Source organism: Xyrauchen texanus, chromosome 12 (assembly GCF_025860055.1).
Source record: "Xyrauchen texanus isolate HMW12.3.18 chromosome 12, RBS_HiC_50CHRs, whole genome shotgun sequence".
NCBI classification, from domain to species: domain Eukaryota; kingdom Metazoa; phylum Chordata; class Actinopteri; order Cypriniformes; family Catostomidae; genus Xyrauchen; species Xyrauchen texanus.
In genome coordinates this window covers 5,990,735-6,062,823 of record NC_068287.1, presented here as the reverse complement: position 1 = coordinate 6,062,823, position 72,089 = coordinate 5,990,735, and the positions used below count along the sequence as shown (strand labels likewise).

The 72,089-nt window shown below is 40.5% G+C and overlaps 1 protein-coding gene across 1 annotated transcript; it reads left to right on the top strand.

The window, feature by feature from the left end:
* Positions 1–38,623: 38,623 nt before the first annotated feature.
* LOC127653328 (uncharacterized) lies at positions 38,624–54,453 on the top strand. The gene is made up of 3 exons (XM_052139981.1): positions 38,624–38,788; positions 45,675–45,980; positions 52,855–54,453. The coding sequence occupies exons 1-3, from the start codon at positions 38,734–38,736 to the stop codon at positions 53,235–53,237; spliced, it is 744 nt and encodes a 247-aa protein (XP_051995941.1). The 5' UTR covers positions 38,624–38,733; the 3' UTR covers positions 53,238–54,453.
* Positions 54,454–72,089: the final 17,636 nt, after the last annotated feature.

The window sequence follows — 72,089 nt, the reverse complement described above, 5'->3', positions numbered from 1 at the left end:
CTCAAAACATAAAGCATAAACGTTAATGTGTTACTTAAGCCTGCAACTATTACTTAAATGTCCTTTTTTCCCTCTCCGGAAAAGTATGTTTTTTACTCTGCCAAGTGAATGACCAATTTACATGTCCGAAAGTACAAGCACATGCTTAACGCGAGCCCTGGATGCTCTCGTTTTTGATGGTACTTAGAAATGTACTCACCTGTATGAGTAAGTTCTTGGTGATTTTAACCAACCAAGGGATAATCTTTCAGGGTGGCGATCGGAAACTTGAAGAACCTTTGCTGCTCTCTACCCTTCCATGCAAGAACAATTAGCCAGCCAACATATTTGATTCCGGTTCAATCTACCATGTGCGTCAAATTTAAGAGGGTGTGGGAGAGGGAAATACGCTCCCTCAAAATTGTCGTCTGTGTTACTCTTGGTGATCATATTGTGACTGAAAGTGTCTTGTGGACCATTCTGGATGAGATCAAAAGCATTCTCAGCTCTGAGCCTCTCAGCTACACCTCCTTGGGCAGGCCGACCTTAAACCGCTCACTCATAACAATTTGCTCATGGGGCGTTCAGACTAATCTCTACCCCAAGAGGTGTATACTGAGTCGGAAATGTTGGATAGACAAAGATGAAGGCACAGGTAATTTCTGGAAACATTTCATTCCGCAGCTACATACCAGGACTAAATTCACGACAGAAATTGCTTATTTGAGCATGAAATTAAACTGAAATGCACAATTAATCCAATTAAAATCTTGATATGTTCTAGTGTGATTAATAAACCTTTAAAGTCTGCAATCTTATTCTACATGAGCTGCATGCTTTAAATGAATGTGTAAAGCAGACCTCTCATACACTGGAAACACCACAGAAATGAATCAGAGGCCTTGAATAAGTAATTGGATCATAACAAATTAAATAATTGCCAAATTTAATATTTTATGATGCATCATAATCGTAAGGTAAAGCATCATAATCAAATCGAATGGTTATCAGAGCACATATATACACCCCTAGTTGAAACATATCTGGAGTGTTTCAAAGGCCAAATGTCATTAGGCGATCTCTGCAGTATGAGGGGTTAGCAAAGTTAAGAAACAAAAACAGGCAAACCGATTATATCTACACAATCCTCCATGCAAGGAAGGGAAAATGAGTCAGGATTCATCACTGCATTTACTTTTCTGTAGTCAGTACAGAAATGAACATTACCATCACTCTTTGGAATGAGGAGACAAGGTGAGCTCCATGGGTTAGTACTAGAACAGTTGAACCATCTTTGAGAAGACAATTAACCTCAGATTGCATGTGATGTCTGGACACCTGTGTGAACTTAAGGAAAACTGACTTCACACATCCACGAAAAACTAACCTTGACACATAAGTTTTCAAGTAATTGAAAAAATAGCTCAGAAAAGTGTAATTAATTCTGAACAAATAAACATCTAGCACCTTTTGTTTGAGGATGCTATATGGTGCTAATGCTTCATACATTTCAGTTGTGGCTTTTGAAGGCCACATTCTTTCATCAGTGAAAGCATGATATGTGTAAAACGTCTATGAAATGTTTTAGAATTCAGTTCACATTGTTACCGATGCAGCTTTTAAACATGTCCCCTGTTATTCAGTTTTATTCATATGGTATTCATAGGTACTGTAGATACCAGTAGGTACTTCAGTAAATAGTGATTAAATAAAATTGACATGCATCACTTGAATTATGTGTATATCATTTAAAAGCTTACAAATGGGAAAACCTCAATATTTAAGTCAACCCTGGATGATATAGTACTTTTTGTGGGTCAGGAAAATGTGAGATACTGTATGTGCAAGACACAATAAATATATAAATAACTCATTAATGATTAACTATAAATGGTGAAAATGCTCATACAAACACAAATGATTAAAAACAAAGATAAAATCCTGCAGCACCAACTCTATCACAAACATATGCATGTATGGTTGTACAAAGTATATTAAACTACCTTTTCTCCAAGAATGTCTATTAGTAACCATTAGAAATATAAACCCCTTTCCCATATACACTCCTGGTATGTCCACCTTAAAAGGGTAAGTTCAGCCAAAAATGAAAATTCTCTCATCATTTACTCACCCTTATGCCATCCCAGGTATGCATGACTTTGTTTCTTCTCCTGAACACAAACGAAGGTATTTAGAAGAATATTTCAGTTCTGTAGGTTCATACAATGCAAGTGAATGGTGAAACTGCAAAAGCTCCAAAAAGGAAATCGAGTCAGCATTAAAGTAATCCATAAGACACCAGTGGTTTTATAAATGTCTTCTCAAGAGATCCAGTTGGTTTTGGGTGAGAACAGAACAAAATATAACCAATTACACTTCCTTTGGCGCCATCAAGCGCCTCGCGCATGCGTCAAGCACTAGGAAGTGTATTCGAGCTTGAAATCATGGTCGTGCCTAGAGAATGCAATGACAAGATGTACAGTGAAAAATGAGTTATATTTTGGCTGTTCTCACCCACCCTGCAATCCTTTTGGTTGGAAAATTCTTGAAACTGCTCATTCCACACAATCCTGAAGTTCCCAAGTCAAATTGTGCTACAAATGTAAATTAGTAAAAAAAAAAAAAAAAAAAAAGTAAAATTATTGTGCTATTTTTGAATTCTTGTGCTGATTATTGACATTATCATGCTGCATGCAAACACAGCTAATGAAGAATAGAATGAACAGTGATTGGCTGTCAACTGATCATATACCTTTCAAATTTGGGCATCATTGCAGGACATTAATGTCAAAACCACAATGTAAAAATGGTTCTATTTCTACTTGATCAAACCCATTGCTTGAGATTAAGAACTAATATGTATGAATTACAGACTGAATAAATTTTTTAACATATGGATATGAGTAAAATGGTCAATTTCAAGTTTTGATGGATGCCACTTAAATTAAGAAAACATTGTGTTTGTCTGTGTGTGTGTGTGTGTGTGTGTGTGTGTGTGTGTGTGTGTGTGTGTGTGTGTGTGTGTGTGTGTGTGTGTGTGTGTGTGTGTGTGTGTGTGTGTAATATGTTCACCTATGGCTGCTTTTGCCATTTTGATGTCTGTGTGTATTATATTGTATTTTTGTGTTGTGTTTGTTTTTCTCTGTAATATAATAACACAAATTATAATATAACACTATGATAATTGTAACATGCAACACTATGAAACATTTAAATAGTGGAATTATGGTCTCTTCATTTAGCTAGTGCACAGTAGACATGGAATACTGTAGCAACAGTGTCATCTACTGGTTCAAAAATCACCATTACAATTTCTGGTGTTCTTTTTTTTTTCAGAATAGGGCTATTTTAGAAAAATGAGTGCAAAGAGAATTAATTAGTAAGTGTATTATATAAACAAGTAATCATCAATGCTTATGCTAGGAATAGCATACTTCCGTACTACTCTACTATTTTTGAAGAAGCGTATAGTAATAATTTTACTTCTGATTGATGCTTCCTTGTTTAATTCTAATTGACACTGTGTTTATGTTTATGGTTATTACTTAATTATATATAGTTCATACTGATAACTTCTCTCTGCACTAATGTGTCTCAAAAAGCCCAGCTCTGAAAATAACACCAGATATTGAATTATTGTGAATTTTGACAGCTACAGTGTTCCTATGTCTACTAAATTAAGAGATAAACAGAAATAATATGTCTTTATTTATTATTTAGCTACATTTATTATAATGTAGCCTTTAGAATTGTTCATGATATTGTCTCCCTCCCTCGTTTCATACTGTAAATAAGGACTATGAAATAAGTAGTATGAATTTCTCAACACAAAATACTGGTTTGACCAGACATAACATTTTAAATCAAGTCAGTAGCCTTTTTTTTTTCTTCACACAAATGTGGAACTAGTACCTGAACTTAAGTCAGTTCCTTGTGTAGCTAGTACCCGTTCAGACAAAATTGATTTGCTCTGCGAAAATCCACTTAGAAAAGAAGAAGAGGTGGATTTTAGAAGAAATATTGGACTTTGACAATACTCTAATTAAACAATACACAAGACGTCACAAACCAAGGATAATGGTAGATATCCAGCCAGTCAATAAGCTAAATGTTATGTGTAGTATTACTTAATATATTAAATGCTATATAAAAACATATTGTTACTGTTTTAGTTACTATTCCTCAGTCGATGTCGAGCCTCACCAACTGTTTGGATTACAACAAAGCAATGGAGTGGTGGGAATCCATAGTTCCAACATTCGACAATAACCAGCGTAGGGAGACTTTTAGAATGTCTCGAGATACATTTCTCTTCCTCTGTCATCGGTTGAAGCCTACGATGGAAAGAAAGGACTCAAACTACCGTCTTAGCTTGCCCTTCAAAAAAAGAGTAGCCATAGGTTTGGAGACTAAAAAGCAACTGTGAGTACAGGACAGTGTCACATTTGTTTGAAGTTGACATCACAATGGTACTTAAAGCTGAAAGAAATGGTGATGTACTCTGAGCAGCAATGGGATTATCACAGTACGTTGGGGCCATCGATGGATCTCACATCCCCATTTTGGCACCACATGATTACCACACAGAGTATTAAAACTGCAAGGACTGGTATTCAATACTGTTGCAGGCTGTCGTGGATGGTAAATGACAATTCTGGAACATATTTACAGGGTTACCTGGCAGCTTGCATGATGCCAGAGTTTTGCATTTGTCAGCTTTGTGGGAGTTGGCAGCAAAAGATATGCTACTCCCAGCACATAATCAAACAATAGATGAACACAGCGTTGGATATTAAATACTTGGTGATGCAGCGTATCCTTTAACAAATTGGAGCCTTTCACAGGAGCAGCTGCTCAAACATCCTTTTAAACCAAATAAGTCCTTTTTTTTTTTGTATTCTTTGCATTCTTATGAACATAATGTTTTATGTGAGAAAATAACTTACACATGAAAGGGTTAATGACTGATTCAAGCACCTGAATATTTCACATAATATGATTATTTCATTTCTACATCAGCCACTATAAACCTTGGGAATTTGTTAGTAAGTTGATGAATACATATATCAGCATTTTGATTAAGAACATGACTGACTGATCTATTGGTAACTTTTTGCCTTTCATTTTTAGAGGTTTTGGATTCTAATTTGCCCAAATAGAACTGTTTATTTAAACAAGATTGCATCTCTACGTCAGTGGATGGGAGTTACACTTTAAAAATGCAATAACAGATGCGGAAAGACGAGAGTAGTGGAAACACAGCTCTTTATATGAAAAAGGGCGAACTCCGAAATTCAGACAGCGACAACCACAAACTCTCCACTCCAGCAGCAAAAAACAGGAAAAATGTAAATATGTGCCTGAACGCCCGGGAACAAGATGACACTGCTCATGAACAGCTGTCTCCAATATCACAACCTAGCCACAAAACACTCTCTTTATAAAGGAAGGAAATGCACATACACATCAACAATCAGCTTACCTGGTTACCACACACCTGAGAGTGATTAAGAGAGAGGGAGAAAAGAGAAAACAACAACACACACTCTACAGACACAAACAATACATCCGAGAAAGCCATCACAATGGGGGACACGGAAAACAGCGTGAGCTGCAGAAAAATGTCTCGGTTACTGTTGTAACCTCTGTTCCCTGATGGAGGGAATGAGAAGTTGTGTCAATGTAGTGACACTAGGGGTTGCTCTTGAGAGCCCAAAATACCTGCAACCTTTGAAGAAAGGCCAACGAGAATTGGCGAGTGGAATTTGCATGCCACTCTTCGGACATACGGGTATAAAAGGAGCTGGAATTCAGCCACTCATTCAGGTTTTGTGCTGAGGAGCCGAGACAAGGTCCCGGGCATTTCAGCAGATAGTATAGCATTGTGGCAAGATGGACACAATGTCTCATTCCCTCCATCAGGGAACAGAGGTTACAACAGTAACCGAGACATTCCCCTTCTGTCACTCACTCAACGTTGTGTCGATGTTGTGACATAAGGGTTCCCTATTGAAAAATGCCACAACAGCTGAACCATGTTAAGTGAACTGCCAATGCAGGTGCAAGAAAACTGATACGTGCATAATAGCAGGTGCATCAATCTGCACTTAACCTCCCCCAATGCCCCACAAGACGTCATGTATTTCCCCACACTCCTGAGAGGGAAAGTGACGTTACTAGCATGGGAGCAGGCCTGCTGACATGGCCTTTTCTCTCTATGTTTTTGATTCGGCTGGCCATCTAACACTATTATACGCATCGGGGAAGGTGTTCCTTTCCTTTCCTATTCTTTCAGGGGGAAAAGACCCCGCGGAGACCACATCCTACACGAAGGGAAGGTAACATGTGGCAATACAACACGTGGGCTCATCCTCCGGATATGGAAGAGGCGCAGTGGTAGGTCCTTCATCGAAGGGGAGAAGCTCTACAAACACAGCGACAGCGAAAGCTCTGCCCAAGAGAGACGTAGGTCTGCTGACAGGGAGACCGTACCGCAGAAAATACATCACAGGGGGTTACCGGAATAGTCAGCACCTGTAGAGCACCTATCCCAGTACAGGGCATACTAGTACCCGTAGTTGGTCTGAAACTCCTCTGCCGAAGGGCAGAGCCACAGGGCTTGGGAAGAAGGCATTCAGGGTTCACAGGTTTGTGAACTCACATGGGAAAGAAGTGCACGTCTTCGCCTCATGGAGGGGAAAGGTGTTGTACGCAAGCATTATACCCAGCCAGCTGTCCAGTAACCTTACCTGTTTGTACCTGAAAATGCATGGGACAAAACTATCTCAACCCAGAGACCAAAAAGTCTCTAAGTTATTGGGTGTTGCCCAGCCTGCTGCCCTGCTAGAGAGGTGCCCTGCTAGAGAGGTGCCACTGGCTAGTGCCCACGAGGATGCCAGACTCCTCGTAGAGTGTGCTCGTATTCCCAAAGGGGCGGGCATGGCCTGGCCTGGTATGCCAGCACGATGGCGTTCATGATCCAGTTGGCAAGCCTCTGTATGGATACAGCGTTCCATTTCCACTGTCTGCCAAAGCAGACAAAGAGCTGCTCAGAGCATTTAGAGCTCGGCGTGTAATCCAAATAGGTGAGCAAAGCATGCACCGGACACAGCAACGATAAGGCTGGGTCTGCCTCCTCTGGGGCAGCTTCACTTGCAGGCTCACCACCTGACCCCTAAAGTGGTTGTGGGAACCTTGGGCACAAAATACGTTTGCCAGGTTGGTGACATGAAATCTTTTAAGGATATTCAGAGTTTCAGTTGAGGCACATAGATCCTAAGGTTTGGGCAAAAGCTGAAACAAAGAAGCCACAAAGATAAATCATTTCAAAAAGACTTTTACTCCTAACATTGACACCATCTGCAATACATCCACTCCATGTTTGGTCACAAAACTTTTTATATAATTTGCAGTTGTTTAATTAGTTCAATATTTCACACAAATTGAACTATGGTGGTATAAATTAATGCATGCGCAATATGTAATCTTTCAATATCATGTTTTCTCTATATATCTTTCCAAATCTCTTCAAAAATACTCTTGGCAAGGAAACAATACATATATAAAACTTTAAAGACTCAGTTATAACTATGTATTTTAAAACGTGCAAATATTTTAAAGTACACTTTTGTTCCATCTCCGATCTTTACACCCAATCAGAACACTGAAACAGGAAGGTGCCAGACTGAAATCTCCTCCTCATCAGGAAGGTATAAAACTATCCTTCGGATGACCACACCTTTGTCCTGAGTCCCAGTCCAGAGGGTCGTTAAAAGGATGCACATCTATATCACTTCTCCGTTATGAGTTCCCGGCTGTTTGAGTTTGGGATCAATAACAGAATAATAGTCAACGTTCTCAGTTCCAGGATTTTCGAGTTCAGAAGTGTCATATATTCCCTGTCTTTTTTCAAGACTTTTATGTTGAAATTCTTGTTTAGTTCCCTGTTCCTGTTTCCTGTGTTCGTTTTGTAGTCCTTTGCAGTTTCCTTTTATGATTGGTTTTCCCTTGATTATTTTCCCAGGTGTTCCTCATTCCCTGATTGTTTCCCCAGGTGTTACTTGTTTTCCCTTGTCTATTTAAGCCCTTGTTTCCCTTGGTTTTTTGACAGTCTTTGCATGTATTGTTGGATGCTCTGTGCCTGGTTCCCTGTGTTTTGTTTTCATTATATTCTGAGTTAGATTGTTTATTCTTTTGTAAATAAAGCTGTGTTAAGATCCTCATTCTTCACCTGCCTTGTCATAAGAAGCAATAAAAGAATAATAATTAAAATTCTAAATCTCTGGCCTGAGTGGTAGGAGATGTAACAGAATACAAACCATCAAATGTGCTAAAATATCAACCAACGTTCTTAGTGTCCATCCGAGAGACAGAAGAAGATCAACCAAGTACCAAGACTCACTACAAGAGACTATTGCAACGCCAAGTTCGGAATCCCTATACCAGGGAGATAACTACAACAACAAGGTTTAGCTCTGGAGAACAAATCTTCTATTCAAGTTTTGTGCATCTGTGTGATCCAGATGATGAATCTTGCACCTTCGTGACCAAGGCTGTATAAACAGAATCAAGCTCCTTCCCCCACTACAACCTGGCCCTGAGCCCTAGTGGAAGATGTCGCCATTAGCGAACTCATTTATCGATCAAGGAGACTGTAAATATCACTACTTAAACTCTTTCCAGAGTCCTTTCCGTAATTTGGAGTCTAGGCAGAGTCGTTGGGGATTTGTCAATAGTGAAATGTTTTGTAATGTGTTCACCCCTGTCGCCGATTCCTCCTGTAATTTGAAAATCCTACGACTTCCATGACAAGACAGACAGTTTTGTAATATGAACGGTACCACAATACGACGTTTTTGAAAGTCGAGTAGTGTGTAGGAGGCATTAAGTGGATTGGGGGAAAAAATCATGCTGCCCATACACTCATCAACATTTACCACTTTGGCCACTTGGGGCAGTGATTCAAATTTTGGTAATAACAGACAAATTTTAGCTAAAGAATAAGTCAACCTATAGTTTCTGATTTCATTGTGGAATCAGTCTGGAATGGATATTGAGAGATTCAGTTTCTAGTCCAAGAACACATTTCATTTATTTAAGTCTGTTGAAGTGTCGGCTGGTTCGTTGTAGTGCCGTTTCTCTTTTTTTCTGTACTTTCCAGCTAACACAAAATGCTTTTTTGGGGTTGCAGTAGGCTGCAATGTTTTAAAAACGTCCATGAAATGTCACCTGGATAACATAACCAAAACATAGTTTTAAAAACTTTGTGAAAGTTTATACCAGCCTAGTATGTTTTCAAGTAGCCACAAAACGTAAATCTAACATGTTTTAATACAGGAAAAAAACAAAACCGACCAAACTGCAAGTTTTATTTAGATGTTAAAATAGCATAACTAGAAAGTTTGAATAAGACGTTTAAAATACGTCATGAAAATAACAAATTACAATATTGTGGGACAATATTTGTCTGTTTTACTTTACTTAAGTAATTGTTATAATCCACATTCTTTTACAGGAGAATTTTTTAATGGCCCCACGAGATATTGATTTGGCCAGAGGAGTGCCCACGAGACATATGGCCTATTAGGTAACCTATGTCACAATGTTTGCTACAGAGTTTGTTTGTTTTTTTTCTCAAAACTGCCTTTCACACAAGCAGTGCTTGTCAAGCACACAACGGAGCAGCATTTAGCGTGCATAATAACTTTTCCAGACACATTAAATACACCATATTTACATTAACCCCAGAAGTTGAAATCATTGCAAAAAGCGTTCTTAAAACAACTCTTCCACATGCTTTAAGAAGTGCAGAGAGAATCTTACCGTTAGATGGTCTTTTTCCTGGCTATAGAAGAGGAGACATCCTTGATGATATCATTAAAATTCATGGTTCTAATAATGTCACATCCCTGGGGCATCTGTGTCATGAAGTTCAGTCTCTCCTCTACCATTGTTGAGCGTAATCGATTTTTAATTAAAGATCATTTTGAGAAGGAATGCTCTACTGAAGCATTTGTGACTGGCAATGTGAGTTATATTCTCAAGGCTTTGGGAAAACATTCTGAAGGTTCCTTGCTCTCATTTCTTGCAGTAATTCCCTGGCTGGTGCTTTTTTGCAAAATTCATTAAAACGTACAATCTTGTCTGCAAAGTCTTCTTGTAGGTCTGTATTGTACTTCTGTGTAACTTTACAGCACAGGAACGAAGTTGAATGTTATTTTGAGAGCGTGAAAAGGTTATTGATGTCTTTATTGATTGTAGCTCTGCTGTGAGTCTGTCATTTATGGCATTCAAAACATCTACAATAAAGTGATTTCTACCAGACATTTGCAAGTCCTGATCAAGTACGGATGGTTAAACTGCGTGATCACTTTTTTAGGCCTGTGAAACAGTAGGTGACATACCATTGTCTGCTGTTTCAAATCGGTCAAACTGATCTCGATGTCCTGAAGTAAAGTCTCTCAATGATGCAACCAAATCCACAGCTTTGGAGAGATCAAGGTCTTGTAAGATGATACAAGTTGCATTAAATTGTTGAAGCACACAGTTTTAAAGTATTACAAAGAAAAGCCATTTCCAGTTTGTTCATTTGCTTTGAAGCATGCAGGACAGTGCATGAAGCTACGTGTGTTGTGCTGCTTCGACACTCTGGATTTTCTACGGACTCTGGATTCCACAGTAGTCGTTAGTTTTGGAATATTTGCTTTATGATCAGTCTCCCTCTTCTCCCTTTCCTTTTTCTTTTTTGTGTATCAATTTAAAAAAAGAACATTTTAACACTGCTATTTCTAAAAGTTCTAGCCACATTTCTGACATACCAAAGGTAAAATAAAGAGGCTTTCACTGACGTAATTACGCAAATTGAAAAATTTGCAAATTTCATTGTATAATGAATGAAAACAGACAGGAAAGTGTTCCAATCGTCACTATTTATTTTAATTGTTAAACGCAGACAAACCACTTATGACTTGTCAATCAAGAATGCAACCAACAATAATGATGGACTCCTGCCCTCCACAGCTAATCACAGGGCGCTGTGATCGGGCCCTGGGAATTAAGCCCCGCCTAGACCTCATGTTAATCCAGCCCTACCTGTACAGTGAAATTCTGGTCTGACATTATTGAATTAATTTTGTGTAACTGGTATGTACATTTAATTGTTGTCTTTACTTAAATAAATGTCAGTTTTGGTTTTCCAAAACTTTTGTATTTGTATTTTATGTTAGCTAAATACCATAAACCTATTCATAAATGTAACTAAGCAAATGTCTCTTTTTGATCTATAAACATTTACATTTACATTTATTCCTTTGGCATGTTTTTAGCTGTTTTTTGGAAGATAGAGAGTGAGTCAGCTTTACGGATTGAGTTGGGAAGGTCATTCCACCAACATGGTATGATGAAACTGAAAGTTCAGGAAAGTGTTTTGGTGCCTCTTTGTTTTGGTACGACAAGACGACGTTCCTTAGCCGACCGCAGGCTTCTGGAGGGAACGTAGCTCTGTATAAATGTTTTTAGGTATGCTGGAGCAGACCCAGTGACTGTTTTGTATGCCAGCATCAGGGCCTTGAATTTAGTATGTGCATGAACCGGCAGCCAGTGGAGAGAGACGAAGAGTGGTGTAACATTTGCTCTCATTGGTTCATTAAAGACCAGACATGCTGCTGCATTCTGGATCATTTGGAGAGGTCTAATAGCACATGCACGAAGGCCTGCAATGAGAGTGTTACAGTAGTACAGTCTAGTTATGACAAGTGACTGAACGAGCAGTTGTGTGGCATGTACAGAGAGGAAGGGTCTTATCTTCCTGATATTGTAGAGTGTAAATCTACATGATCTTGCAATCTTTGAGATGTGGTCTGTGAAATTTTGCTCATCATCAATGGTTACCCCTTGATTTCTGACCGTTTTGGAAGGCGAAACTGTAGTTGGACCCAGCTGCACGGTGATGTTGTGTTCAACAGCAGGATTGGCTGGAAAGACAAGGAGTTTGGTCTTGGCTGGGTTGAGTTGCAGGTGGTGTTCCTTCATCCTGGCTGAGATGTCTGCCAGACAGGCAGCGATTCAAGCGGTCACTTTTGAGTGGTAAGAGAAACCATGTGACTGGATGATGGGTCCCAGTGATGTTGTGTATATGGAGAAGAAAAGTGGCCCAAGCACTGATCCCTGAGGTAGCCCAGTAAGTAACTGATGTGGTTTGGATACCTCCCCTCTCCAGGCTACCTTTCTGAGAGATAGGATTTGAACCAGCCAAGCACAGTTCCAGTGATGTCCAGTTTAGAGAGGGTGAAGAGTAGGATCTGATGGTTGACTGTGTCAAAGGCAGCAGAAAGGTCCAGCAGAATCAGAATGGATGATCTGGATTCAGCTTTCGCCTGTCTCAGCGACTCCGTGACAGACAGCAGGGCAGTCTCAGTGGAGTGTCCACTTTTGAAGTCTGACTGATTGTCATCCAGCAGCTTGTTCTGTGAGAGATAGGCAGAGATCTGATTGAAAACTGCCCTTTCAAGTGTTTTTGCCATGAATGGGATGAGAGAAACTGGTCTGTAGTGTTCTATCTGTGTGGGGTTAAGTGCAGGTTTTTTCAGCAGTGGGATTACTCGAGCCTGCTTAAATGCAGTGGGAAAAGTGCCTGCAAGTAGAGATGTGTTAATTATGTGTGTAAATGCAGGTAGGACGGACAGAGAGATGCCTGGAGATGGTGTGATAGAATGGGGTCAAGGGAACAGGTTGTGAGGTGGTTGGAGAGGAGGAGTTTAGAGACCTCAGCGTCAGTTAAAGGAGAGAACATAGAGAAAGAAGAGTTGCATACAGGAGGTGGGTGTTTGACAGGGTGTGGTGAAGTGAATGTATTGCTGAAGGCTGTAACCTTATTAGTAAAAAATGTGGCGAAGATATCTGCTGTCAGTGATGTGTCAGGTGGTGGAGGGGGAGGGCAGAGAAGTGTGTTGAATGTTCTAAACAAGCTACAAGTGTCTGTGGTGCTGTTGATTTTGGTCTGGTAATATTAAGTTTTTGCAGCTTTAACGTTATCTGAAAAAGTTGCAAGCAGAAGCTGATATTTACCTAGATCGGCTGGATCTTTAGATTTCAGCCAGCAGCCCTGAGATCAGTCCGATGATCACGAAGGAGGCCAGACAGCCAGGGGCTGGGTGGTGTAGTACTTGCTGGTCTAGAGGAGAGAGGACAGATGTTGTCTAGACAGGTTGTTAAAGTAGAGCTAAGTGTGTCTGTGGCAGTGTTTACATCAAGCATGGAAAATACACTGACAGAGACATGGATATGTCCTGAGGATACAGCAACACCTGCTGCTCTCTCCAACAACTTCTCCTTCTCCCACACCCCTCGACATACTGGTAGGGGTGGGGGAACAGGTTTGCTCATTCATAATAACTGGACTTTTTCACCACAGGCTTCACTATGTAACAATACATCTTTTGAATTCCATGCCATTACTACAATGCAACCCACAAAATTACATGTTGTTGTCATCTATCACCCTCCAGGTCAGCTGACAAACTTTCTTGAGGAGTTGGATGTCCTGGTGTCCTCCTTGCCAGAGGATGGCAGGCCACTTGTGGTTCTTGGTGATTTCAACATACACAAAGACAAGCCCCAGGCCATTGAACTGAATACTCTTCTGGCCTCATTTGACTTGGAAAGACTACACACCACAGCAACTCACAGATCGGCCAACCAGCTGGACCTCATTTTTACACGTAACTGTACCACCTCAAATATTCTTGTTACACCTTTACATGTCTCTGATCACTACTTTGTTCAATTCAACATGATTCTCCCATCCATTGTAAAACTGACTCCACCTTTGTGAATGGCGCGGAGCCCCCGGAACCCAGTCATCCAACCGCGATGGCTGTGGGGAGGATGGAGGGTTTCACTCCACCCCCACGCTGGCGGCGGCCAGGTGTACATAATTATATTTTAATTTGGAAAAAATAAGACAAAGGACAGACACAGGGCCGGTCAACCCACTAGACGACATAGGCGAGTGCCTAGGGCATTGCTTCAGGGGTGCCGATCTATGTCCCCAGCTGACAGCTTCATTGAATTCTACCCGCTCAACACCAGTTTCATGTACAAAAGAAAAGAGAAGACTCGGGTGCATGCCTTATGGGAAGAATTGCAAAGAAAAAGCCAATGAAAAATAAAATGAAAAGTTTAGAGTCGGCAAAGAAACACAGACATTGGACAACAGATAATTGGAAAAGAGTGTTATGGATCTTAACCCCATTGAGCTTTTGTGGGGTCAGTTAGACTGTAAGGTGCGTGAGAAGAAGACACTGTCACATCTATGACAAGTGCTACAGGAAGTGTGGGGTGAAATGTCACCTGAGTATCTGGACAAACTGACAGCTAGAATGTCAAGAATCTACAAAGCTGTCATTGCTGCACGTGGAGGATTTTTTGATGAGAAGTAGTTTAAGAAGTTCTGAAAAAAAATGTCAAATTATAATAGTAATTTTTCATGTTATTAATTTCCTGACTATACATTGTGATCAGTTGAATGCCACTTTGGTGAATAAAAGTACCAATTTCTTTCCATAAGAGCAAAATCTGTACATTATTCCAAACTTTTGGCCACCAGTGTATATCTATTCAAAAGTGGTCTGGTCCATCAGCCAGTGCGCGGTCCAAACTGAGGACTCATCATGATATCAGACATACAAAAGAAAAAAGATCGGAGAAAGAGTGGGAGGTAGAGTTTTTAAGAGAAGAAATGTGAGCCATACCTGCCAACGTAGCTATTAGGTGAATATTTGTTTGCTATTCATGTAAACATGGTCCAAAATTAACACCTGGCGTGCCAAATGCGAGAGGAAAATAGCTTTTGGCAAGGAAATAAAAAGGACATTTTCACCAGGTGGTTGATAACATTATTACTTCATCATTACATGATTTTCTTTAAACAGTGAACAATCACATGATTGATTAATAAAATTACGTACATGATTCAAATCAAACTGTCAACATCTGCCGCTACTCACGCATCTACTGTATAAACATATTTTACTCCAGCGCAAAATTTACCATCAGATGTTTCTCTATGATGCCTAAATGAGATACATGTGAAATTTTCCTCACATTAAGCCACCAAATGATGCTGTTGTATATTTAAAGAGACTTTACAGATTTAGCTTTTTTCTGAGTATCAATGTAAATAATTGTAAATAGAACAATATATACATGTAAACTATAAACATGTAACAAATATAAATGGTAAATAATACATTTTTTCATTTTACAAATTTTCAAAAGCTAAAGTGCAACCAATATGATGAAAAACTGACAAAGTTTAAGTTGTTTCTAGAAGGTTAAAAGGTCCCTTCATAATTATCAGCATCAGCTATATTATTTTATATTTAAGTTAAATGGACATTATAACCAAAATATCAGTTAGCAAATTAAGACTTTCTAAAACTACCTGAGAGCAGAAATGTCTCAGGATAGACTGATCGAACTGTCACTCTTCTCATTTCAGAAATGGTGACTTTGCCAACAAGAAAACTCAATTCAATTTGTTAGTAGGCTTTTTTTTTATTATAATGTATTTCTTGATTCAAATAATATTTGCGTTTGAACATAAAAAGTTACAAATTAGCACTGTTAAATATCCATCTAAAATGTTTAGATTTTCCCCACCACAAACACATATTGGTCAGGGGACCCTAAAATCCTTTTGTGCCCAGGACCCAAAATTTGGAGCGACGCTCCTGGTTAAAACTATGAAGAAATGCTTACACTTACAATACTTAAAACACAAAATTTGTTCGTGGCAACGTAACTGGTTATGTCATGACAACTGGAAAAGTAAAAATTCCTGGATTCGTAGCCAAATGTAACTTTGTGACAGTGCTAGTCCATCATCAATGTTGTTGCAATGTCGTGGAACAATAGTTGCGTTTTGGTAATTTGTGCTTTTAATGATTAATTTATGGGTGGACATGCAGTAGTCTAACCTATTTTTTGTCCTCATTTGTCCAACACTAAAGTCTATTTAAACAGCATGTGAATTACGAATGCAGGCTAAAAAGTAATTCACTTTATTTTTTTACAATTAACAATAGAAGTAAACATCTACAGTATCAGTAAAGATACTGTACATAAAATGGTTCATGACTTATAATATTACAGAAATTAACAATATAATCTTCATAAGATATGCATAAACCTTTTACATTAATAATTTTAAATTATAACAGCAAAAACATGTAAAAATAAAAATATCTACACATTTATATAATATATAAATATATAGGCCTATATACATTTATATTCATAAATAGCTTCAAATGCGGGGCCGATTCTAGGCATGGGCAGGGGTGGGCAGTGTGATTGTTTGCCTGCTAGTACCTGATGAGGAACATCTATTTTGTTATTTAGATTAGATATTTATATTTTGCTCCCGCTCCTGCGCACACATCATCCTGCATCATCCAACTCTGTTGCACCCAGTCCCACCAATATCAGCTGATAGTACCGTCAGTGGCGGCTCCTGAAAAAATTCTAACATTTTTCTGATAATGATTAAGGTGACCCATTCAATGGGTACCGATTTCCCCTCTTGCTACATAAGTTACAGGTGGAAAGCTATGTAAGAAATTAACATCCAGGAACCTTCATAAGCAAACATGACATGGCTCCACAATTAATTATTCCACTTATTCATTACTTACATTAATCCAATGTTGTGTGATGTAAAATAGCTAAACAGGACACATTTTTAAAAAGATATGTCCAGCAACAACATAAAGACAGGGGCAGCATATAAGTCAATACCAGAAGCATTATTGACTGATCTCAATAGTATTGGCTTACAAAAGCAATCTAAGTTATCACAGTACAAATGATCATGGGTGTATGTATAAACAATCTGCATTTCCATAAACAAATGAAATATCAGCTGAAAATACAAGCTGACAAATTGTTGAGAGAAGTGGATCTTTAGAACTACATTTTCTGGAATGTAGGATATCACCAAAGTGCTACTTAATAAAAGCAAAGTAATGTTGTCCCAAATAAGTGAATGAACAACTGAGGCTTGACCTAGTGTGGTCTGTGCATCTTGGCTTTACACATTGAAGACCAAACCAGAATGATGAGGTGCTGCCAAGTTTAACTAAAGAATTCTGATATACACATTAATTACTTCAAACAGGCCTCATGGTTGAATTGGAAATATGTGGCTATTCTGGCCATTTTTATAGATTTGTAAAAATTAACATGAACAAATTTTTCTTAAACATTTTTTTGAATGATTAAAAAATAAATATTTAAAACAACATCAACTGTGAACTGATTTGGTGTGTGTGTGTGTGTTAAGGAGACAGACAGAGAGAGAGAGAGAGAGAGAGAGAGAGAGAGAGCGAGAGAGACGTGTACTGAAACTGTGCTCTTCTCTCTTTCAATGCAGCAAAAATGACTTTCTCATTGAAATCAGGCATGCTGAGGACTAGTTCCCTCTCCATGGAAAGCATGGCCAGTGCATTCAGACATTCCTGGCCCATTGAATTTCGCAGGAATGTCTTAACTCGTGTCAAAGTTAAGAAACATCTCTCAGCTTCAGCTGTTGTCATGGGAGTAGTTATGAATATGTTCAATAGAGTCACAGTCTCAGAGAATGTCTCCTTGCACCACAGCAGCCCTTGAATTCAGGATTCTAATAGATCAGAGAGAGTTCTGTCTTGAGCTTTGCCTTGTTCAGCATGGGGTATGCGTTCAGAGTGGCATTCAGAGCCTCATCAGGAAATGAATGGCAGTACCTTTCAAACATATCTGCTTGCTGTAAGGTAGCACTCACAAGGTGGCCAATGAAAGAGAACCTTGCTTTGGTGTGATCCAGGATGGTGTTGCAGACCTCTTCAGACAGCCTCTGCTTCTCCTCTTCTCTCAAAGCCATTCTGGGTCTTTTGGCTCCTGTTGCTACTTTCAGCTGCTGTTGAGAGGAGTCCCTGAAGGCAAACAGACCAATGTGTTTGTTTGGCTATGTACAGTACTGTAGTCTATGTGATGCACAGGTATATGCAATTTATCCATGCATAGTACAAAGATTTCAGTTCCATTTAAAATGGGCAGGGATGGATGAAGTCTTTAGTGTTTAAGTTAGCTTTTGTGTCTCACCTAGCCTGGATGTTCAGCACAGTATACAGTATATAAAGTAAGCTAGATTACACCACTGGCCATATATAATGAGAATAATGTAATTTCTAACACAAATGCAGTCTCCTTTCATGCATACATTTTCAAAGACAATGCTGGTCCGTTTGGGTGACCAGGAAAAAAAAGTTGCAATCCTGCTCAGATCGGAAAAGAAAATATTGATGCGAGAAGTAGCTTGCTGCATGATTAAATTCAGCTGATGCTCATAGCAATGCACATAATGGGCACACCAGCCTTCTTCACACTGGCTCCATCGTAAGCTTGCGAATTCCTCGTCATCGGCAAAAAGACTGTTCAGTCTCTCCAAAAGCACACTGGCAATTGAGATTGAGGTTGATTGCGAGATGGAAAGAAACTCAAAAAGCATTCCTGCACTTTATGGTTGCTATCTATGCACCTCAACACAAGCACCAGCTTTGTGCCTGTGTCTGTGTAGAAACGTCCGTGGTCTCATCAGCTTGGATGCTACGAAGTTCGCTGACTTCACCTCCTCCACAATATGTTCCCTCATGACTGCTAGCATACACTCCAGTAGCTCGTTTTGAATTGTCTTTGATGTGAAAACTTTAGCATTTTTAAGATGCTCATCAAACACCTCATCTAATTGTGCCACAAACTTGACCAGTCCAAGAAAAATACCAGGGTTGGTGGAGCCCTCAGTTTCATCTTTGCCTCGCAAAGCTAACTCAAACACTAACTTCACACACTGGATTAGCCGGTTGAGGATGTGGCGGTTCTTGCTAACCTCATCGTTGTGGCGATGGACAGCTAGCCTGTATCCCTCATCCAGTTGAGTGGCAATATTCACTCTCCCCAAAGCAGACAATCTCAAACAGCTATCCATGTGGGTCTTTGACAGCTCATGTTTCTTTATCTTTTCTGAAAGATGGTGCATGTCTGTTACACCATTCGCTGTCCAAGCAGTGCTGTCTGTTCAGCAGCCTTCAGGGTGAAAGAGTAGGCAGGGGTAGCAGAAGACTGCATTGGCTACATCGCAGCCTTTAGTAAAAACCTGTTGAATGATAAAATTTGGTCTGGGAGGTCCTAATTGTTTCGTTGACAATTTATCTTGATTCGTTCGCCGACTAAAAGGAACGTCTTTCAAAGAGACAATCGAGTTGCACTGAACGCTAGCAATCTTGACAGTAGTACGTGAATTGATTGACGCTGCTACCCGCTCTTTTCTAAGCTACATTCATGGTTACGTTACGTATGACGAAAGCGCATAATTGCAAGCCCTCCTGGAACCCATAGAGATTGCATTGAAAGCTCTGATATTTGAAAAAAAAAAATGTTTTACATGAGAGTCTATGAGAGGCTTCTGGGGCGATTTTCAACCTGGCTGAAATCGCCCCAAAAGGGGCGGGTCCATTTTAAGCATGACTTTAGCCTGATTGGACATTTAGTGGCAGATCAGACGTCTAGATTAGAACACTGATAACGACTGTTGCCGTGATAGAATTGGTTAGAAAAAAAACCCCTTCCTTTTCCCGTTTGGCAGTGCATCGCCCATATCGCCCTAATGAACACACCGCCCCTGAGTACCATACGTGATCATGATTCATAGCTGGATACAGTATTTTGTGGGACATGTGGGGCGGCTGTGGCTCAGGTGGTAGAGCGGGTCAGCTTCCAATCGCAGAGTTGGTGGTATGATTCCCGGCCCACACGACTCCGCATGCCGAAGTGTCCTTTGGCAAGACACTGAACCCCAAGTTGCTCCCAATGGCAGGCTAGCACCTTGCATGGCAGCTCTGCCGCCATTGGTGTGTGAGTGTGAATGGGTGAATGAGACTCAGTGTAAAGCGCTTTGGTAACCTCTAAGGTTAAAAAAAGCGCTATATAAGTGCAGACCATTTACTATGTGCTTCTGTTTCCCCTATTGTTAATTCGGTGTCGATGAGGGATGCTGTCTGTCTCCTCGTGTTTTACATCTCTTTTATATACACATTATTACAGTGATATTTTGTTGATTATTGTTTGTCATTGCACTTTAAACTACTCTTTTTGCCATGAAAATAACCTTTGCGGCTTACAAGGCATTATTATCCATCCATCCAAATTCCTGTATTCCTTAAATGACTTTACACATATGATTGTACACATTGCTGTGGATTTTGTAGTTACTGCATTTTCACACAATGGTTAAAGAATCGTCATCATTTAATTATATATAATTACTTCAAGCAGTTCCCATCTCTGTCAAATTTTAGGTTCTTAATCTTGATATCTCCATTTAATCCATTTCCTTTCACTTCATCCTTATTTTTCTCCTTGATATTATTTCTTTCCTCTCCATCCTTGCATTCGTGGGGACTCTGATTTGTCTTTGTAATTTGCTTTAAGGCTGTAATTCTAATTACTCTGAAAGTGTAAAGTTACCAGGGCCCACATCAATCTTATGATTATAAATAATGTTTATCAGTTTATTTAATTTTATATATATTTGTAATATGGGGAATATTGATATAACTGACCAGACACGGAGATGTAGATGTCAGTTGCTGTCTTCTCCAGATTGAGTTGGGTCTGGTTGCTTGCCATGACAACTCAATATATAATATTATAAAAACATGTTCTTAATTATATAGTGTCTTTCTGAAGCTCAAGTAATCTTTACACGTTATTTCAGAGTCGTTTATTTGTTGTGAAGTAATAAGTGTCTTACCTCAGAAAAATACAATTCTACCTGTAGACGCAGTTTGAGTAAAAAGTGCCTCAGAAATACCCATTGTACTGTCTAGATTCTGTCAGGTTATGTATAAATATGTAAATATTCTAATGTTATTTTCATAACTTCAGACATATTTTTGAAAAATAAAAAGTGTCTTAGTGGCATAGCCAAGGGCCTGTGCCACCCATATTATACCCAGTCCCACCTGGGATATTAGAGATTATTCTTTGACTTATTTGCCAGCTGGCCCGGGGCCAGTTTGAGAGTTTCGCCCTTTCGGGCCAGTACGGTTGCCACACGTCCCGTAAAATATGGGATTGTACCGTATTTAAAGATGAAATGATGCGTGCCGCATTGAGTCAATATGATTTGCTGTGAAGATGATTATTTCAGGGCCAAGTTTTCAGAGTAATGGATCATTAATAAATGTTTAATTAGGCATATACAGTTCTCACTTTAGATTAGGTAACCAAAATGCTTAGTAAGCAATTAGTCAATACTTTATTATGACCCATATATTAAGTAATAATTGCTATAATAGTAAGTGTTACTAAAACAGTAATTAATTATGTTTAAATGTATATCCAATTAGTTACACATATTATTTATATATTAATATGAAATCATGCCTTGTTCATGTTTTAAAAAAAAAACATTATCAAACTACATATAAATTAACTTGTTAGACAATAGTAAATAATTTGCTACAGTGAATATAAACAAATAAACTATTTTATGTAATATATTAATGAATGAACAATAGTTAATAAATGATTAATTGACTATAAACTAATGCTTTACATATACTTTATACAATGAAGTTACTATAAAGTGTTAGATACATACAAAATTATTTTAAAATCAATTAATAACTGGAAATAAGAATAAAAAGTATACGATAAATAAAAAAAGTATACGATAAATCAAAGTATACGATAAATCAAAAGTATACGAATAAATTACTAAAAATTAAGTAAAAATTAAGTTAAATAAAATATAAATGAAAAAGAATACAGAAATAATGATGCAGTGCAATCAGTGAGTGCAGCACAGTGCTGTGAATTAATGCACATCTAAACAGATGTGTTTTCATTCTGGATTTTTTTTATGTTCTGGATTTGTCTAACTGACTTGATCCTAATGATCTGAGAGGTCTGTTTGGTTTATATTCAACAAGCACATCTGCAATGTATTTAGGTCAGAGGCCATTGAGTGATTTATAAACGATTAATAGTACTTTAAAATAAATTCTAAATTAAGGATGTGCGAGACTAGTTAACTAAACTGTTCTGATGCTGCTAGTCGACACTAGAATTACTAGTTGGTTAATATTTTTCCCCATTAAACTGTTCAACATTTTACACATTTATGTTTGGCTTTACTGTTGTAACGTTGTAGTGGAAGCAGACACAGGATGAGGATCTAAATGCAGCAAGGTTTATTAAAGTAAACGGGCAACACAAAATAACATGAACAAAAGGAAACATCCACGATGGGAAAAGGTAAACAAAACACGTAAGGCAAACAAAGGGTTAACATAACACGGAAGGCATACACGGGGATAACTGTGGAAAAAACAACGATGGAAACATGGGAAACCGGCATCTACATACAACAAAGACCAACAGGGGAAAGGAGAAACAGACAGGGTTAAATACACCAACACAATGAAGACTAAACGAGACAAAGGTGAGAACAATGAAGAGTGCAGGCAGTGAGAGAGGCCAGGAATTGTGGGAATTGTAGTTTACACACGGACAGTGAGACTCAGGGCAGACAACAGGGAAAACAGGACATGGAACGGGATCGGTGACGGGTGAAACGGAAAACACGGAGCAGACAACACGGAAACATGACACCAACGTGATGGGTGAAACAGAGAACATAGGGCAGACAACACAGGAACGTGACATAGCCCCCCCTCAAAAGGACCGGATTCCAGACGGTCCTAAGAAAAGGAACAGAAAAAATAAACAAAGCTTCAAGGAGAGGGAGGCTGGACAAGGGGGAAAACAGACCAAAGGGGCCACAAGGGACACAAAGACAGGCTAAGGAGGCACAAGGGACACGGACACAGACCAAGGAGGCACAAGGAACAATTAGGCAGTCCATGGGGGAAAAAAGGGCAATTAGGCAGTCCACGGGGGCACAAGAGGCAATTAGGCAGTCCACGGGGGCACAGGGGGCAATTAGGCAGTCCACGGGAGTACAAGGGGCAGTTAGGCAGTCCACGGGGGTACAAGGGGCAATTAGGCAGACCAGGGAGGCCGAGAGGGCAAGCAAGCAGTCTCTGGGGATGTGTGAAGGGAACCGGGTCAGGTGGCCTGGGGGCGTCCACCGGGTAGGGACAGGTTTAGGAGGCCCGGGAGGTATCGACCGGGCAAGGACAGGTTTAGGTGGTCTGGGAGACGGCCACAATAGGGGGACAGGTTTGTATGGCCCGGGAGCTAGCCCCAAGGCAAGGGCCGGTTCTGGGGGCCTGGGAGGTGGCCACGGGACAGAGGCCGGTTTAGGTGGCCTGGGAGGCGACACCTGGGTGGCCCGGGAGCTGGCCACAAGGCAAGGGCCGGTTCAGGGGGCCTGGGAGGTGGCCACAGGACAGAGGTCAGTTTAGATGGCCCTGGAGCTGGCCACTTGACAAGGGCCGGCTCAGGGGACCTGGGAGGTGGCCACGGGCCAGAGGCTGGTTGAGGTGGCCTAGGAGGTGGCTGTAGGGCAAGGACCGGTTCGGGGTGCCTGGGAGGAGGCCATCGGACAGGGATAGGTCCCGGAGGCGGAGCTGAGAGGGGTTTTGGAGGCTCAGGAGGTGGAGCTGAGGGAGGCTCTGAAAGCTCAGGAGGCGGTTCTGGGGGCCTGGGAGGTGGCCACGGGACAGAGGCCAGTTTAGGTGGCCTGGGAGGCGACCACGCTATGGAGACAGGTTTGGGTGGCCCGGGAGCTGGCCACAAGGCAAGGGCCGGTTCAGGGGGCCTGGGAGGTGGCCACAGGACAGAGGACAGTTTAGATGGCCCTGGAGCTGGCCACTTGACAAGGGCCGGCTCAGGGGACCTGGGAGGTGGCCACGGGCCAGAGGCTGGTTGAGGTGGCCTAGGAGGTGGCTGTAGGGCAAGGACCGGTTCGGGGTGCCTGGGAGGAGGCCATCGGACAGGGATAGGTCCCAGAGGCGGAGCTGAGAGGGGTTTTGGAGGCTCAGGAGGCGGAGCTGAGGGAGGCTCTGAAAGTTCAGGAGGCGGAGCTGAGGGGGACCTCTGGAGGCTCCGGGGGCGGAGCTGAGGAAGGCCCAGGAGGCGGAGCTGAGGAAGACCCAGGCGGCGGCTCTAAAGGCGGAGACCTGGAAGGCAGTTGATGTGCCAACGCAGCGGGCCTCGGTTCCACCGGCCTGCGGCTGCGCGCCCGTTGTACACGGCGCCCCAACCCAATTTGGAGGCGTCGGTTGTAACCAGAACGCATCGGGACACCTGCTGCAAGGGTACTCCTGCCCGTAGAAAGCAGAGGTCTGTCCAGGGTTTGAAGGTTTGGTGGCAGGCAGTGGTAACTTTCACGTTGTGCGTGCCGCGGCGCCATGCTCGTCTCGGGACTCGAGTCTGGAGCCAGTGCTGAAGTGGTCTCATATGCATCAACCCCAGCGGCGCGGCCGCCGCGGAGGATGCCATATGCCCCAGGAGCCATTGGAAACGTTTTAAAGGGACCACGGCGCCTGGCTTGAAGGAAGCGAGGCATTTCAGCACTGACTGAGCACGCTCGTTGGAGAGACGTGCTGTCATTGAGACTGAGTCTAACTCCAAACCGAGAAAAGAGATAAACGTATTTGCGCCACTTAAATACCCGTATGTCCGGGGGCGGGACATGCAAATACTGGTTGCCAACTCTCATTAGCCTTTTTTTATAGTTCAGAGGTGAATATCGGCGCTCAAGAGAGACCCCTAGTGTCGCTTCTCTGACACAACGTGGAGAGAGCGACAGAAGGGGAACTCTTTACTTTCACAAATGACATAATAGATGTTTACTCCCCTATATTCCATTACATAATACACATTGAACATGTACTACAGAATTATTATTCCATTATTATTATTAATGGAAATTCTGTCATCATTTACCATCATGTTGTTCCAAACCCATATGACTTTCTTTCTTCCATGCAACACAATAAGGAGATATTAGACAGAATCACTATTTACTTTCAGTTAATTTTTTTGTTTTGTTAATATATATATTTTGAAAGTGAATGGTGAATGAGACTGTCAGTCCCAAACATTGTATCTAACATATTTTGTGTTCCACATAATACAAAGCCTCACACTGGTTTGGAACAACATCAGGGTAGAGAAAATATGACAGAATATTACATTCTGGCTGAGCTATCACTTTAAAGATATAGTTTACCCAAAAATGAAAATTCTCTCGTAATTTACTCACCCTCATGTCATCCCAAATGTTTATGACTATGAAATGTTTATGATATTTTAGCTCTGTAGGCCAAAAAGCACATAAAGGCAGTATAAAAGTAATCCTTAAGACTCCAGTGGTTTAATCCATGTGATATGATAGATGTGGGTGAGAAACAGATCAATATTTGTCATTTGTTGCTAGACAGCAGGGGTGATATGCAGAGAAAAATGTGAATCACCTATAACACAAGAAGAAAGTGAAAGTGATCTGTTTCTGTTTCTCATCCACACCTATCACATCACTTCTGAAGATATTGATTTAACCACTAGAGTCTTATAGGTTATTTTTATGATGACTTATGTTTGTTTGTTTGTTTGTTTGTTTAGCTTTAAAATGTTGCCACCCATTCACTTGCCTTGTATGGACCTACAGAGCTGAGCAATTCTTCTAAAAATCTTAATTTAAGTTCAGCAAAAGAAAGAAAGCTTAACACATCTGGGGTTACATGAGGGTGAGTAAATAATGAGAATTGTAATTTTTGGGTAAACTAACCCTTTAAGGTCTCTTGTCAGATCTGTATTAATTTGTCAATAAGAAGAGATGTTTGGAAACATTTATAGTAATTATTACAGTGAAAACGTGAAAATGTCCCACAAGGACATTATATATAATGCTGAAATATAATGCCTTCTTTTGCTATTTCATAGCTTTTAAAGTCCTGTGTGGATTCTTATTTCAGTGTAGTTACAGTTTTCAGTGTCGTAAGTATTTAGATCATTAGTTCAGCAGTACCACCGCTCTCTAAATGCAGAGTACACAACATATGTAGGGCACCAACCCTGATCGTGGAAAACTCACTGTGTCTGGACCCCCCCAATCCACTATATAGTGCACTATTTCGAGTTTTCGCTATTTTGTATGAGTTACTGAATTCTGAGTGAGCCACTCGTTCCCTACTTTTGTTCACTCATTCTTACCCACAATGCACTCTAATTTCAAGTGTACATTTCAAATACACTCAATGACGGTTAATTTCCCATATTCCACCACGGGGAAGACGTACAAGCTGGGAGTTTACTCTTTATATTAACACACAGTATATATTAAATATGACAAAAAGAATGAAAATGTATTGTATTAATATATTATTTAATGAGAATAACAAATAAGGCCCAAGTATTTTAAAATGTAATATGTGACGTTTCTGCACCAGCCCCAGAGCTCCGACACTCACGTCCGAATTCACTCATTTCATACACTCACTGCTGAGATATAGTGCACTAACTGCCATTGCGGACACAGCCACTCTCGTCGCGACGATTGCTTCGTGTACATCACTCGCGCCCCGTACACCTTGCTGTACATGCGCAGAAATGCTGTCTGTTCACGCTCCAGTTGTCGATCACGCGAACTGCAATAATTTACATTTAACTTGGAAGTTTACATGGATTTATACAGTTAATCCGCCTGAAGTAGCTGCGATAGTTTCCAGTACCCCCGCGAGGGCGTGGAGTAAATGCATAAATATTGCTAATGACATGCGGGACAAAGCACACTGATATATTGCTGCACTGATTTAAAAATGTACACTTAAAAACTGATGTCATAAGAGCCCAGTTACAGAATCACCCTGAAAATCTCATTACACAGAAAAGCCTGTGTTAGAATTAGAGCCAAAATTTACCTCAGCGTGCTGCCTGAAGTTGGAGCTGTGACTTAAATCTTGAAATATCAGCTTGTCTTGGTGTTGAAAGAAGGCATTGCATGACGGAACTATTCTTTTTTTCACTGTGTTTTTCACAGAAGAATGTGTTTCACTTTGAAGAGTTTGATGCTGCTGCACTGATGACTTGAGTGACAGTCTCATCACTCAAGTGGGAGCATCTCATCGCGCGCAGCTGTTAACTTCCACTCTCATAAAATTCCCATTCTATAATCTCTCAATAAATTACACATTTATTCAAATTAAACCCAGTAATGTAACGACAGTAATGCCAAACATTGTAAAGAAGTAAAAGTAAAAAAAAATCATTAGAAATTTACTTGAGTGAGAGTAAAAATTACCCACTTTTAAACCTACTCTAAAAGTAACATTAAATACTTAGTTAAGTAAATGTAACAAGTTACTACCCACCTCTGAATATATGATACTCGCGATAGTCTGATGTCTCGAGCACATTTGGGTCTAGATCTGTGTTTTTGCTATCGGTTTGTGATCTTACTTTCACCAATTACTTGTGGCTCATGTACTGCTGGTTTATCTAGGCTCAGAGTAGCCTGTCATGGAATGTTAGGAAATCTTTTTCTTAGAAAAGGGAAATGCACTTTCTTAGTCCTGAAGTTAAAGATTTATTCACCATCAGTTAGCAACAGAATCAATTTGAAGAGTCTTTAACTGTATTTTATGTTACCCCATTTGATTGCTTGTATTTGTTAACTTGACCAATAAAACCATTGAGAACTCCAAGCATTCAAGGGGATGTAGCGCAGTGATAGAACTCCTTCACATCAGGAGTGATTACGTTACACCATCAGTTTGTAAAGAGCACAATACATCTATATGACAAATAACATAGGCGATTATGATTAATACATACTAGTTATTGTGCAGGAAAAAATCGGATTGATTAGGCAGGACGCTGTCATCCACTTTTCACCAGCATCAACTTCTGGAAACCGCTGGCGCTGTCGTCGTCTTCTCACCTCCTGCATCAACTTTTTGAAACTCTGTGTTGAAGTAGCTTATGTCTCAAACTGCGCATGCGTTTAATGTTCAAACTGCGCACGCGCTGACGAGAATCGCGAGATTCAATGAAAACGAAAACAACTTAGTAAGATCAACAAAACATTGCACGTTTTTAACATTCAAGGAACTAATTTGTTGAATGAACTTAGTATCATGCATGAACACTTCCAATCAAAATATCTAAGTTCAATTTACTGTTTTATGTTAATTGGGAGGACTTTTTGTAAGTTGGCTTTTTTACAGTGCATATTAGAGGCCTATGTGTAGAAATATTTTTTATACTAACTTGAATAAGAGACCTTTAGCAACTGGTGATGTAGCTCAATGGCAGAGGTCCTGGGTTCAATCCTCACATCCCATTTTTCTCACAGTCTATATATGCTTCCCTTAGGTCACATTATTCTCCATCATGGTCTCAGTTCTCTTACGAGAGGTTCTCTCGTATTGCGTAAGCTAGCTTACGCTACGGGAAAGATTCATCTTTTCTGAGATATTGAAGCCAAAAAATTATCCTTAATTTTTGTATCCATTGTCAACGCAGTGCGGCAGCTGCAGACCTTGAGCGGGCTATCTAGCGAGCTCATAGGTTGCTCTGCGGCAACTGCTGCAGCCTATAGACAAGCTTGGGCGAACTCGCATCCAATGAGAGGCGTCCGCGCGCTCACTGCATCAAAGCCCGCCAAAATGGGCGTGACTAGAGTGCATATAAGCGTAGTTCGTAGGCTGGAACCCTGATTTTCATCTCTTCAGCGAAGCTCTTCGCATCTCTGAACTGGAAGCTGCGTCGCTGTTCGAGGGGCATCTAGCAAGCGTGGGCAGCGCTCGAAGAAGCCGGCTGTCTTCGCCACCTTCAGCCATCCTGCGAGCTACGCCATCCGGCGACGTATCCTTTTTTAGAGCAAGCTAAGTTCCTCAGCGAACTTCACAAAAGAGTATCGAGCGTCTTTTTAAAGATGCCTCGTTCCACTTGCGCCTCATGTCACGCCCTTCTCAGCACCGGAGACCGCCACATCATCTGCGCTTTTGAACAAGGTGCTTGCAAAAAGACCGTTCAAAATGCTTAAAATCAGGAAACTCCTCGCGCATGTGCGCCAGGGGGACTGGTTTATTTCTCTCGATCTGAAAGATGCATACTTTCAGATTCAGATAAATCCCCGTCACAGGCCATTCTTGAGATTCGCCTTCGACGGCCAGGTTTATCAATACACCGTTCTTCCGTTCGGCCTGTCCTTAGCACTCCGTACTTTCACGAAGTGCATGGATGCGGCGCTCGCACCCCTGCAGAGTCAGGGTTTGCGAATTCTGAACTATTTGGACGACTGGCTGATTATGGCTCAGTCACATATGGAGCTTCTGTCTCACAGAGCAGTTCTCCTCAGCCATCTGAACAGTTTGGGTCTTGCAGTCAATTGGACCAAGAGCTCACTACAGCCCAGTCAGACAATTTCCTTCCTTGGAATAGAACTAGACTCCCTGGCAATGACGGCTCGCTTATCTACACAGCGCGCACGCTGTGTTCAGCGACTAGCCGCATCTTTTCAGATGAACAGCCTCACGCCTCTGAAGAAATTCCAGAGAGTGCTAGGTTACATGGCCTCAGCCGCAGCAGTACTTCAGCTGGGTTTACTGCACATGCGCCGCTTCAGCATTGGCTAAACACCGCGCGTCTCGCCGGGCTTGGTCCACAGGCCGCCAGCCCATCAAGGTGACTCAGACCTGTATATCAGCTCTGCAGCCCTGGACAGTGGCCGAATGGTATCAGCGGGGAGTGACAATGGGAGCTGTATCTCGCCGAAAAGTCATCTCGACAGACGCATCCAACACGGGTTGGGGCGCGGTCTGCGAGGGCTCTCCGGTTTTCGGCCTATGGTCAGTTCAGGAAAAGCTCCTTCACATAAATTGTCTGGAAATGATAGCGGTCGAGTACACGCTCGTGCGCTTTCTCCCAGTCATTCAGGGTCACCACGTCCTGGTCTGTTCAGACAACAGATCTGTGGTATCTTACCTAAACCATCAGGGCGGTGTCAGATCCAGGAACCTCTTCCATCTGACGAAACGCATACTGAGTTGGTCCCAGTGCCACCTGCGCTCGCTGAGGGCGACGCTTGTGCCAGGCCACCTGAACGACGGCCCGGACAGACTGTCCAGAGACAATATTCCCCCAGGGGAATGGTCCCTGCACGCTCAAACAGTCCAGACGTTATGGCACCTATTCGCAGAGCAGAGATAGACCTCTTTGCGTCCAAAGAGAACTCTCACTGCCCAATATTTTTCTCGAAAAGCGAGGACGCGCTGGCCCAGGACTGGCCCAGACGCTCACTTTACGCCTTCCCTCCCGTCTCGCTATTGCCACAGGTAATGCAGAGGATCAGGGAAACGCGTCACTTGGTGCTCCTCATAGCCCCGCGTTGGGAGAATCAGACATGGTTCCCGGAGCTTACGCAGCTGTCACTGACAGCGCCGTGGCCCATCCCAGTGAGAGCAGATCTCCTCTCTCAAGCTCGCGGCACAATCTGGCATCCCCACCCAGAGCGCTGGGCGCTGCATGCGTGGGTGATCGCTCTGCCAGAAGGAGTAATAAACACCATCATACACGCTAGGGCCCCTTCCACGAGAAGACTCTATGCGTCAAAATGGTCTGTGTTCTCAAAATGGTGCACCAACAGAGACCTGGACCCGCGGACATGTGGGGTGTCGTCGCTGCTCGTATTTCTACAAGAGCTGCTGGATAAGGGCAGATCCCCATCCACGCTCAAAGTGTATGTGGCGGCCGTTGCGGCGTTCGCTGAACCCCTGCATGGCCAGTCATGGGGTAAAAACGAGCTGGTCATCCGCTTCCTCAGGGGAGCTAGAAGGATGAACCCCCTGCGCCCCCCATCGGTTCCTATCTGGGATCTTTCTATAGTTCTCGAAACTATGAAAGCTCCCCCTTTCGAACCACTTCAATCCGTGGATTTGAAATACCTTTCACTCAAAACCGTTTTTCTGACTGCCCTGTCATCAGTCAAACGTGTGGGAGACCTTCACGCGCTGTCTGTCAGCGCTGCGTGTCTTGAGTTTGGACCAAGTGACTCCAAGGTCATTTTAAAGCCTAGACACGGCTATGTTCCCAAGGTGATCGGTACTCCTTTCAGAGCACAGGTCATTTCCCTATCGGCGCTGCCAGCACCGATAGCGAACGCGACGCCAATCTCCTTTGCCCGGTCAGAGCACTGAGATTGTATACTGCGCGCTCCGCCGCTTACAGACGCTCTGAGCAGCTTTTTGTTTCGTTCGGAGGGCGCACCAAAGGTCTCGCCGCCTCGAAACAGACACTATCTAGATGGATAGTGGACGCTATTGCTGCTGCATACGCGTCAAAAGACCTGCCATGCCCGTTGGGCATTAGGGCTCACTCCACTAGAGGCATGGCTTCCTCGTGGGCATGGTCCAGCGGGATTTCCATTCACGACATGTGTGGCAGCGGGATGGACTTCCCCCTCCACCTTTGTCAGATTTTACAATATGGAAGTGCCCGCTCTGCAGGCAAAACTACTAGCGGTTTAATACGCTACAGCTCCCCTGGTGAGCTGCACTGGTGGGTCACATTCCACACAGACCGGCACCGCCGCTCTGTCGTTCCCTTCCCACTATGTGCTTATGTATTACACAATCAATGACCCGCATTCTTGCCGGCCAAATATTATTTCCCCACTCATAAGGGCTCCCCCGGGTCCCCCCTTAATTCCCTGGGGCTCATACAGTGGATGCTTGGCACGCACGGCGTTGACAATGGGTTCCCGTAGCGTAAGGTAGCTTACGCAATAGGAGAGAACCTCTCGTAAGAGAACGTATCGGTTACCTAATGTAACCTCGGTTCTCTCTAGATGAGGGAACGAGTATTGCGTAGCCGGCCGTGCTCGCGCCACGAGCGACTTTTCGCTTAAGTCAATGAAAACCAGGTTTCCAGCCTACGAACTACGCTTATATGCACTTTAGTCACACCCATTTTGGCGGGCTTTGATGCAGTGAGCGCGCGGACGCCTCTCATTGGATGCGAGTTCGCCCAAGCTCGTCTATAGGCTGCGGCAGTTGCCGCAGAGCAACCTATGAGCTCGCTAGATAGCCCGCTCAAGGTCTGCAGCTGCCGCACTGCGTTGACAATGGATACAAAAATTAAGGATAATTTTTTGGCTTCAATATCTCAGAAAAGATGAATCTTTCCCGTAGCGTAAGCTAGCTTACGCAATACTCGTTCCCTCATCTAGAGAGAACCGAGGTTACATTAGGTAACCGATACGTTATTACTTTTACACAGATGACACAAAGGTTTATGCAGCTTTTCAATCTGATAAAACCCTTCCACACTCTACTTGTTAACCGCCTGTATCAAATACATATAAAAACTGGTTGAATTGCATCTTAATCAAATTCAGCACTGATAAAACTGAGTTCATGATTTTTGTCCTACCAACTCTCACTATGTATCTCTATGTATTGACATTGACATAACACTCATTAGACCCTCAATACTGGAAGAAATCTCTGCATCACACTCAACACTTCCCTCACCTTTGAAGCCCACATTAGCTCACTAAAACTGCATTTTTCCATCTCCTCCTTGTGCTCTGAGAAAGGAGCTATATAAACAAAACATATTAGTAAGTCACAGTACTGTATAATTTAATTAGGTTAGTAGCTGTTACATCTGGGCGGTTTATTTAATTACTTTTGGTGAGGATTCAATCATGACACAGGAACATGAATGATGGTTCTCATCTCACTTTACTGAGTGGAGTGCAATCTCTCAAGACTACAATATAACACGGTGGTTCTGGGAAATGTAGTTCACAGTACAACAGAACATATGAACTGATATTCACAACAATAGCTAGTTAGCTACTTCCCAACACTTATGTGGGGGCATGCCATGGCGTGGCTCATTGTGGCGCCCCAGAGAACGCTGCCACCCTGGGCAACTGCCTATATTGCCTATGCCAATATCTGCCACTGCCCAAACCATTATTGAGAAATAGCCAATGAAAATTCTCCCAAACAGATAAAATAATTATTTGTCTCTGTAAGGGGGTTCAGATGGGCAAGGAGGAGGCGAGAACTGGCTTGTCATTATAAATAATAATTTAATAAAAACTTAAACCAAAACACACAACCATAAACACACGACGAACATGCCCGTATTTCTCTCTCTCTTGAACCGTCGTCACCGGCCGCCTTTATCCCTCGCATGCCCCATCAGGCCTATTGGGGACTGGGCGTGCGACATTCCAGCCGGCCCCGCCCCCCTCCGCTCCACAGTCTCCTTTTTAATCAAATATTTACACCTGTAGAAGAGGAAAACTCAGTGGCAACACCAAAAATCCCCAAATTTGTGATCATGCGCTAATCACACTGGGGTTTATCTAATCAGGATGCGACATTGGGTGCGAGGATGCAATGTGCAGAGGAGGGGAGACACAGCTGCACCCCTTGAGAGGCCCATGCAGGTGACCATGCCCTATCATGCAGACAGACAGCCAATCAGAATGCAGCATCGGCCCGAGATTTTGGACAAAACTTTCTTGGCTTGTTGTTTACTTAGATTGCAGCAAAGATGAGTGTGAGAGTACTGTAGCGTCTGGAGGAATCAATGAAGGATAATCATGGACTCAGCTATTTTGGAGACAAAGAACCCCTGTAAGATCACGGAAATGGTCTGTGATAGTACAATGAACGACTGACAGAGAGACACTACCACTATTGACAGAGAACCCGCATGTGACACCCTCGTGTTACCATGTGAGGAAAGCCATGTGAGACTTTGAACGTAAAAATGTGTGTGTCTTCCATTTAAACCTTGGAAGGCTTATTTTTAAAGAAATATGTCTACCCCTGTATGTTGTGTATTTCTGATGTTAGATCAAAATTAGTAGAATTGTTTCATTTGTGTAGAAATACTCTGAGGCTTGATATTTAACAGCCGAAGAGTGTATATCCCTTTTAAGTGATACCAAACACATTTTTCTTGGTATCAAATTAAACCTTACGACTTGTCCTAGCGGAATATGAGTATAAGATCACCTTTGAATCATGTTCTGCTAGGTTTACCGTCTTTTGAGTGAGTCAAAGCAAAAGTCCTGACCAAATCATAAAGTATGCAAATGAGCCTTGACCGGACAAAGGGAGCAAATTCACGCCCAAAACGGAGGGGCCTCATTGGGTCACTTCCCCCCAATGGGGGTGTGACCTCCCTACTTTAAAAGTCAGATCCAGCATTGAAATCACTCTCTTTAGCTGCGCTCTTCATCCTCTCTTCTCCCGGACCTCTTCAAGCCATCTTACATCTCTCATTTCTTCTCCCGATCTTCGGCAACCCTCCGGAACACTCGCCAACTATTCAACAAGTATTCCTAAGACGCATCGAACTTCTCGGAACAACCCTTCAATTCCTCTTCAAGTGAGTTTCAACTCCACGCGCTGGACACACCAAACCGAAATCCTCCATCTCACGGACGCCCCAAGGACACGGCATACACGCAGCCTTAGCCACACGCAAAGGCCTATTTGTGCAAATATTTCCATTGAAATTCAAATGCATCACAGTGTGTAATTATCTTGCTGGCTTCAAAGGGTTAATTGTTGTAATAAGTTTGCCATACCTCTAATAATTCTTTACTTTCCCTTACTGCATTTATTTTGTTTATTTTATGTTTATTCTATGTTACATGTATGTTTGTCAAGTGTAGTGATATATCATAGTGCCTTGTATTAAAATCAATTATACGCGTAATTGTCTGTGTTTGGTGGTCATGAAACAAAGCCTCTTTAATGTGCGATTTTAAGCTACGAGCTGATATTATCAAAGTAAGTTAACGTGCTTTTGATGAGTAGCTTATAACTAGGAATAACCCCTCTGGAGAATTGATCAAAAGTACTAAATAAAGTGGTTCGGCGGACGAACTGACTGGTTGCGGTAGCCTACGGGTCAATTCCATTGAGGTGTTATTAAAATTAATATAGCCTGTCTGCATATGATGTATATTCCTAATTAATCATAATTCGTTGTGTTTAATTATCTATATATATTTGAAGGCAGACTCTTGGACTATATAAGCCCTTTTTGGGGCGTTTTTACATGTATTGGTGTCCGGGTCACATCGTATGATTGATCATTGATTACTATCAGTAATATCGGTCATACATTCCCCAAACCTGACCTGGATACCCTACAGTACTTAAGAGCACCTTGAATACTGAATCGTGTTACACAGTTCAGTAATTTATGGGGGTGACAACTGCATCCTATAACCAAATCAATTCCCAAAATGCAGGTATTGACAACAGAATTGTAAAAAAATATACCATAGTGTGTACAAAAACTGAGCGACTTGTTGTTGAAAAAGTTATCAATTACGTGTGTGAGATGTGTCCATCTTCTGGTGCAAATGTGTCTTCATTCATATTTTCTAGTCTCTCTCCACTGTAGTTTCTATCATCAGCCCTGCAGTCTGGAGGGTGATACCACATACATTAAAGTCTAGAGAGAGAGCGCATTGTTTAACAACAGCCGTTTGGTGTGCATAAACATAAAGCATTTATATTTACATATATTAATTTATCACTCGCCTTTATCCAAAGCGATATATGACACAACAGGACGATTTACCTTAAGGAGGCAGTAATATGATAAGTGCTGTAGTACAAATTGCAAATTGCTCAGAGAAGTACAAGTAGAAAGGAAGGTGAGAGACAGTGGTAAAAGAATGGATTTACTTTTTTGAGAAGAAAGAAGACGTATTTCATAAGTGTTATAAGTAGGATTGGTTCAAGTGCTTGTGAAAGAAATGCATCTTTAGATGTACATTGAAGGTGACTAGACAATCAGCTGCTCGGGTGGAATTTGACAGGTCGATCCACCAATTTAAGTGAAAGTCTAGGCAAGATAATTTGTGCCTCTGTGAGATGGCTCCACAAGGTGCCGCTCACCCACTGATTGTAAGCTTCTGGAGGGCACAAACAGACTTGAAATAGAGAGTGTAGATAGGGTGGTGCAGAGCCAGCAGTTATTCCGTAAGCTGTTCTTTTGATGTGGTCCATGAAGTTCAACTGATCATCAAACACAGCCCCAAGATTTCTGGCGGTCCTGAATGGTGTAATTGGACTGTGTTAATAATGTGTGTGAGTGCAGATAGGATTGAAGTTTAAATGGCTTGGATGATATGGGAGGGAATAGGATTGAGGGGGCAGGTAATAGGGTGCTGGAGGGCAGTAGTTAGGAGACTTCATCCTCAGAGATGGGAGCAAAAAGGGGAGCATGGGATTTTGTATTGGTGGTGAATGTTTGTGAATTTGTGGTATGGACAATTGACTGCTGATGGTTATTTTGCCTGTGAAAAAGTGGGATTCCTCAATAGATAGAGAGGATGTGGAATGGGGAGTAGGAGGGCAGAGGAGATGGGGTGAATGTTTTCAAGAGGTTGAGAGTGTCTGAAATGCTGTTGATTTTGGTTGGATAGGAACTTTAGCAGTGGTGACTTTAGTGGAGAAGAAATGGAGCAGTGACTGACACCTACTTGTCTCAGTTAGATATTTCTATTTGTGCCATTTTCTCTTAGAAGCCCTGAGTTTGGAATGATGTTCACAAAGAACATCAGATAGCCAGGCTGGCCTAGAGGAGAATGGACAGATGCTGTCTAGACAAGATGTTTAAGTGAAGTATAGACTCTTAGTATGTTACCATTAAAGTATATATACCCATATATTGCTTAGTGTTTCTTTTTTAAAACAGTTTTTTAAATAATGTATCCAGAATATTGTTTGCTTCCTATAATAAACTGTATAAAGTTATACAAATTAACTAATCTGATGAACATATACAAACGATATTTATTGTAATTGTCTATTTATTGGCAACATTGTCTTCAGACACTGGACACTGGTCTCCTGAAAATAAAATCACATTACTCAAGTACTTAGAAACCCAAAAAGGAAATGTGCGCAGCTTAGTTCTAGCGGGAAGACTAGCAGCTGTACATCATCGCACCATTAGCTGGGTAATTCCCAATCCAATCACATGTCAGCCGTTTCTTTATAAGTCTGATCACAATCTATTACATTGCTTTTTCAGTGTGCTAACACGGCAACCTCCACCACCCCACCACCACCAGTTGAGTCCCATCCTGCACGGGTGTAGGCTCCTTGCCCCTGCCTCCTATCTCCAGCAGGATATGACGGTTCTGAGTACCACTTCTTCGGACCGCCAGACGCCAAAGAGAGACATTACATTTCTGTTTTATATTCATCAAATAAATGTCATCTTCAATTTCACTCAAGTCTTGCGAGTCTTCCTGATAGAAATTAAATGATGTTTTTTGCAAAGTTGCTTCATTTAATAATTGCAATTTATATTGAACAATTACTTAATTGCATTTCATGTTTGCAATGGATATATGTTATTATTGATCATCTTAATATCTGGGACATTTTGTATTTGGGGGAAATCAAACATATGCTTGTCATGCTGTCCTATGGAAGAGGGAGAGATTCATACCTACACTGAAACAAGGTTTGAAAAAAAAGTGCATAGTGTGGTAACGTCTAAAATAACTAGATTGGTTATTAGGTTACACCAACAAAACTATTTAAAAAACTTAGATCAAATGAATGAAGAATAACTTGTTAATAGTTAGGTAAGGGCCTTAGTCGTATTAAAAGTTACACAAAAAGATATACAAAACAAAAAAATGACTGGAGGCTTTTATGACTCAACATAAAATACTGTGAGTAGCAGGCTAGCATCTACATGTTCGTTTACTCATGGCAGCTGCCAACTCATTGAGAAACTCGCATTTCTCATTGCTTTGTGCGTCATACGTGTTTCACCAATCCCAGTTGCAGCGCCTCCCAAAGTCTTTCTTCAGGGGAACAGTACCTACCCCTGAGTAGGACATATAAAGTTCCTCTATAGTTCCTCTAAACAGCTAAGAGGAACTATAGTATGTGCAAAAATTTGAAAGAACCGGGAAAAAGTACCTAAAACGGGCTTTAGGTCCTGAAGTGGGAAAAGTGTGATATTATGGGGGTCTTGGGTGGGTTGCAGACCTCCTGATTGCAACAGGAATGCTAATGTGCACATTCTTTGGCAGCGCTGTTCACTCCCTGTTCCTTGGACTCTCAACTAAAATTTCAAAGTAGCCTACTTTATTGGTATGATTGTGTTTACAATTTTACATTTTTAATATGTGCGAATCAATACACACAACAAATAATGAGAAGACAAAAAGAATAATAATAATAATAAAACAGGCACAAGTAACAGAAAAAATGGTGTGATTAAACAGTTAGAAAAAAACATGTACAATTTGCATACTTTGCTTATCACAATTTAAAAAATTGAATCTCAGATGCAGTGCTATTCAGAAATAAAGAAATACAAGGAGTTGTTTGATGTTGAGAAAATGTCTTGGTAAGTGAAAGGTAGGAAGTGTATATGACTCAGAGGCAGAGACTAATGGCAAATGTTTGCTTTTTGAAATTTGCAACTTTTTGAAAAGTATTCTGACCTCTTTTTGGGGGGTGGAAGGAAAAGGGAGTGGACAAAGCTTGCCATAACTATAGGGGTGGGCATGAACATACTTGTTGCAAGCTTAGAGAAAATTCCTTTAGTCCTAGATAGAGATATCTGGATATGAGATGAGGAGGAGTGAACTGAGAACTGAGGCTGTGAACACACATTTCACATTCATCTGAGCACTTATTTCTAACAACTTGCAATCTTTTCTGGAAAACAATGTTGGTCATCTTGGCATTTTTAATAATTCTTCTGGACTCAGTCAACTGTGAAGGTAAGACTCAAGACTCTTAAGCCTAAGAATATGTTTAATGAATAATCATGTTTCATTCATTAATTGAAGTCTAACTTTACAAAAAGTGTATGTATGCTTTGTTTTCCTTTTCACATACTTTCCTTTCACACAAATTTGCCATAACCATAGTTTCTGCCAAAATAGTTACTACAGATATTGTTACAGCAGTCAAACTGTTGAAAATTGCATTGGCGTCTCTGCATTAGGAGTTGGTGAGGCACCAGATGTGGTGATGTTGTGCGAAATGCATGGTATAATCATACATTTATTTTAAGTAATAATATTTTTTCCGCATCTTAAACTTAGGAGATATTCTTCCAAGAAATTATATTATTATTAAGATTGAGTGCGTTAAAGACATTTAATAGTTCTCATTTGCTTTGCGTGGGGCTAGCCTTTCGTCCTCAGTGTTGATCAACGGAGATCTGGAGAACGTCACGGGCGTTTACAACGATTGTTCAATGTAAGCTGAGGGGCATGTTTTTCTTTGGCCCCATAGCCAGACAAAAACTTTGATCATATGTCCTGTATGTCAAGCTAAAATGGTCCTCAGAATTTACCACTCATGAGTGCAGACCTTCGTAGTGAACTTCAATGGTAAGTTTTAAAAACATATTTTAATCTAATGTGTTAATGTGTTGGTGATTGGATTAGTTAAAGCACACTGCAGATAATTGTAATGATTTGTATGCTATTGTTTTGATGTGTTGTTGAAGCATTGGTTTGTATTAGATTATAATAACTGCAAATATTGAGTCTTTCGTTTTGATTCCTTTTGTTATGCTGTTCCTGTGAGTTAGTGAGATAATATGCACAGACTTTGACGATTTGCCTATATCTGGTTTGCTTTTATGGTCACTTGAGCTTTTTGATTTGGATGTGCATGTTTTAGAGGTGTTTTGTTCTGAGCTAAAATGATTATGGATATTTGCGCGTGGCATCATTTTCAGAGGTTGCAACACTCTCTTACAGTGAAATCGTCAGGATTTGTACGACTTAAAACATATTGTGGATATACTGTCGGTCTGACAATGAGAGACTGTAGTTTGAAGTAATCACCTTTCTTTACATGATACATTGACTGCATTTATACGATAGCCTATATCGGCGTTAGCTAGCTAGCCAGCTTTATCAGTAGTGTCATGGCTTATGCCACCTCTGTGAAAAATCACTCTCGAAGTCTTGGGGTTTTGATGCCAGAAGATTATTATCAGAGATAAAAAGCCATCTAGGTTTGCACCCGCTTAAACACATATGACCTACCACGGCTAATTCTTTCCACACATCACCACCATCCATCACATTTCCAGTCTATTGTTTCTCAAGAAGTGAACAGGAAATGTCCATGGAGAGGCTTCACCTCTTAGTGTCAACACAGGAGACTAGTATACCAACTGTGAGCACATTCCATTCTTACACATGCACACACAGCAAGATACATGCTTGACCACCAGAACAATTATATAATAAAATGGCTATATTTACATTGATTATACTTGATTCATTTATATTTAACTTTATAAAAATATTCTACAAGTTGTTGTATGATGACAGTAGCCGTTTATAAATAGACTGTACATTATAAATATGTTGACACAATTCAGTATTGATGTGATTCCATCACAACTGTCATTTTGACTTATTGATGCGCTTTTGTTTTATAATAATAGAATGTATTTATTTTCTGTATGAACAAGTTACGTTACACTAATGAATGGAGCTTTTGGCATTATCTTGAACATTGTCTAGCATTCATTTCATGTGAGTGGCAGGGTGGAGGGCAGGGTGGGTCGTGACTCCGCACACCCGGCCCCTAATCAGGATAATTAGCCCTCGAGAGGGATAAAGACCAACCGAAGACAGCAGTGCGACATTAATAACACCTTTGTGTGTTTGTCTTTTTGTTTAAGATTCTTATTAAAATATAATTTATATTCTCAAGCCGGTTCTCGCCTCCTCCTTTTCTTTTAACCCCTTTACACTGGTGCCCGGCCGCCTGGAAGCGGAGGAATGGCCGGCGAACGCGAGGGGAGGAGGGGCTCCCAACCAACCGCCTGGAACGGTTACCGCTGCCAGGGGTGGGAGAGACCCCTACCTTCCACCAAAAACACAACAGGGCATTCTGTCTGCCAGGGGCCGGAGGACTGCCTCCGATCCACCCGGGGAGGCACAGCTGTCATCCGCTAGAGGGTGGAGGAGTAGCTGAGGACCAAGCTAGGGCATATCAGAGAACCGGCAAGTACGTTTTTTTTTTCTCTCTCTCCCACTCCGTGTTGGCCTTTCCCTCTCTTTTTTTAAATATTTAGTTTATTTGGTACGATCGCCGTTACGGCGTGTAGGTGCCACACTTCCCCTTGTCTCCTCCCTCATCCAGGTAGACAGGGATGACCTGCCTGCAGACAAGGCAGAAGGCAATATGCCGATGGGAAGGGGGGGGGGGGGGGTTGCGTCATGCCGGAGGCTACCCGGCCTGAGAGAACGAGGGAGGAATGTGACAGGGTGGATGGTGGGGCCGAGTCGTTATTCCGCACACCTGGCCCCTAATCAGGCTAATTAGCCCTCGAGAGGGATAAAAGCCGACCGAAGATGGCAGTGCGACAGAGAGAGAGAGATTTACCGACAGCTGCTCAACACCTGAGTTTGTGTTTGTCTTTTTGGTTCAGTTTGATATTAAACTATTATTTATATCGTCAAGCTGGTTCTCGCCTCCTCCTTACCCATCTTAATCCCTTTACAATGTGTTATTGTAGTTTACCTTGCTGAATAATGTCACATTAACATTGTTTATTTCAGTTACTGTGAATCAGCATACCTGACTTTTAGCATAAAGAGAAGATCGTTGAAATTATTTGAAAGTTATGAAGCAAGGTAGATTAGGTGCAATTCGTCAGCGTTAGCAGGCAAGATCAAGTTAGCTAAAATGACACAGATCAATCCTTATGGCACTATATTTCACATGCTTTGCTGTTCTGTCAGTTTACCTGTCCAATAATAAGAACGCCAATTCAGGGTCGGTTTTGATCCTAAAAACCAAACGAATGTCCCTCCAGGAATCAAATGCCCTGCCGATGTTCACTCTAGTCTTCGCTCGACCACGATCACGTTTCCACTTAGCCAGACGGGATTCAGTTTATAAATGATTTTGTTGTTTTTTTTGGCTTACACAAGAGTTTGTGTAGGAGTCAGTGTTGTGCTGGGATCCGGATGTTTGCTGGGATAAATGTACAACCAGGCTCTTAACCTTATCTTATCTTATCTTAGGCACATATTCAACAAGGCCTTAGAATAGAGGTGTCCAAAGTCCAGCCCGCGGGCCATGGGCCATCTGCGGCCGAATGCTTCAATGTGACCTGCGAAAAACTAGACATAGAACAGAATTTGGCCTGCTATGGAGAAACTATATGAAATTCATATTATGGGCACTGGATGTGGCTACCACGTGCAGCCACTTTTCATCTCCACTAGTGCGTCCTGTTTGGTCACCAGCTTCATCCACTGGCAGAGTTCAACAGGAGTTTGGAATACTCCTTATTTCCAATGATAAAAGAAAGAATGATGCATTTTTTAAAGGACTGACATCAGGTTAGATACTTTACTCATGTACTTGTTCTTGTTAAAATGCGTCGATACCTCACATCATACAACTGAGTAGAGCTGTTGTTGTGCCAGCGGCTTTACAGAGTTTATTGAGTGCTCACAGATATGCGAGCATACTCTTCCAGAACGTCCTCTGTAGCACTGGGAAGTTCTGTATACTGTAATTAATTCTGATATTTTGTTGAAACAAGAAAAATGATTCACTGGCTTCCCAGAGCCATTTGAGTGAAGACACACTGTAAGAGAGAGTGCTTAAAACACTTGCACATCTGTGCCTGATGCGCACGCTCAGCTTACTGAAACTAAAGTCAACAAAACTCTGAACACTCCTGAAATGGATGGAGATGCGTGTGCTTGCTTTATGTGTAATCTGTATGCAGATTATACGCTCGTGTTTTTTATTAAATTGTAGACCTTTGTACTAGGGATACATTCAGGGTGTAGCATCCATTATAATTGCATATACATTACAGTGGATAGGTCTATAATTAAAGATGATTCCTCATGCTTGAGCCTTCTAGAATGAGTTCTAGGCTGAAAGTTTTACCCATCAATCAACCGCTGCGCTAAACAATTTTTGAAAACTTTGCGGGTTAAATCGCATACATACATGAACAATTTTTCAGTGTGCCTGATACAGGGGTGGACTGACCAAAGGAAGAACCGGGACTTTTCCCGGTGGGCCAGCCGCAAAATGGGGCTGAACATGAAATCAGAGAACCTCTCCTCGAAATCCAAACACAACTGGTCAAAATAGATGCAAATTACCAGGTGTAAATGCTGATGGTGTCTAATTAATACCAGAGATTAGTGTGTGTGTGTGTGTGTGTGTGTGTGTGTGTGTGTGTGTGTGTGTGTGTGTGTGTGTGTGTGTGTGTGTGTGTGTGTGTGTGTGAGTGAGAGAGAGAGAGAGAGAGAGATAGAGAATTCAGAACTAATGTACTAGGTAAATACGATTTTCTTGTTTATTTTTAATCTGTCAAATTGATGGACAGCATTTGGAATTTGCCATCAACACAACCCCAGACATGTTGGGTTAAGTGATTGTTTGTGCCCCACAAGAAATAATGAGCCTGAGACGCCACTGGCAACTTGGTATCAGCCATCAATGTTATTAAAAAAGAAATGTATCAAAATGAGAGGGAAAATAATTCTTGTTAGGGTAATAAGTAATCACATTTTCTTGTTGTTTTTTCATTACAAATCTAATGACTAATTATTAAGCAATTATTGTTTTGAATTTTACCATACTCAGAGAGGTTCAAAAGTTTGAGACCATGCTTAAAATTTGGGATTGTATTGTATTTTTCACTTAAAACTAAAAATAAATAAAGTTTTACCATTTTGAGGCATGTAAAACAAACAAAAAGCATTATGACAAAATTAAGAAATATTCAAGATTCTGCATTATTATTAGGTCCAATAAAAGCACAGACGTCCTTGCTTCCATTGAAGCACCCTCTTTGGAATATTCTCCAATCATGCTGGAATATCATCAGGATTTTCACAAACTTGTAAAGTCAATACCAGCTTGAGAGCATGCTGTCATTAAAGCAAAGCTTTAACAATACTAAGAAATTCTGAAAATTCAGGCACAAGCTTTCAATTCAACTTTTAACTAAACCCTTTATTCTAATAATATAATTTGTAATGAAAATGTTTTAATAAATAAAGCAAATTAGAAGCATTTTCACGTGTAGTTTCAAACTTTTGGACCCCACTGTTTATTATACACTATAATGATAAAAAAGTATGGAATCACAAACTTTTTGTTTTTGAATGAAATATGTTCTTTTCTTCACCAAGGATGCATTAATTGGAAAAAAAATGACATTTTTACATGTATCATTTTAGCCGTCCTTACTGCAGTGTACTGAGAAAACACTGTGTCACCTAATCCTTAAGAAATCATATTAATGTGCTGATTATGTGCTCTAGAAACTTAAGAAGTTAAAGTTTTGAGTACACTTGCATTTCCGGGTCAAATGTTAGATTTTAAAAGAAAAAAAACTATATTTTGAGAAAGTGAATCTATTCTATGCGCTTCTGACTACTGAACCTGAATCTAACCAGAATAGAGAGGGAAGTGGATGACCCAGATGCACAACAACAAAAAGAGGATAAGTACATCAAATCTCAAGTTTGGAAAACAGATCTCTCACTGGTCCTAAACTGGCTGTGGAAGAGAAGACTCTGTGATGCTGGTCTTTGATGCAGAGTCTTAAAGAAAAGCTACATCTGACACTGGGAAGTAAGAAGTAGAGGTTAGAATGAGCAAAGGAACATGGTAATATTGAGTAATGAGTAATATTGATGGATAAGTCGAAGTTTAAAGTGTTAAGCTGTTAGAATAGTTTGATTGTGAGGTGTGTAAAAAGTGTAAAAAAGACAAACATACCTATGAGAAGTCCTGCAGAAAGCATGGGATGAAACTTTACCTAAAGATCTAGAATGAACTGAAAACTAGAATGCCTAAAGTCTCATTGCTGAAAGCTGGGGATTTTGGGATGAGCAAAGTATGAAGAATACACTATTTATTTAAACAGATTTGGAACATTATAAATGTCTTTAATGTAATTATTGCATCCTTGGTGAATAAAATAATATTTTTCTTTCAAAAATATAAAAATTTCACTGTGATTCCAAACTTTTGAACGGCAGTGTACGTTCTTTTTTTCTTCTTTTTTTTGTCCCCAATTTGGAATGCCAAATTCCCAATGCACTCTAAGTCCTCGTGGTGCCGTAGTGACTCGGAGGACGAATCTCAGTTGCCTCCGTGTCTGAGACCATCAATCATATCATGTGGCTTGTTGAGCGTGTTACTGCGGAGACGTAGCACGTGTGGAGGCTTCACGCTATTCTCCACGGCATCCACACACAACTCACGACGCGCCCCACTGAGAGCGAGAACCACATTATAGCGACCACGAGGAGGTTACCCCTTGTGACTCTATCATCCCTAGCAACGGGGCCAATTTGGTTGCTTAGGGGACCTGGCTGGAGTCACTCAGCACACCCTGGATTTGAACTCATGACAACAAGGTAGTCAGCGTCAATACTCGCTGAGTTACCCAGGCCCCCATGGTAGTGTATGTTGTTAAGTTAAATTCACCCCCACCCAATATTTATACCATGGTCAATGAAAACATGTAAATTCCTCACACTGTAACCTCCCCAATGTTCAAGCCAAATCTATGCCCTTGGTTAAATTACAAGAATTTGCAGGAATTGTGAGCAAATGCTAACATTCTTATTTTTAAACATGCAGGTGATATAAATCTTCACGCTTTCAATGAACAGAGGATAAATTGCAATGAGAAGACTGTCTTACAATGCAACATCAGCTCATCAGTGAATTTTGACATTATCAGTACCAACTGGAAAAAATATAAAAACACTTTTGAATGTGATCCAAGATCCAGCGAAGGTCCTTCAGGATTTGAGTGCAACTACACAAAGGAAATATTAACATTAACTATTTTACGGCCTACACCAGCAAACACAGGCACTTATTCTTGTAATCTTAAAACCAACTCGGGACATGATTCAAAGAAAATCGATGTATTAATTGAAGGTAAGTGTATTGTCATATTATTTAGTAGTAGTAGTTCAAGGTTGTCCTCTCACTGCTTGAAGAATATTTTGAATTAATGAATGAACATCTCACTAATTGATTTCATTTGTCTACAAACAGTGGTTTGTACAAATTTGTAATATTAAACCATTTTTAAATAAAATTCTTCAGCTTTTCAGTACCTCTTCAACTCTGGGACATTTTTTGGGCTGCCGCCTGCAATTTTTCAGACTCAAATTTAAAAGTTCATGCAAAGTGCAAGACTAATTGCCAAAAATAGGTCACATTTTTTCAGGAAACACCCCAATTAAAAATAAAAAAGATTTTAAAATTATTCATAAAGACTATTCTATATGTTTACAATCATTTTTTTTATCTTTTTTTTTTTTTTTTTGTCCTGAATTTGTAAGCATTTAATTCTAGTTCTATTCACTACAGCTTCCTCCAAAAAGTCTTATTTTATTTCACTAGATGGCAGCAAGTACTAGAAAAAATGTTTTTCCATCACAAAATTTCTATCTGAAATGTAGATGGCGCACTAACGCATTTTAGCCTTCACAGATGCGCTCGTCCATAGACATTCAGTCTAATTTTCAGTTCATGCACTACCCTCATTGTTTCATTGAATATCTCGGCCTCTGAGTGGACTAGAAGCTCAATCTAGGTGTCATTAGAAAGCTGAGATCTGGAGGATCCAACATGGCGGCGAGCTAGGTAGACGTACGACTCATCGCTCCTACCACAGACAGCCAGATTTTTAGTTTTTAAAACTCCTCAAGACATCTAGCTGACTGAGTATTATCCGAGTTTAACCGTGACCACAAAAATTGTTGATTCGTCATGGCAAATCGAAGGACCACAAAGAAAAATATGGATAAAACTGAGGAAACTCCCGACGGGAACGACGCTAGCGTTAAGCCAGTGGGTGCTGCTAGCGTGATCAATGAAGAGGATAATGAGGTAATGAAGGCTATCGCTGACATGAAGACTTTTTTCTCTTCAAAATTCGAAGGCGTCCTGAGCGCTATTCAAGAGATAAAAAATGACATTTCCGAATTTGGGGGCAGAATATCAGAAGCAGAGCACCGAATTAGCGAAACCGAGGATAATGTGGAAAAGTTACAGAAAACTGTTAACGTTCTGGAACGTCGAATTGTAACGCTCACCTCTGATTTGGATGACTTAGAGAATCGCAACCGTCGCTGCAATCTCCGTTTAGTCAACCTGCCTGAAAAAGTGGAAGGGAAAGATGCAGCAAACTTTTTGGAAAAGTGGCTGTTTGATGTGTTCGGAGCATCTACCTTTCCGAGTCCAGTAGTCATCGAAAGAGCTCACAGAATCGGCAAGCCACCGACAAAGCCGCAACAGTACCCGCGAATCCTGATCATGAAATTCCTCAATTTTCGCGACCGACAGAGAGTGATTCAAGCTGCCAGGGAGATGGGAACAGTGAAGTATGAGGAACACAAAGTGATGTTTTTCCCAGACTTCTCAGTAGCGGTGAGGAAACAACGAAAAGAATTCTATGTTGTGAAGAAGCGCCTCCAGACACTGAATATCTCGTACAGATTTGTTTATCCAGCCAAACTGAGTTTGCTCTATAAGGAACAGTGGAAGATTTGCGAGACAGCAGGAGATGTACAGAAATGCATACAGGAATTCGGAGAAGCGTCAGGAGAGCAACGAAAAGATCCTAGTATTTGACCGAAACGTTGTCGTCAAGCAGTTTTATTTATCAATGCTGATATCATAACCAAGGTAATTCTCTATCGGTTTGGCTCGGATGTGTAGACAGACAGTATTAGTCTGTCAAAGTTAAAACAACATATTTAAAACTAACTCAATCTGAGACTGAATCAGTTCAACGAATATTTGAGGGGAGATAATCATTCATTGTTTAATGATTGTTTGTGGATAGGCTGATGCCTAATGTTTTTTTTGCTGGCCAAGGATGTGTTCCTAGTTGTAGGACCAGACGAGCCTGTTGAAGAATCTTTGCAGTTTGGTGGGAAGGGGGTGAACGCCGGGTCGTTCTGTTCAAGTGCGTTCAAGAGCCATGGTATGCAAAATCGTAGCTCAGTGCATTCAAAGTTTTTTTTTCCCACCCTAACGGTTTGTTATTTTTATTTATTTATTTATTTATTTTTATTCTTTTTTTTTTTTTATTATTATCCATTGTCTGTATGATCATAGAGTTATGGAAATGTGCTGTTGTAAAACATGTCAAGTGAATCTCAGATAACATTTATTTCCTGGAATGTTAGGGGGCTAGGTAAACTTTCCAAGTTAAAACAGGTTATGACTAGACTTAAGCAATTTAAAACACCTATCGTGCTGTTACAAGAAACTCACCTTTTGTCCGGTGAACTATTAAAAATACGTAGAAGGTGGCCGGGCCAAGTATTCTCTGCTTCATATACATCTAACTCAAGGGGAGTAATGATTTTGATTCATAAAGCCATTCCATTTAAAATTTTAAAAGTAATTCCAGATAAATTTGGTCGATATCTAATTGTACAAGGCACTCTTTTAGACAACACAATTACCCTTGTGAACGTGTATGGGCCCAATTCTGATAGTCCAGAATTTTTTGAAAACTTGTTCTTAACTTTGGCATCCCAACCTGGATATTTAATCATAGGAGGTGATTTTAACGTAACATTAAACCCAAATTTAGATAGGTACAACAGTAAAGACACAGCTCACATGCAAAGTAGGAAAACACTTCATAATTTCATAAAAGAACTAGATTTATGCGATCCATGGAGGAGAAAATATCCCAACAAAACTGAATATTCATGTTATAGTTCTTCACTAAAATCATATTCACAAATAGACTACTTTTTGATTTCTAATCATTTATTTCACCAGATTTTTGACTGTTCCTATGAGTCGATTGTGATTTCTGATCATGGTCCAGTTAAACTTGTATATAGCATGTCGAAAACTATTAAGGGACCTTGTAGATGGAGGTTACACCCTAGATGGCTTCATGATTCAAAATGTATGGAGTTCATTGGAATTCATATAGATTTATTCTTTACAATTAATTTGAAAGAAACATCGGCATCTGTTAGATGGGAAGCTTTTAAAGCCTACCTCAGGGGTCAAATGATAAGCTACACAAGTTCCTTAAATAATAAAATGAAATTGGAATTACAAAATTTAGATGAAAGAATAAAAATCTGGAACAAGATATTTACACAGATCAGTCAAATCCGAATCCTCATAAGCAGGAATTGCTCATTTTAAGAGCACAGTATAATGAACTATCTGCAGCAAAAGCTGAAGCCAGCATAATCCGTCTCAAGCAAACATTTTATGAATATGGAGAGAAGTCAGGTAGACTGTTAGCATGGCAGATTAAACAACTCCAATCGAGTAAAGCAATAGCATTTACACAACAGCTGGAATTCTGACATCAGATCCAACGGAGATCAATGAAACTTTCACCAAATATTTCCAAGCGTTATATACTGCAGAATCTACAGGTCAGAGTATGCAGCAAAATATATTTTTAGATAATCTCAAGTTCCCATCTATGAACAGCGAAGCCAAAAGACAAATGGATGAACCCTTAACTAGTGTAGAAGTGTTAAATGCTATAATGAAGATGAAAAGTGGTAAAACTGCTGGCCCTGATGGGATACCAATAGATATATACAAAGCCTTTAAGGATAAATTAGTGATTCTGCTATTAGAAATGTATAAAGAGTCTTTACTCGAGGGCTGCCTTCCCCCATCTCTTAGAGAAGCTTTAATAACACTCATCCCCAAATCTGACAAGCCCCAAGACAGATGTGAATCATATAGACCGATTTCTTTAATGAATTCCGATGCCAAAATTATAGCAAAAATTTTAGCCCTTCGGTTAGAGAATAACATGCCTTCCATAATAGGAATTGACCAAAATGGTTTTGTCCGAAATAGACAGGCCTTCCATAATATCAGGCGAGTACTTAATATTGTTTATGAGAAGAATGGCTCTACAGACTCATGTATCTTGTCGTTAGATGCAGAAAAAGCATTTGACAGAGTCGAATGGTCTTATTTATTTGATGTACTCAGACGGTTTGGATGCGGTCAGAACTTTTGCCAGTGGGTAAAGATTTTATACCATAGCCCAACAGCAGAGGTCATTACAAATAATTTAACTTCCAAACCTTTTAATTTATATCGCGGGACTCGTCAAGGTTGTCCACTCTCGCCGTTATTATTTGTAATGGCCCTGGAACCCCTGGCAATTGCGATTAGATTGTGCCCAGGTATAAAGGGAATTGAAATTGCAGGCCTAGAACATCGGATTTCGCTATTTGCAGACGACATAATTGTTTATTTAACTAAACTTAATGATTCAATACCCACTCTTAACAATTTGATTAATGACTTTGGAATATTTTTGGGATATAAAGTTAACAAATCAAAGTCATCTATACTTTTTCTTAATGAACAAGAAAGGCTGAATCCAACAGTTCAACATCCCTATAAAACCTCTATCGATGGATTTAGATATTTGGGAATAAAGGTTACTCCACGGGTGGAGGATCTGATTGCATCCAACTACACTCCCTGATATCTCAAGTAAATGAAAGTTTAAATAGATGGATGTCTCTTCCTCTCACCACTATCGGAAGGGTGAACATCATTAAAATGAATATACTCCCTAAATTTCTATATTTGTTTCAATCAATCCCCCTTTCCTCCTACTTCCTTTTTTTCAAATATAAAGAAGTCATTTGTTAAATTCATTTGGAACAAGAAACGCTCCAGGCTTCGCTTATCGCTTTTACAACTCCCTAATCTTTTATGGTATTTTAAGGCAGCCCAACTGAGAGCCACATGTTTCTGGTTTGCTAGTCCATCTCATACTCCATGGGTTCAGATTGAAAAAAAGGCGCAGGAGAATTGAGTCTTGATACATATTTGCTAAAACCACTATTTCAGTATGGCACGAATCACAAGTTGAGATGGGAGTGACACCTGTATTATCTCAACTCTCCCCTATTTGGGGCAATGCAATGTTTGCTCCAGGCAAATCAGACTCAGGCTTTAAGTTGTGGTGGCAGAAAGGCTTACAGAAAATAGCAGACCTGTATGCAGAGAATACAATGATGCCCTTTGAAATCTTAAGGGAAAGACACAAAATCCCCCAATCCCACTTTTTTAAGTTTCTCCAGATCCGTAATTTCATACGATCTAAGACTCATTCATATCAGTGTCCTCCCTTAAGTAGAAAGAAGAAATGGCAGTTAAAAATCCCAATGATAAAGGTAAAATCTCTATGATATACAGCCAATTTGTTAATGCTTCTAAAGAATCAACAAATCATAAAAGACTGGCTTGGATTGATGATCTCCAAATGGATGTTACAGAAAATGAATGGGGAAAAGCCTGTCTCCAAGCACAAACATTATCGATCAATACTTTTAAAATGATCCAATATAATTGGATAATGAGAACATACATAACACCTGAAAAGTTGAATAGATTCAATCCAAATATCCCAGATATCTGTGGAAAATGTACAACTCATAAAGGAACATTATTTCATTGCATCTGGCAATGTGAGCACTTACAATCCTTTTGGAAAGAAGTAATCGGTGTATTATCTAAAATAATTGCTAAAGAAATCCCTGTTTGCCCCAAAATTTGTATTCTTGGTCTACTTCCACCTGCCTTATTTTTGAAAATACATGAACAGAAGCTTATAAATCTGTGTTTATTGCAAGCGAAACGCCTGATTGCCATACACTGGAAAAGTACTTGTTGTCCATCTTTATCACTCTGGATCAAAGAATTGTCTTCTTGTATAGCAATGGAAAGACTGACTTACTCAATCAAACAAAAAAAGCACATATTTTACAGGATCTGGGACTCGTTCCTTCATTTTCTAGAACAGAATGGAATGACTCTTGAGTAATACTAAGAATGTGTTTTTTTTTTTTTCAATGGGTGTGAATATACCTTTATGGCTCTCTTGTTGGGGAAGGGAGGGTGTGTTTTCTTTCTTTTTTCTGAAAATCCTGTATTGTACATGTATTGTAAAATAAAATAAAAATATGTAAAAAAAAAAAAAAAAAGAAAGAAAGCTGAGATCTGAGATCTCCTTTGCAATGATGTGTTATTATATATAGTAGAAAAAGTATATTTTCAATGATTTGTTTAGCATGCCTTTCCTGCTGGACCACATATTTTCTTCTGGAAATCTAAGATATAACATGGGATTATTCAAACACGCAAGCTAAAAAAATTGCAAAAATTAGTTAAAAAGTTTAAGGTAAAAGAAGATATAAAGTATTTCGCTATTTGGGGGCTTACAACAGCAATGATTGGCACATAAAAGTGATGTTTGTATTTGATGTCTACCACTTGAACGCTAGGTGGCACTGATTTGCAATGTGAATGGTTTCAGGAGTTTTTTTAGTTATTTTATGTAACATAAATGCAGAATGTGATGTGTGATAGTTATTTATGAAAAGTTCCGATTTTAAGCTTTCAAACGATACCCCGTATCCTTATGTATTCAGAGACTTGAACATTTTAAGTGTAAAAATGTTCGCGGCATAGCGCCTCCTTTTGGATCCGCCAGTGGGTCCACAGAATTGAAGAGGATAAGACTAATGTCATAGCATTTTATGTAAATTGACATTCTTGCATAATATTTTCACTCTTTTTAACATCATTTGGCAAAAATACATCTTAATTGGATATTACGCACCCTAAAATATTAACTTCGAATTTGATCATATTATATATACTGTTTTTTTGTTTTTGTTTTTCATTAATTGTCTTCACATATGTCTATGTTTGACATAAATCATATAAAGTGTGAAAGAAACACCTTATACATTGTGTTGTGATTGTATTTCCACAGGAGAATGCATTGGAGAATTCTCCCACCAGATGGTTAAGTCAAATCAAATACAATGTGCTTTTAATGGCATTTACCCAGATGGCATAATAAACTGGTTTCAAAATGATAAGAACTTGACGTCCTACTCTTACATCACAAGACACCAGAATAACTCTGATGGAACGTTCAGCATCACAAGTATCCTAAACGTCCAAGACGAACAAGAGAGATATAATTGCTCCCTGTGGTCACTAAAAAATGGACAATACCTTAAAAATCAACAGTTTGAAGTGCCAGATGTGATTTCCAGTCCAAGAAGTAGGATGAGCAGACTGCATTGCTTACATTGGCTACTTCTCCCCTTTGGCCTGATCCTTTCATTGAGAGCCTATTTGTTTCTATAGTCCTTATAATTGACTGTTGTGTAAAATCTGTTGGATTTAATAACAATAATAATACTATATTTACCTAATCACTTTTAGTCAATGTTCAAGGCGCATTGATTCAAAGCATTTTTCTATTCAATGTTTCTATATTCTACTACTGATATGACTACTGAGGTTTCCAAAAACATTTTACACTATGGTCTTAATAAAGTGCCTGATGTGATCTTCTGCTGTTTTAGCCCATCCGCCTCAAGGTTCGACGTTCTGAGACGTTCTGTGATGTTCTGACTTTGTCAGTTCAAACCAGTCCGGCCATTCTCCATTGACCTCTCTCATCAACAAGACGTTTCCATCCACAGAACTGCTGCTCACTGGATGTTTGTTTTTTTCTGATGTAAATTCTAGAGACTGTTCTGACGCATGACATGAAAATCCCAGGAGATCAGCAGTTACAGAAATACTCAAACCAGCTCATCTGGCATCAACAATCATGTCATGGTCAAAATCACTGACATTTTTTCACCATTCTGATGGTTGATGTGAACATTACCTGAAGCTCCTGACCTATATCTGCATGATTTAAAAAATTACACTGCTGCCACATGATTGGCTGATTAGATAATTGCATGAATAATAAGTAGGTTTGTGTGTGTGTGTGTGTGTGTGTGTGTGTGTGTGTGTGTGTGTGTGTGTGTGTGTGTGTGTGTGTGTGTGTGTGTGTGTGTGTGTGTGTGTGTGTGAGCGTGTATTTATCACTTTGTGGGGACCAAATGTGTAAAAGTACACCTTGTAAAACTTTTGATTTCATAATAATGTACTGTATGTATGTATTGTAGCAGCTGACATTCAACCACTCTCCAAAGGATATATTTAAGACACATTTGAATGCATTATTATACTTGCAACTTTCATGCTCGTAATCCATTTGACTGTATAATTGACATTAATTGATTGCTGCAACGATAACAATTCATGGATATAATCATTTGAGATGAGTTATAATACACATGTACACTAATTAAAGATGACTCTTCTTTTCTGCATGTGATGTTTCACTAATGTGTACATGCAAATATACAACATTCTACTCCTTTTAATGTCATTTATTATGTGCAGTTCCACTTAGAACCACAAGGAGGCATACTTGCACTACATGTCACATTTTTGTAGATCATGTACTGTTTAATATTAAAACGACACAGCTGAAAATCAAAACAGGTTCAGTGTGCTTTCTTCTATTAAGGCTTGTGAGAATTGTAAAGGATTTTTTATTCATTTTTGATCTCCTCTTCATGAAGCATTCGGTACAGACATCACATCTGCTCAGATGACTGCATCACACCATATTGATTTCAGATCAGGTGTGAATATTCCATGTATTGTGATGATTATCAGTTGTTTACTTGTTCACAAACAAGGTGGTTCACTAGCGATAGGTTTCCATGTGAACCATCCTCATTGTAGCATGAAGAATGGAGTATGCAGGGGTACTTTTGTCTGATCACAGGAGGATCTCAGGAACCATTTGATCCAGCCTGGAGTTCATGTCTGAGGTATAGGATACATGTCAATAAGAGGATGGTCATGGTAAGGAAGTGGCTGCACTGGAGTTTAAGGGTGTGTTCACACTTGACAGGTTTGGTTCGATTAAAACGAACTCTGGTGTGATTGCTCTGTTAGTGCGGTTCATTAGAACAAGCGTGAACCAGGGACGGATTACCGACTGGGCCAATGGGGCCAGTTCCCAGGGGCCCTTGACTACCAGGGGGCCATTGACTGCCCGGGGCTGCCCTGGGCTTTAAGGCTGCGCAATCTAGATTGGTGGAGTGTGAACACACCCTAAATCCCCTGAAAATCATTATATCAGTACAACAGTCTGCTCACTCTTCACAGTCCTTCACTCAGAGGAGGTTTTTGCTTGTTTGGATGCCAGAAGTGACCAGAGGTGAAGCGATCATCGTAGTCTTTAATGAAACCCATGGTATGCACTCAGGGGTGTAAAGCAACTAATTACAAATTGTACATTGTCCCATGTCTGTCAAACATGTTGAGTGATCAAAACATCATCTGCAGCCTGAAACTGAACTTTTGGTCAGATTTTAGGAGTGTATGCACTTGGCTGCATAGAAAGTTATATGATGCTACCTTGCTCCCTACTTAGTGTATGACTTAACCTCCAGTGTGCTGTCTGTCTGCACTGGTCTCAGAACAGTTCGAAATGCACCTTATTATCATCCTAACTCCATATAAAGCATCAGAAAGCAACATTTTCCAGCGTTTGGATGAATCCATTGATACTCAGTGTGATAATGCACAGTAAATATACCTTCAGCCCATCTCTCTGTTAGACTGAGCACCCCGGTTCAAACAAATAAGGCTGGCATACAAATGCATCTATTTTTCTATTAACTCTACAGATATTATTTATAAGTTCTATTCTCAGGTTTGTGTGCAGCTATGTTGCGTTGTTAATATCGATGGTGGTCCTATTGACCGACCATTGAGCTCTTGAGCACATTCATGAGACAGACTGCATTTTAGAGCTCATTGCATGAGAGCAGAGCGCTGAAGCCCCTCGCGAGATGGTCTGTTCAAGCAAAACCTTTTTTTTTTCGCTTGGGGCTTCAGTGCTTTGCTCTCATGCAATGAGCTCTAAAGTGCAGTCTGTCTCATGAATGTGCTCAAGAGATCAATGGCCGGTCAATAGTTACACTTAATAATGCATTATATTTCGGTGTGTCCTTTTGAAGCTTGAAGAGGTGGTCACCATAAACTGCCATTGTATGACATCACTGAGCACAACACTTTTCCACAATTTCTCCCTTTGTGTTTAGAAAAATAAAGAAAGTCTTATAGGGTTATAACAACACAGTTACTGTAAACAATGACTGATTTTTCATTTTTGGGTGAACTATGCCTTTAAGAGCTATGGACAATGTAAGTTCAGTCAAAAACATATTTTTGTCAAATATAGATGTGGATATGCCAATAATGGGAAATAATGAGCATTGAGGTGGTTAGGGGGGCTACACTGAGTTCCACTGATTGTTTTAAAGAGCTGTCCAACCCCAGTATCACATCCGCACCTGACCGTCTGCCAGCAGAGCTGCTGTTGCCATGGTGATCTCAGTGCTTTTCATTGGCAAGGAAACATTTCTGAATGCCTGCTACACAGCACAGCTAATTAGCTCAAGTTTTTCATTCTCTCTAAATGCACTCTAACAAGTGAAAGGCAGGTTTGAAAAACAGAAAGAAATTTTCATTTGACAAGAACTCCTCTTTGCACGTCCGTTTAAAGTATAGAAATCGAAGATAGTCAGAAAGACAGACAGACAGACAGACAGATTACTCATCCAGGACTGAGAGGAAGACAGCATTGGTGACCAAGGGTCCAAGTAATGTTTGTTTATGAAGTGGTCTGAATTACTCTCTTTATTGGGATATATAGCAGTAATTCAAGTAACTATTGAGTTCTTGCTTGGTAAGCTGAAATTATTTATGGTCCTGGACAGTTAAGTAGTTAGGAGTCACATATTTTCAGAATATACTGTATTTACAGTAGGTCTAATTGTACAGTAGGTCTAATTGTACAGAATAAATATGCTTTAATATCACGCTTTTTGACTTCCCTCTATGATAAATTTATACAAAGTGTTTAAATCAGGAAAACGTATCGGTTACCTAACGTAACCTCGGTTCTCTCTAGATGAGGGAACGAGTATTGCGTAAGCTAGCTTACGCTACGGGAAAGATTCATCTTTTCTGAGATATTGAAGCCAAAAAATTATCCTTAATTTTTGTATCCATTGTCAACGCAGTGCGGCAGCTGCAGACCTTGAGCGGGCTAGCTAGCGAGCTCATAGGTTGCTCTGTGGCAACTGCTGCAGCCTATAGACGAGCTTGGGCGAACTCGCATCCAATGAGAGGCGTCCGCGCGCTCACTGCATCAAAGCCCGCCAAAATGGGTGTGACTAGAGTGCATATAAGCGTAGTTCGTAGGCTGGAACCCTGGTTTTCATTGACTGAAGCGAAAAGTCGCTCGTGGCGCGAAGCACGGCCGGCTACGCAATACTCGTTCCCTCATCTAGAGAGAACCGAGGTTACGTTAGGTAACCGATACGTTCTCTTCACGAGAGGTTCTCTCGTATTGCGTAAGCTAGCTTACGCTACGGGAACCCATTGTCAACGCCGTGCGTGCCAAGCATCCACTGTATGAGCCCCAGGGAATTAAGGGGGACCCGGGGAGCCCTTATGAGTGGGGAAATAATATTTGGCCGGCAAGAATGCGGGTCATTGATTGTGTAATACATAAGCACATAGTGGGAAGGGAACGACAGAGCGGCGGTGCCGGTCTGTGTGGAATGTGTCCCATCAGTGCAGCTCACCAGGGGAGCTGTAGCGTATTAAACCGCTAGTAGTTTTGCCTGCAGAGCGGGCACTTCCATATTGTAAAATCTGACAAAGGTGGAGGGGAAGTCCATCCCGCTGCCACACATATGTCGTGAATGGAAATCCCGCTGGACCATGCCCACGAGGATGCCATGCCTCTAGTGGAGTGAGCCCTAATGCCCAACGGGCATGGCAGGTCTTTTGACGCGTATGCAGCAGCAATAGCGTCCACTATCCATCTAGATAGTGTCTGTTTCGAGGCGGCGAGACCTTTGGTGCGCCCTCCGAACGAAACGAAAAGCTGCTCGGAGCGTCTGAAAGCAGCGGAGCGCGCAGTATACAATCTCAGTGCTCTGACCGGGCAAAGGAGATTGGCGTCGCGTTCGCTATCGGTGCTGGCAGCGCCGATAGGGAAATGACCTGTGCTCTGAAAGGAGTACCGATCACCTTGGGAACATAGCCGTGTCTAGGCTTTAAAATTACCTTGGAGTCACTTGGTCCAAACTCAAGACACGCAGCGCTGACAGACAGCGCGTGAAGGTCTCCCACACGTTTGACTGATGACAGGGCAGTCAGAAAAACGGTTTTGAGTGAAAGGTATTTCAAATCCACAGATTGAAGTGGTTCGAAAGGGGGCTTTCATAGTTTCGAGAACTATAGAAAGATCCCAGATAGGAACCGATGGGGGCGCGGGGGTTCATCCTTCTAGCTCCCCTGAGGAAGCGGATGACCAGCTTGTTTTTACCCCATGACTGGCCGTGCAGGGGTTCAGCGAACGCCGCAACGGCCGCCACATACACTTTGAGCGTGGATGGGGATCTGCCCTTATCCAGCAGCTCTTGTAGAAATACGAGCAGCGACGACACCCCACATGTCCGCGGGTCCAGGTCTCTGTCGGTGCACCATTTTGAGAACACAGACCATTTTGACGCATAGAGTCTTCTCGTGGAAGGGGCTCTAGCGTGTATGATGGTGTTTATCACTCCTTCTGGCAGAGCGACGGGTAGTCGTTGATCACCCACGCATGCAGCGCCCAGCGCTCTGGGTGGGGATGCCAGATTGTGCCGCGAGCTTGAGAGAGGAGATCTGCTCTCACTGGGATGGGCCACGGCGCTGTCAGTGACAGCTGCGTAAGCTCCGGGAACCATGTCTGATTCTCCCAACGCGGGGCTATGAGGAGCACCGAGTGACGCGTTTCCCTGATCCTCTGCATTACCTGTGGCAATAGCGAGACGGGAGGGAAGGCGTAAAGCGGGCGTCTGGGCCAGTCCTGGGCCAGCGCGTTCTCGCTTTTCGAGAAAAATATTGGGCAGTGAGAGTTCTCTTTGGACGCAAAGAGGTCTATCTCTGCTCTGCCGAATAGGTGCCATAACGTCTGGACTGTTTGAGCGTGCAGGGACCATTCCCCTGGGGGAATATTGTCTCTGGACAGTCTGTCCGGGCCGTCGTACAGGTGGCCTGGCACGTGCGTCGCCCTCAGAGAGCGCAGGTGGCACTGGGACCAACTCAGTATGCGTTTTGTCAGATGGAAGAGGTTCCTGGATCTGACACCGCCCTGACGGTTTAGGTAGGATACCACAGATCTGTTGTCCGAACGGACCAGGACGTGGTGACCCTGAATGACCGGGAGAAAGCGCACGAGCGCGTACTCGACCGCTATAATTTCCAGACAATTTATGTGAAGGAGCTTTTCCTGAACTGACCATAGGCCGAAAACCGGAGAGCCCTCTCAGACCGCGCCCCAACCCGTGTTGGACGCGTCTGTCGAGATGACTTTTCGGCGAGATACAGCTCCCATTGTCACTCCCCGCTGATACCATTCGGCCACTGTCCAGGGCTGCAGAGCTGATATACAGGTCTGAGTCACCTTGATGGGCTGGCGGCCTGTGGCCCAAGCCCGGCGAGACGCGCGGGTGTTTAGCCAATGCTGAAGCGGGCGCATGTGCAGTAAACCCAGCTGAAGTACTGCTGCGGCTGAGGCCATGTAACCTAGCACTCTCTGGAATTTCTTCAGAGGCGTGAGGCTGTTCATCTGAAAAGATGCAGCTAGTCGCTGAACACGGCGTGCGCACTGTGTAGATAAGCGAGCCGTCATTGCCACGGAGTCTAGTTCTATTCCCAGGAAGGAAATGGTCTGACTGGGCTGTAGTGAGCTCTTGGTCCAATTGACTGCAAGACCCAAACTGTTCAGATGGCTGAGGAGAACTGCTCTGTGAGACAGAAGCTCCATATGTGACTGAGCCATAATCAGCCAGTCGTCCAAATAGTTCAGAATTCACAAACCCTGACTCCGCAGGGGTGCGAGCGCCGCATCCATGCACTTCGTGAAAGTACGGGGTGCTAAGGACAGGCCGAACGGAAGGACGGTGTATTGATAAACCTGGCCGTCGAAGGCGAATCTCAAGAATGGCCTGTGACGGGATTTATCTGAATCTGAAAGTATGCATCTTTCAGATCGAGAGAAATAAACCAGTCCCCTGGCGCACATGCGCGAGGAGTTTCCTGACTGTAAGCATTTTGAACGGTCTTTTGCAAGCACCTTGTTCAAAACCCTGAGATCTAATATGGGTCTGAGGCCGCCGTCTTTCTTGGGAACAAGAAAATAACGGCTGTAAAGCCCCGACTCGCTCAGAGAGGGTGGCAATTTTTCTATGGCCCTTTTGCACAGAAGGCTTGCTATTTCTGAACGAAGCATGCACGCTGCTTCCGTGTTCACAGTGGTTTCGAGCCGCGCTCTGAAGTGAGGGGGGCGGCGATCGAACTGTAGCAAATAGCCCTGTTGTATTGTGCTTAACACCCACTTGGATATCCCTGGAATAGCTTCCCACGCTTTCAAGCGTAACGCTAGAGGGTGAATGGCCAATTCGCTCTGATTGCCGCACACACAGAGCGCTGAACAAAATGTGTGAGCGCGTTTAGTGTGTTCATGCATGATTGCTCGCAGACAGCATGAACAGGCTGTTTTGTGAGTGACTTCCCGATTGGAATGAATGGGGAGAGTCACATCTGTTACGTGATGCGCAAGCATAGTCATGGGCACGGGACTTACACACAGAGGAATGGTTGCTGGCCGTGTAACAGAGCGGGCAGAGAATGGGCGCGCGCACGCATTTGTGGGCCCCTTCATTGACTCTGACGCTCGAGTGGTTCGTAACCGCTTTATGAGAGCGTGCTCTGATAGGGGCACGGGATGTGTTATGCTTGTGTGTAGGGGCGAACACTGGGTTGTGGGCACTTTTTCTACACATAAGACATGTTTGCTCTTTACAAGATTTATTTGTCATGGAATGGAAAATAAACGATTGAATGCACAATTAATCTAATTAAAATTGCAATATTTTCTAGTGTGATTATTAAACAACAAAAGGCTTCAATTAAAAAAAAGAAATCTGCATGTGCTGCATGCTTCAAAATGAATGTGTAAATCTGTCCACTCTTACACCGAAAACACTGCATCATAATCATCACGCACTATGTTTTGTGGATGACAGAGTGCTCTTAAAGAGCCCATATTATGCTAATTTACAGGTTCATCATTTTATTTTGGGAGTCTACTAGAATAAGCTTACATGCTTTAATGTTCAAAACCACATTTCTATTCCCCGCTCTTCATAATCTGGCCAAAACGCTCTTTAAATCTATCCTCTTCGAAAAGCCCAGTCTGCTCTGATTGGTCAGATGGCCTAGTCTGTTGTGACTGGTAAACTGCATAGAGCGTGTGTCGGAAATGTAACACCCCTTACCTTAAACAAGTTAGCCGATAGAGGCTGTAACATTACAGCTTGTAATTATATAATTAGACCATATATAATTAGACCATAATGTTATACATTTTTAGGTAAAAGCTGGCTCACAGCTGAATAGTAAACCCTTACCAAAACAATAACATTACACAGCAAGTTAGCCGAGCACTAACGTGGATTGCTGATGTAAAATGACAGTTTGTAAAATTGACAAAAATAAATCCATCCCCACACTTTATCACTATTCATGATAGTAAGAATGACAAACAATCTGCATATTTCTACACAATTGTAGGTAAAAGTGGGCCCACAGCTGATTAGCAAAACTATTTCACCACAATAACATTAGCTAGCAGGTTAGCAGAGGCCTACAACTGTGCACTGGGTGTACACCATATTTACAACACAAAACTCAGATAAATCCACACATAATCAAGCATACTTACAGGTCACAACCTGAAATCAATGAGCAAATTGTATTGTGCTTTTAAGACACCACAAGGAAAATATGTTCAATACAATGTTTATTTTCTATTTTTCTCTTCTAATTCTGTTGTAAATAGTAATGCTATATTAAATACAAAAAATATCCATACATATTACAATAAAGCTTCAATATTATCTTTTAATGCATCATTTAATCATGATCTAGTATCAAACTGATGAAAAAGTTTTAAGAATTAATGAAGTTTAAAACTTTATGCCAGAATTTAAGATCTTACCAATGTTGTAGAATAGGATCTCAAAAGACATCAAAATAAAACTAAATGAATCATGTATGAGACACATTGAATAATTTCAAATGCTGGGGTCCATCATGCTTCTCTGTGGAACGTCAGATTCAGAGACTGGGCCATCAGGGGAGAAACTCAAGAGGGTCTGGGGAGAGACCGCACACTTATCTGTATACCCAAAAATTATGGAGTATTTTATGTTGTTTCCGCTGTAATGACGAAAATATCCAGCAAGACGTATTCATCGACCCCAGAGGGTTCAAATATCAAATCTTGAGACCCAGATCTTTCAAATTATATGTTGTATGTCAATATTAGTTTACAATTTCACAGTTTAAACATGCTTTAAACCTAAATTAAATGTAATAATTACGTAAGTGGGTCATTTTTGACCCACCCGTCGTCATTAAGAGGTTAAATCTCTTCAGAAATGGCGCCTTCTCCTCAGTTACTACAGGTGTGTTATATAGGCATGCGTGACGTGATAAATGATGATGTCAAAGAACAAATATGGATCTCCAAAAAGTAATAGATTAACAATAAAACCAACACATTGTTAGATTATACTGATGTTTTTTTAAGCCCCTAATTTTATTTTCATATGGCCTTGTCTACTTATTTACATATTGTACAATCAATTATACAATATAATAAATATTTGTAAATGTATTTATTTATCATTTGTATTTTTAGCATTTTGTTTCCCTCTTTAAAGTGAAACCATGTTGATAACTAATTGTAGCTGTTGGATAGTTTCCTGTTAGATACATAAATATATGCATAAATACAAATGATAAAATCTGATATTTTGTTCCGATTAGAAAAATATATATATTTTAACCAAAAATATTATTTCAGTGCATTGAAATGTTATTATTTGTGTCATTGGATACACAAATGATGTTGTTGAAGTTGATTTGACTGAAGAAAAAAGTTGTATAATTAATTTCATATTATGACAAAGGAACTTTTTATATTAGTAATGTTTTTAGAACGTTCCACTAACAATGTAAGAATAATGTTTTTATGCTAATGTTTTTAGAACGTTTATCAATGACAGGTAACATTGAATAAAACGTTCTACTAATGTTACTGCAAGAACTTTTCCCAAAGATATCCCATGCTCAGTGAGTAGGAAGCAGTGAACACTGCGTAGGGACACTGTAGATTGGAACGCACCTCATCAGTTTTTCTATTCTAGACTTCCCACTTGCCACCTGTTCAGCTGCACTAATTATCAACACCGGCCCCTCCATGTCATATCTGCAGCATGCATGTCAAAGGCAGAATCATTACACATAAATGCAGCCCAGACATCATCAACCAGCTTCTGCTTTACCTGCCAAGCAGCAATAAAGCACATAAATGCCTTGGCAGCTTTAAGCGGAGAAAAATGAATTGTGCTCATGCTGCTGGAGGGCTCTGTTACCTTGTTCAAGAAGAGAATAATGTCTTCGCAAATGTTTTGTTTTTCCTCATTGTTGCTTTAATTCATAAACAAGGTATGGTTTTTATACATTAACCCTTTAGAGATCTGGGACCTCATTCTACCCCCTGTACCTTATCCATTTTTGAAGTTGTGCCACTCCTAAATCTATCACTTATAAATATAGTAACACAAAAAAAAAAAACCTTGATAAAATACATCTGTGTGGCTTATGTGTATCTCATGTGTAGATTTTGTGTTATGTGTAGCTCAGTATGTGTTTGACAGCCAGTTGTGTCTCATGAAATTTCAGTGTGTAAGTTATGCATGTAATGAATCGCCTTGACCTTTTCCTGACTTTCCTCCAAGGAAACACCCTTCACTTCCATCCTCACTCCATGCTCCCAGTTGAATAGCATCATGAGAAGCTCTGTGGATAAGCCCTGTTTAAGTTCACAATTTGGAGGGCATGATGCAAGAATAATTGATTGGACACGATGAACAGAGACAAAGTGTGACGAGTGGAGAAACTGAATATGGTCCTGTCTATTTAACAATGGAGACTAATGAAGTTCTGTCGATCTGACAATGGAGACTAAAACAATGGCTGTTGATGAATATGCTCAGCACGTAATGGGCTTGTCTTAGCCCATTTGATGTCTATGACATATATAATATAATATAAAATGATATAATAAATAATTCGTTTTATCATATTGCTGCCACCAGAAAAGACATTTGCCATTCGTAAAACCAATTGAAGTCCTGTGTCAACCTAGCACACATGGCCAAACCTAGGCCAAAAATGTATGACCACCTGCCTAACATGATGTTAGTCCTCCGCGTGCTGCCAAAACAGCGCCAACCCACCAAGGCATGGACTCTACAAGACCTCTGATGGTTTCCTTTGGTATCTGGCACCAAAACAAGCAGATCCTTCAAGTCTCGTAAATTGCGAGGTGGAGCCGCCATGGATCAGACTTGTTGGTCCATGCCCAGTAGTGGTTTTAAACAACATGCAAACATGTGGGGCCCTGGACGTCAGGGGGACCCCAATAGGAAAGCTCCACAAAAACTGCTTGTGGGGTGCCATGTTGTTCTGGGTAGGGTACATGTGCGAATATGCTGTTGTTAGAGGTCTGCCGGATTGGGGTCATTTTTTCAAGTAGGACTTTGGGTTTAATTCACCATTTTTTTGGTAATTAATAAAAAAAAATATATATATATAGGCTTTCCAAACTTTTTTAGCCAACACACTCTCACTCACAGGTACACACGAATGGATGAGGGGTTGTTCACACCAAATGTGTTTTTGCTTGCGTCTGCTCTGTTTTTCCATTGTTTTCCTAAACACACGCTAGACGAAAGTCCGGACCAGCTGCACCGCATCTCGCTGTTTCTTCAGTGTCTCACACAGGACTGGCACGTTTTTAGACACTGTGTCAAGTTAATAAGAACTTAAGGTCTCAGAAACACACAAGGGAGCTCAGCAAAGATCAATTGTTTTGACTTTGTTTATTTGTTTTGAATCAAATGCATTCATGTATTTGAATCGTGAACTCACATCAGAGGAAAAAGCTGTTATATAAAGGTAAAAAGCACTCAAACTGAAAGCAATTTTTCTGTGAAAGCATTATTCTTTGATATAAGGACATCTCCCCTAAGCCAAGCTCTGATCTTTTATGAAGAGCATGAAGCTTGCCTTGACCTTTGGGAAATAAAGCCCTACAGAAATGCTTCCATTTGCACTCTTTATAATTGTCAGCACTTACTCAAGAGTCTCATCTAAATTGCTTTAGCATTGACTCACAACCCCATACAGTCACGTTCAAAATTTGTATTTAAATGTATTTGAAAAGTACATATTACAGTAAAGCCTTTCACCAGCTTATGTTGTGTTTCAGGTGCTGGTGCCCAATCATGGGATGCTGGTGTCTCTACTAGGTCTTAACTCGCTTAACCAGCTTCAGCAGAAAGGTTTTGATGGTTAAAAAAAAAAAAGCATGGCTATGCTGGTCCATTACGAATTGAATCCATGTAGGAAGCTTGTATTTACAATAATTCCGATAGCATGTGAAGGCACCATTATATCTTTAATAAGGCATAAGGATTTTTCTCAGTAAATAACTGATCCATAGAGAACAGCAAAATGTGTGATAAATTGCAGAGCTCTACTCTTATAAATGTTCTCATAATGATTTTCCATTACAGTCACTACAATAGCAAACACCAAAAATTGTACCTATTTTGATATCTCTCTTGTAGAGGACATGCTAACCTGTAAATCAGTCACAACAATGTGCTATTAGATGCAATTTGTAGAAATGTAGAAATGGATCCAGTTTCAGTCAATTTCCTTCCATTTATAGAAGCTTCTAGCATCACAACAATACCTCCCAAATGCAATACAGCAATTACTCATGCAAGGGTGCCTGTGGTAATCCATTGTGATGGATATTACTTTGTCATACTGTTCAGGGAGTAGGGGGACTCTATACAAATGCTTTCAATGTCTTTGCACTTTTATATCTTGCTGGAATATTTGCAGTTTTATGGTGTGATATGCAGGGCAGGAAATTGTATTGTGTCTTATCGCATAAACAAAACTTGTACAGTATGTTCCCCTGACAATAATTGTGACACTGTTTTAGCCAAAATAATCTTTCTCCCCCACAAATGTTACATTGTGACATTTACATTTGTTTCCACCCATCATTGATAGAAAAGTAATTTTTTGGCAGTCTACTAAAAGCTACTTTGTATCAACTACTTTTGTGTCTACTACTTTGTATACTAAAAGCAATAGAGCACAGTCGAGTTCCATAAGTAACATTCCCATCTACATTTTCCATAGGAAAATCCATTTTTAATGATATCTTATAAACATTTAAAGTCGCACTGAAGTGTGTTGACAAACGTTTTTCCTACAGAACAGGAATTGGGGGTATGTCGAATCACTCGTCCCATTAATATAGCCAACAGGCTTTAGTTTACAGCCACAGACACACACACACACACACAAATCCCTTTCCACTGTGCTGCTCATGTCATAGTTGCTTACCGGGAAAACATGAGAAACAATCTCAATACCGGCCAGCTTTTCAAAAGTTCTGTCAACATTACTGCATAACCAGCCCACAAAGCACATGGCACATCGCGGTCTTTGCTCACGATGAGGCGAGAGCAGTTGTGCCAATACATGAATTAGAAGCAAGTAAGAAAAAATGAAATGTCTAGGTTTAGAGATTTTAAGTGCCCGGGTTTGAACTTGAAGCCATAGTGTAAGTGGACAGCAGTGATCTGGTGCAAACGTTCGCTGAGGGGCGAACATGCAAACAGCTCTTTCTAATGATGCAAAGTCTAACGACCTACTCAGTAACAAAAAAATATACTATGTCTTAATATTCATCAAAACGGTGTATTTGTATTCTTATTTTATTTCCACTCAGTTTGACTTCAACCTGAGGAGGGAAACTTGTAAACTTGTTGGCCGAGTTAGACCCATCACAAACTAATAATAATATTAAAAGTTTTATTACGATTTTATGGGGCGTTGGGGAAGGGTACGTGCAGTCTCGGCCTGTCGCTTTGACACGCAACTGCCTGCCCACACCTGCATCAGCAGCGCACTTACCCATTTCAGCGCATGGTGTGAATAAATATGGATAAATAAATAAATAAATAGAATAAATAGTGTCGCTTCTTCAACACAATGTCGAAGTGAGTGACAGATGGGGAACATCTAGGTTACTATTGTAACCTCCGTTCCCTAATGGAGGGAACAAGACGTTGTGTCCTCCCTGCCATGACACTGAACCAAGCCACTGTTATGGCCGAACCTCATTCTCGGATCCTCAGGGCAAAAACCTGAATGGACAGACTAATTTCCCTCCCTTTATACCCGTATATCTGGGGGCAGAACATGCAAATTCTGTCTGCCAATTTCTCATTGGCCTTTTCTCAAGTTCAGAGATGTGCAAAGCTCTCAAGGGAGACCCCTAGTGTCACTTCTTTGACACACCGTCTCGTTCCCTCCATCAGGGAACGGAGGTTACAATAGTAACCTAGATGTTCTTTAGAGTAACGACAAGCCTTTTGCATTTTTATCAGTGTACTTTCATTCTAGATTTGCAGCAATCCACTCAGAATCTATCTGGTTACCATGACAACAACTCATGCGCTTGGCACTCTCTGCTGCTCTCTGTAATCATTCAATGCAAATTAGAAATGCCCAAATGAAAATGCATGTTCAACAAGCTGAAAAAAGCCAATCTATATCTTTGCACATCTCGAGTAAATGGAATTGAAATGTTTTACTGTCACTGTAAATGTTCACTTTCCCATGGGGCCACAGTGTTAAATAAGAGATTGTAGGTCATATTCATACAGCAGTTTTTCTTTTTAAATAGTACAAGCACATAAATGTGGACATGTGGAATTGTTTTTTAACTTTTAAGTTCAAATGTTGCAAATTTTGTGTAAAAATGTGTAGCTGACTAGAAATTTCAAGCACCGACAATTCATATCAATATTGCACATGCAATATGACATCATATGAATAGAATAGGCTATATGGAATGTGTACATTTTACAAATATCTAAAATGAGATTAAAATTGTATAAAACAATATATAATAAAATAAAATAACATTTAACATACCAAAAGATGTTAGGCTATATTGAATTTAACATGTATGTATTTATATACTGTATAAATACTGTATAGCTGCCAAATGTTTGGAATAAAGTACATATTTTGCTGTTTCGGAAGGAAATTGGATCTTTAATTCACCAAAGTGTCATTCAACTGATCACAAATTATTGTCAGGACATTACTGATGTAAAAAACAGCACCATCAGTCATTTTTTATCAAATCCAGACATACCCCATTTCCAGCAGTCATCACTCCAACACCTTATCCTTGAGTAATCATAAATTGATCATTCGGTTCTAGAAAATCACTTGCATTATATCAAACACAGTTGAAAGCTATTTGGTTATTTAAATGTAGCTTAAAATTGTCTTTGTGTTTGTTTTTGAGTTGCCACAGTATGCAATAGACTGGCATGTCTTAAGGTCAATATTAGGGAAAAAATTGCAGCAAAAAAAAAAAGAACCCCCCAGGTGTCCCAGTTTGAGACTTTCAAAATCTGGTCACCCTATAAAAAACATGCTAGCCATGTCTAGGACCTCAATTATGGCACATTTGAACCTTTATTGGAATTACTTTTTGTTATGTGCATGATGTTAAAATAAAGAGAACAGAAACAATATAATATCCAGTAATTTATTCTGACTTTCTCTCTCTCCTACACACACATACACACACACACACACACACACACACACACACACACACACACACACACATACTTACTTTCTCCTGTCAAATGCACTAAAGAGGACTTTGGCTAAAGTTCAATAAAAAAAAGCATTCTTTACATTCTCTGGAATTATTTTGTTTTCTTCTACTGTAATGTCAGTAATGAAATTCAGTTAGTCTTATTAAAATAAAGATTTTTAATCTTAGAAGTATTATTTACAAACTGTACATTTGGGTGTCCAGCTATACGTACGACCCACATTGCACAGATGCCTGTTTTCCCCATTTTATATGTATCAGTTGATCAAAAAAATTAATTAAATAAAAAACTAAACTATAAATGATTTAAAAATGAAAAATAACTAAAACTAACAAAGAACTAACAAACAAAATGAAAGCTAAACTAAATTGGAAACATTTAAAAGGAAATAAAAATGTAAAACTATTATAACCTTGGTTGCGATAATTTGCTGTCACTATAGGGCCTAATCTTTTACATGGATACAACATTACATAGTGCTTTTGTGACCTAGGTTTTATTTGTATTTTTTTCATCACTTCCATAAGAATATTTTTTTTTAAATAGAAACAAATGCATTTTATTAAATCTTTATTCTTAATTTGTATTCTGTATGTGAGTGCATTCATCTGATCTTCATTTCAAAATGTGTCTGCAGCCTACTGTTGCGATAGTAAAGAACACATCTATAAACTTTATAATTTAACTGAACTTTGCACAAGCATTTAGACACTTACATTAGCTGTGTTGTCCACATACTGAATGAATGAATGAATGAATGCTCATCCTTAAATGAGCAGGGTTTTCCACCATTAACTTGAACCGCTCACGCAATGGTATGACGCATTTTAGGGGTGGCCCAGATTAGTCAATACAAATGGATTAATGATTTATTATTGAATCATTTTTAAATGCCAAATTCCAAAATCACTTCGGTGGCAATAGTATAAAATAATAATGAATAAGTAAATAAATAAACAAAAAGAAGTGTGGCGGTGGGCCAAATCATTCGCCAGGCCACTGTGATCCTTCCCCGCCGCTCCTGATGGCCAATCCGGGTCTGGTCGTAGGATCATTCCAAATGCACGTCTGATGATCCACGATCATTCCAAGATCGCTCAGAGATAATTACTACTAGGTTTTACAGGTACCTTGTGAAAATACATTGGACAAACAAATATTAAATAAATTCTCTCGACTCGTCTGCCATCTTCATTGAAGGATACCTGCATTGCTGCCTATACATTTGGCCCAAAGAGATACATTAGAAGGAAGTATAATCATAAGCACACCTTTGCTTCAGGAGTGCCCTATCTTTGTCAAAATGTTTCTTCCTGTGCCTTGATTCTAACAAGAGACTGCAAATTATTTACTGTATCAAAATTTTAAAATGCACATTACTGCGCATTTACATATTGAACGGTGCACAGTTAGGCCATCTAACCGATATACTTCAATTGACAAGGCCACATGGCACTTTATTACATTTATTTAGTGCTCTCATGCGGATTTTAAACGTAGTCGTGTGACCCTCTCCCGGTTTAGTAGTTAATGTCTTTGCCCGCATTGTAGTCCATTAATACGCCACATTACACGAGCAAACACATCATGACCACATGCCTGCTCGAACCCAAACAAAGAGCCAGTATGTTTAACTATACTGTGTTGGCAGCAGGGACAGACTGGGAAGAGAAATCGGCCTGGGATTTTATATAGAAAGTGGCCCAAAAGTAGTTTATGTCGCTGTCCTTTTCTGCATATCGCTACCCCCTCTGCATATCGCGATGCCCTTTTGTGGCCCATTCAGCATAACACAGCGGCCTATTTCAGCTTATCGCGGCCCATTCGGCCCCGTTTGGTAGCAGAATTTATTTTTCAAAAATGACAAATTCTTTAACATTTCAAAATATATATTAACTACAGCTAAACCAGTGTGATACGTGTTGTGGCAGAGCGGAGGGCGGGTCGTGATTCCACACACCCGTCCCCTAATCATGCAAATTATCCCTCGAGATTGATAAAGGCTGACCGAAGATGGCAGTGCGAGAGAGAGAGAGAGAGATTTACGGACAGCTGTCAACACCTGTGTGTGTGTTTGTCTTTTTGGTTCAGTTTTATATTAAACTATTAATTATATTGTCAAGCCGGTTCTCGCCTCCTCCGTTCCATTAATCCCTTTACACTGGTGCCGAAATCCGAGAAGGAGGAGGGATGCGAGGGATGGTTCTCGGCACTACCATCCACCACAAAGGAGCAGCCGCGGCCATCTGCCGGAGGACAGAGGAGCCCGGCCGCCTGGAAGCGGAGGAACGGCTGCTGACCGCGAGGGGAGGCGCATGCAATTAATTGTAAAAGTTTAACGCGTTCATTTTTCTTAATCGCGATTAACGCATTGACCTTTAATACATCATAAACACTAGTGTGAAGGGCGGAACATTTTTAAATGTGTCTACCAAAGGCCTTACTGATGCACGTCACAAACAGACACACAACAGCACCAGAGCCCTTCTACCAGGTGGAGCCTACAAGCTTAGCATAAAGTAGCATAATGCAGCGTATGCCTGTCAGTAATAAAATTATGGAGAATGGAGCTCTCAATATTTTTTGATGTACAAAACAAGCTCAGATGAAACTTGTGATATAAATCATGTATTTTTTTGCTTATATAAGGCACGTCTTAATTACCACAGAAGCACATAATATCTTACCAAAATGCTGAATGAGACGTTTTTGTTTGCAAGAGCTTTTCATGGTGAGTTCAAAGCAGTGCTCGATGCTGGTGTAGCCGCTTTGACGCGAATCATGAACGCAGCTTCACGATTGCTGTAATAAAAGGATAATATTGTGCTGGATTAGAGTGTAAGGGATTTATTGCAATTAATATGCAAACTATGTGGGGCCTAGTTCTTTCAATTAGTTAAACTCACACTTAAACTTTGGGAAACATTTAATGTTACTTAATCTGGTGATATTTTAGATCATTTAGATCTTTATACCGTGGAAGGCTTTGTTTGAAAAATTTTAATAAAGCATTATATTGCTAAATATTTTTTTCTTTCCTTAAATAAATTAATTTTGACAGGAAAAGAAGTATACATAGTGTCAAATTTCAGCAATTTTAAACCATGAACATATTTTATATTTTAAATATGCGATTAATTGTAATTAAACAATTGTGTCAACTGACAGCACTAATTTCAATATATCATTACATTAAACTTATATAAATATTAAA

What these genes read in the sequence shown, in the direction of transcription:
- LOC127653328 (XM_052139981.1), top strand. Translation starts at nt 38,734, where the DNA reads ATGTTGGTCATCTTGGCATTTTTAATAATTCTTCTGGACTCAGTCAAC. An exon ending in GGACTCAGTCAACTGTGAAG is followed by an intron (nt 38,789 to 45,674) that starts GTAAGACTCAAG and finishes TTAAACATGCAG; the next exon opens with GTGATATAAATCTTCACGCT. An exon ending in AATCGATGTATTAATTGAAG is followed by an intron (nt 45,981 to 52,854) that starts GTAAGTGTATTG and finishes GTATTTCCACAG; the next exon opens with GAGAATGCATTGGAGAATTC.